Source organism: Magnolia sinica, chromosome 7 (assembly GCF_029962835.1).
Source record: "Magnolia sinica isolate HGM2019 chromosome 7, MsV1, whole genome shotgun sequence".
Classification (NCBI taxonomy): Eukaryota; Viridiplantae; Streptophyta; class Magnoliopsida; order Magnoliales; family Magnoliaceae; genus Magnolia; species Magnolia sinica.
Window position 1 is genome coordinate 6,543,010 of NC_080579.1, and position 72,089 is coordinate 6,615,098.

Consider the following 72,089-nt stretch of genomic DNA (forward strand, 5'->3'; position numbering starts at 1 on the left):
AATAATATTAATAAAATCACTGAAACAAACAAAATGGGGGAAAGGATCTTCACCGTAGGTGGCCACGTGGAGGCTATCACGGATCGCTTGAGCTGAAACAGGGGTTTGGGATGATGAAGATGAAGGTGTGACGATTGGTTGATGATAGGCATCGATGGAAGAATCAGAAGGGTCTAGACCCATAAGTCTGGAAGCCCAAGAGAAGATCCATATGAAAAGAGCGATTAGGAGGGAGAACTTGTAGAAGAGATGGCGACAACTACATTGGCAGGGGCCCCACCAGGAGCTTTGATGAATCCCAACGACTCCGCTAGAAAAGCCCAGCAACATCCGGAACGAAATCTATTAGCATTTCACCGAAAGATACAACCAATGGGTTTTTCATCTCACGTGCATTGCTTCCATCCAAATTCTTCAATCGTCATCCCTTTTACAAACAGAGATAGAGATAACAGAGAGAAGAGAGGAAGGAGAGATTAAATAGGAAGAGGAATGCAGGTGATCATGTACCAGATTCAACAATTTGATCATTAAGACATTCCATTTCCCCATTGGCCCAATTGATCAAATATCTGATGGACCTTCTAATGAGAAAAACAATGGCCGAGATGGCCGGAATTCTTTGAAGTATGGGAAGGCAAGCCATCTGATGGAAATGGCCAAGACGATGGAGAGAAGTTCCATAATTATCAATATACATACATTTCATGTAAGGAGAATGGGCTTCGAATTATGTATGAGGAAGAAGAATCTAAAGAAGAAGCAGCTACAAGAGCAAAAATGGAGATGAGAGAGAGAGAGAGAGAGAGAGAGAGGCGGCTCGAGCAGGTTAGGGGAATTAGGGTAAAAAAAATGTATTTATACTACCCGCTCCGGGTCGGGTCGGGTCTGGTTGGTTCGGGTCATTTCGATCTGGATCTTCGGGTCGGATCAGTCCGGATACACCACTATCCGGACCTGACCCAAAAAACAATCGGATCTGTCCATCCAGACTCAATCAGGCCCGATCTAGGCCGTCGGTTCTGTTTGGATCGGTACTGAGGCGGGTCTGGTCGGATCGGATCCACCGGATCAGGTCTAATATGCCCACCTCTACACCCGCCTCATACGAGCCACCCACTTCACATGGGCCGCCCACCCCGAGTGTGTCCCTGCATCTCACAGGCCACCCCACTCAAGCCTGGTGTGAAAATGCCCCTGCATTAACTTCTCCACTAGTTGGATCTTACCTCGGTCTATCTAGTTATGTGCTAGGTGACATATTTTATCCACTGAGAATCGGTGGAAATAAAAAGTTCCCCCCTTGAGGTCTAATTTGTTTTTGTTGCTTTGTTTTCTATACTGTTTTGGTTAATTAATGACATTGTGGTTCCAACATTTGCAAGAATCAATGATATATTATCTATTAATGTTTTGTTTTTCCTTTTGCTTCAAGAAAAATTGTTTACCCCTCACAAAAAATAAAAAAAGAAAAAGAAGAAAAAGAAGAAAAGGAATTAATTCATAATTATTTTTTGGGTTTTCAATTTTTTTTTCCTTTTTTTAATTCAAGCAGGACGTTTATCTGATTCTTGAATATTTGGATTTTATTTTACTGGATTTCAGATTTCTTGTCTAAGTCACACGAGAAATATGGATCGATTGTTCGGCTATGGTTAGGTCCAACTCAGCTTTTGGTTTCAGTAAAGGATCCAACGCGGATTAAGGATATGCTTATAAAGGCTGAGGATAAACTTCCATTGACGGGGAAGGCATTTCGTCTGGCTTTCGGCCGATCCAGTCTCTTTGATCCATCCTTCGAGAAGGTACTTTTCATTATATTTTTCACCCTGTTTTAATGATTGTTGGAATGTGTGAGCTTGCTACATTTTTTTTTTTCCGTAGTTCATATTTTGTTTCTTCGTATGTACAACATGTGTAAGCTCCTGGTGTTGCCTGCTTTTAAAATCATGCTGCCACTTTGTATTCTAGATCCCTCGAGGTATAAAATTCTTCCTGTTTCTTAGTATTCAAAGCTTCAATAGTATATTCAAGCCTAGAGATGTATGCCACATTGCATGACAAGTTTCGTGAACAACATCATGGGTGTCTGTTTTAGTTTCATGATTCTTGCGACGGAGATGTATGCATTATGTAATCGGATGCTTTACATAAAAAGCACATATTCATGATTGTGATCATTGGCATACATGTATTGTCTTGAGAACCTTGCTGATACATCATGTACATCTCTTTTTTTATATATATATTTACCATCTGCAGGTGCAAAAGAGAAGAGACTCCTTGGCAATAGAATTGAATGGGAAATTGCTCGAGAGAGCAAATGAAATTTCCTTGAAGGTAGTAGACTGCGTCATGGAAAGGATCAATTCTATAATGGCGAAGGGAATTCTTGATTGCAGATCTGTTTCCCAGCATATGGCCTTTTCTGTTCTTGGAGCTACACTCTTTGGAGATGCATTTTTGGCTTGGCCTAATGCAATTGACTATGAAGAACTACTTGTAAAGATTGCTAAGGATGCTTGCTTTTGGGCGTCATACAATGTTCCCCCTTTCTGGAAACAGGAGTTTTGGAAGTACCAAGGTTTGTGCACAAGGTTGAAAAGCTTAACACAAGATATTATTCAATTCTGCAGACAAAACTACAAGTTGTCAGGCCAAATTGACATCACCTCTCAGAATAAGACTGGAAGAATTGGAAGTGAAATTGAGGTGGACACGGTATTTCCTCGCAATGATACAATGGGAGACGGGTTATTCTCCGAAGAGTTAAAGGGCCATCTTGATCCTAGAGAAGAACCTTGTGCGAATATCATGGGTGTGATGTTTCATGGTTGCCTAACGACTGCTGGTTTGATTGGTAGCATCTTGACCAGGCTTGTGATGCATCCAGAAATACAGGAGAAGGTAATTTTCTTGTCTTTCCTTAGGATCTATTTGAGATCAAGGAAATGGAAATATGTATTTGGCCAATCCCTGAACTTGACAAATTCATGGTTTTGCCTTGAATTTGGATTGAGAAAATTTTGAATTTGTTGTTTGGTAACCAAGCTATAAATCCATGGATTTGACTTATCAAATCCATGTTTGTTGTTTGGCAGTATTTTTACCAGGGTGGTCCACCTGATGAACCTTCCATGTCTCACACATGCCACATTGTTACATATGGTAGTGAAGGGATGGTTAGAGAGGGGCCAAGTGTACAGATCCAACCTACACATGTGACTACTTAATGTATCTGAGGAGCTTGTTTCTTGGGCAATGACAGATTCACTGGTAGCAAATGGACAGTTAGAGAGGGGCCAAGATGTCCACATTCAAGCTACAAGAGTGACCATAATGTGACCAGATCAGGCTGTTTTGTGGTCACAGAAGATTCGTTGGGTGGCCCACCTGGTGAATGGTTCAGATCTATCACATGCCACATTGGCACGTGTGGTGATAGACACACCAGCACTTACAGTGGCATGTGAATCAGGATCATCCATCTAGCCATGGATGGCCCAATGATTCATAAACTGCATGGATCAAATGCCTCACTATCACTTTTCTGTGCTTCTGGTGAATGTTGGGTACTTTGGTGTTGGCTGCTGACTATGTTTGCTTTCTGCTGTTGGTTTGAAACTGATTGATTGGGTTAAAACTACCCAATTGGTTTTTGAATCACATCCCATACACATGGAAGAGGATATGTGAATCGGGATTGTCCATCTAGTGAGCCCTATAATAGATGGCCCGTGATTAAAAAGCTACACTGATCAGAAAACGTTGACTCTTTAACCATTTGGTTGCTTTTATACCAATGGTCTTAAGGCCACCTATCGGATGGTTAGAATTGTCCAGCTGGTGTGATTTTTGAATAGCGGGCCATTAATAGGATCCACCATGACCATATCATTTCCCAATCATCATTAGTATTGCTACTACTGAATCATGTACCTGACACGAGTAATGGCTGAGTCAACTTTGCTAGTTGTTTGATACTTGGTTAAGTTTCTAAATGGTTCGAGTTCGAAGTATGCAAATAGATAACATTGAAAGACGAGTCCACGTATTCGTGATGTATAAAAGAGATTGGCATGATGACTGAGATTATTCATGCTTGTCTGTTGAATTGATTTCCTTGATGCTGTTCATTCCTAGTTATGCATTTTTTAAAACTCTTTGGCATTTTTTTTTTTTTCAGATTTATTCGGAGATAATTATGGTGCGAAAATCATCTAAACCAGAGGCATATGATGTTCAAAAGATGCATTTTCTTCTGGCGACTATTTACGAATCAGCTCGGCTCTTGCCCGCAGGACCTTTGCTTCAGAGGTGTTCCTTAAAGCATGGTATGCACTAGTACATTCTATTATAGATGAACGTCTTGATTTGGGAACCTCAGCGAGGGTCATGTTGTCAAATTACTTCATATATCGCCATGGTTATTTGGTAGTGTGCATGTGGGGTTCCTCAAGTGTGTACTTGTCTTTCAATTGAGATTGCAAAACATATAATAGTATCTTAGGACTTTTGACTTGTGAATTGTATTTTCCCCTGATTTAATGCAATTGATCATATTCATTCAAGTGGTACCCAGTAATTGTTCTTATATAGTATATTAGAGCTCTAGGAGACAAACTCATTTCATACAGGACAATCGGGCACTTGTTAGGGAGTTTGTTAGGTTATTGTCATCAGAGTTGGCTTTTGAGTAAATTGACTATCCCCATTTCAGGGTGCCAACAATGTTTTCGTGTCATGGAAATGTTCTTATATTTTGACAGAATCTTCTATGTAGCTTCTGGGAAAATATTTTGGCCCCTTGTGTTGGTGGGGAAGATAAATAGATTGCTGATGCCTTAGCTTATATTTTGGCCACCTATATTTTGACAGGATATTCTGTACAGCTTCTAGGAAAATAATTATTATTATTTTTTTTCTAAACGTAATTTCTCATTTTTTTTAAAAAAAGAACTATCATCCATTAGAACGATTGCTTCCTCTGGGTTCATCTGCCATGTTGGCATAGGTATTTTGGTTTGAATCATGCAGCACCAATGTTGTTGGTATCACAAAATCAGTTAATCCTTTTGCTTTTAAAAAAAATGATTGATGATTTTCCATTAATTTGTCATTTAAAAAAAAAAAATATCGTAGACTCTCTTCACTGTTAAAATCAAAGCCAATGGAAGGTTCAAGCCTGTAGCTTAATGGTAGACTGGGTGTGTCCCAACATGGAGGTCTCGGGTTCGAGCCCAGCTTATCTGTTAAAAATAATGAATGAAAGCTGTTGCACTGGTTAATTAACAGTGAGTTCGACCTAGGGTTGGCAATGGGCCTGGCCTGGGCTAGTCAATATTTTGAATAGGCCAACTAGCATGGTGCACCTAATGGTATGGCGGCATCCATTGCTCGTTATGGGGTCGTAACCACCCTAACGACCGTTACGGAAAAATTGATCCATTATAGGAACGACACATTTTTTTTTTAAAAAAATGGAATACAGGTAGGGATCAACCCTAAGCCTGTCCATTGCCAGCCCTAATTAGATCCTGCATTGGATGCCAGTGGAGCATTTCCTATGTTTCTTCTAGGTGTTATGGTGAGATTCTTGAGAACTTTATTGCCTCTCTTCCCTGTTTCTCACTAGTCTGTCACATTAAGTTCTTTTAGTACCTTTAGAAGAAAAGTAGTTCTTATGGGTACATTAGGAAGTTCCTGCCAACCACTATTTGATGCTGTGTCAAAACACCACCTTACCTTTTTCTTTCTGTGGTAGCTGTGAATATACTTTTTGTTTGTGGATGCTGGACCGTATGATTTACACACCTCATGAATTTTCCTCCTTTTCACAATCACATTATTTATGTAATTTAACTATTTCCCTTTTGCTTCCAGACTTGAATCTTGAAACTGGTATAACAGTACCCGCTGGGGCAATTCTGGTTGTTCCCATTCAACTGGTGCAGATGGATTGTACTAGTTGGGGAAGTGATGCTAGCGAGTTCAATCCATATCGGTTCTTGTCAACAGCCACCCACCAAGGACATAAAGCTGCGGAGGAATCTAATTCAGTGCCCATAACATCACTAGCAGGTTTTAATTTTGCCTTTTATGGAGGAATCATATGGTCCTTGCCTGAAGGATATGTATGCATCCTTGGCTCCATAGTTTGTACAAGTGGGCCCATCATTCAACAATCCAGAGTGCTAATCTGATAGAGCATTGCTGTGTTTCTTTTCATAACCATCTATTTGCAGGCCGATAATTGAGGTAATAGGATTGTCCCATGAAGGAAGTTTGTGGGATGATTTACCCATTGTTGGCCCATCACAGCAACAGTCTACATAACTGAACCATAGCCCCCCTTGTTAGGGATGCCATACATTTCCTCAGGCAGAGTGCCATGTAACTCTTCAACTACTGTAAGCCTAATACTTTTTCCTGGTTCATGCAACCCAGATTCTGTGTCGCATTGCACCCATCATTCCTTTTTTAGTGAACTTCTTCTTTCCTTTCCCATTTTAAGATTCTTATATAATGATTTCTGTTATTCACTTTGTTTTCTTCATTTGATGACTTGCATTGGTTTGTGCCAAAGTGAAAACTCAAATTGTTACCTTTGTAACTTTACACGATTTGCCTTCCAGTCCCTGACATGGGACTACCCTTTTTTAATCTATTTTTTAGTTACCTGTATTCAGTGTTTCAAATATCGATACTATCGGCCGATATATCGGCCGATATTATTGGTATCGCACCACTGCGAGACGATATACTCCCGATAACCTCCGGAAGATACCAAAAAATCTCAAATCCAGATATCGGCCGATATTATCGTCGATATCGCACGATATATCGACAATATCGCCCCATTTCCTCTCCATTATTGTCGGACATCAACGCACGGACAGTCACAGGTGGATTGCAGGGGACTCACGGGTCCCATTGTAGCTAACCACCCACACACACCATAAAAATCGGATCCGAGCAATGGAGAATCAAAAAAAATAAATAAAAATTGAATTACAAAAAAAGAAAAAGAAAAAAGAAAATGGAGAGTACCTGGCTGTAGCAGTAATCGAAGGTGGGCCATTTGACAGGTAAGTGCGATTTTCTTCCCATTTTCTTCATCTTCCCTCTTTCTCGGAGATTCCGGCGAGGAATCAGGCCGGATCGACGATCAGTGGCTTCCAGAACGAGATTTGAGGGACGGATAGACTGCGTGGATGGCGCCATGGCAGTGAAAGTGAATAGGAAAGTGAAAAGAGGGGTGGACGGGGAAATCGGGTTGCGTACTGAGTTACTCAGTATGCTCCTATCGTACGGAGTAAACTCTGTAGGGCCCATTGTTGAGTATATAGTCCATCCACGCCGTCCATTCGTTTTTCCAGATCATTTAGGGGTTGAGCCCAAAAATAAAGTATATCAAAAACTCAAGTAGACCATACCAAAGGAAACAGTGTAAGTATTGATTTCCACCGTTGAAATATTTACAAGGCCCCAATGATGTTTATTTATCATCCAAACTGTTCATAATATCACAAAGACATGGATGAATGGAAAAAACAAATATCATCTTGATCCTAAACTTCTGTGGGCCCCCAAGAACTTTTCAACGGTAGACTTCAATTCAAACTGCTTCAGGTGGTGTGGTCCACTTGAGCTTAGATATATGATTAATTTTTCTTTCAAAAGACCTGAAATTATATGATAAAATGGATGGACGGATTTGATAAAATGCATGAATGACAATGGGCTCCACAGAGTTTGCTCAGTACACAGTGCGCCATCTGCTTCGGCGGATGGAAATGGGAATGCATACTAGTTACTCAGTACGCTTTTATCGTACTGAGTAAACTCAGTTGGGTCCACCTTGAATGTATGTGGTTTATCCAATTCGTCCATAAGTTTTTTCACATGATTTTATACGTTGAGCCTAAAATTGAAGCATATACAAAGCCCAAGTGAACCATACCACTGGAAATAGTGGGAATAGTGATTTCGACCGTTGAAATCTTTCTAGTGCCCAAAGTGATATTTATTTCTCATCCACCATGTTCATAAGATAAAAAAGACTTGGATGAAGTGAAATAAAAAATATCAGCTTGATCCAAAACTTCGGTGGCCCCTAGAAATTTTCAATGGTAGACACTCATTTCACACTATTTCCTATGGTGTGGTCTATTTGATCTTTGAATATAAATTCTTTTTTTCGGTATATGTAACTAAAATTAACTTTTGAAATGGATGGACGGTGTGGATCAAATATATAAATCACAATGGATCCCACAGAGTTTACTCAGTACGCTTGGCATATTGAGTTACTCAGTACGCAATCCGCTTCCCCGCCGATGGGGTAAATGTTTTCCACCGTTGAAACCTCTCTCCACTGATTTCTATTGTGGGTCCACTCGAGCTCTGGATCTGACCCATTTTTTGGCTCATGCTATAAAATGATCTCTTCAAATGTATGGACGGTGTAGATAGAAACAATACATCATGGTGGGACCCATGTAACTTGGTGACGTAGCATGCGAGCCTGTCACTGACGAGCGTTCGCGTACTCAGTACTCTCTTATCTTTCTGAGTAAACTCAGTTGGGCCCACCGTGATTACAGGTGATTTATCCACGCCGTCCATCATTTTTACTGATCATTTTAAGCGTTGAGCCCTAAATTGAACCATATCCACAACTCAAGTGGACCACATTAAAGGAAACAGTGTTGAATGAACGTTGACCATTAAAAACGTTGTGGGAGCCATAAAAGCTTTGGAACAACCTGATATTTGTTTTTTCACTTCATCTGGGTCTTTAGGACCCAATCAACAGATTGGATGTCAAATAAACAGTACAGTGGGCCTCAGGAGGATTTTAATGGTGGATATCCAATCATTATTGTTTTCCTTTGGTGTGATCTACGTTAGACTTACATCCCTATGATTTATTGTATCAGTCCCTAAAATGATCCGTAGAAATGGATGAACGGAATGGATGAAACAAATACATTATGGTGGGGCTCACAAAGCACTGACCACCAGCCATGAGGCCGGTGTCAGGGGGAGTAGCCAATCCGTCTCCCCGCGCACCAAGTTCTGACGAGGAGCGTAGCCAGACGGCTACTGAAGTGACGCCCCAAGTTCTGTGGGGCCACCATGATGTATGTGTTGTATCTAAACCATCCATATATTTGGGTGTATCATTTTAAGGCATGAGACAAAGAATGAGCCAGATCCATTGTTTTTTGGGCCTTAGAAAATTTTAATGGTGGGCGTCACTCTCTCTACTGTGTTCTATGGTGGGGTCCATTTGAGCCTTGGATTTGACTCATTCTACTGTGTTCTTTTGCTTTTCAATGAATTGGTTGTGTTTTCATACATGACTATGATATATTTATAAATATCATGCATTCAAGTTAAAAAATAGTTGCGTTAGTTCAGTTAAACATCGCATAACTTAGGACCCTATACAAAGGAAATTTTTTATGTGCATCTTTTTTTTTTGAGATATTATGATTTAAAAGTGTGTATTAAGGGCCTTTTCAACGATCCCCAAAGTTTCATTAAAAAATTCAACCATTTTTCCAATGTTTCCCCATGTTTCCCAAAAAGTGCGATAAACTATGCGATACAAACGATATATCCTGTGCGATAACCGATACGTATCTGTATACCAAGGGTGCGATACATTGTGCGATCCCGATATTTCGAACAATGCCTGTATTAGATTGCTGTTGCTTGCTGCTAGTGCAGTGACGCGCGTGCACGCATATGAACATTAGATCTGCATCTTATTTTTGCAAGGAATGACCCAGTTTCGGAGTCCTCAAATGGGATGGCTCCTTTGGATCCCATTCTGCTCACTCATGTCAATATGACAAGTGAGTCATATATTTCGGCTTCTTAATCTGATTGACCCCTCTGTGTACATTTGATGGGCTACATGTGCACACACACACACACACACAATGTCAAAATGTCAAAATTGATCTTGATGAGTGTACTCAATCAAGAATATCTCTTGAGCTTGAGCTCAAGCTCTCTCTCTAGCTCTTTTGATCACTATCTCTGTCAACATCAATATCAATGAGTGTACTCAGTCAAGACTGAGAAGGTTACCAGTGATTTTAGGTTGAGAAAGTTATCATTATTATTATTATTATTGGAAGGTTGTTAGAAAGAAGTCCCCTGACTGTCCCCTAAAGGTGACTTCTGATGTGTGTCGTGAGGGTAAACCAAACACAACCTGTTTCCATAAGCATTTTGGGGATTTATTGGTGATGGTTTCACTCTAATACCTAGCCATGTGCATTGATGATTCTGTGATTGCTGGATCAAAAGTGTCGTGACTGGAATTTAGTATGGTCGATACTGCTTCATTGGCCTGTCTGTTGTTGTAACTGGTTCTGGGTAGCTTCAATTTTGTCAAATGGCTGCAAAAAGTGGTGGTTATGTGGAGGCTCCTTAGCTAACAAGGAAATATTAATTTTCTTCTCTGTTTAGTTCCATGTGCACTTTTTCAGAAAATCATATATGTGAGTTTGGAATCTGGCTATGCCTGGACGAACATGTGAACTGCATTGCAATATTCAATTTATCAGAAATGGCAATTTGCGGTTTTGTAAGGCTCTTTCTATGTTGGCAACTTCTTAATCTAATATTTTTCTTTTTCAGGGGATGTAGAGGAACCTGCAGATTCTGGAAACAGCCCATTTGTTGTAGATGACCCAAATGAAAATGCTGCTTTCCTTCCTTTTGGTTCTGGTACACGGGCATGTGTTGGCCAGAAATTTGCAATTATTGGAATTACAACATTGTTTGCGTCATTGCTTCAACACTATGAGGTTCTGTTCTTTAAATGATTATTGCCTTTAGCATCAAATTGCATATTATTGGAGTAGCCTAGCGTGTCCACTCCTGCTTTCAAATTGCATATTATTTTTTCATAATATTGATATTCTGAAGCTCTATAATTGAATAAATGTGCTATGTAGAGTATGTGCTGAAGAGTTTATGTATAATGCCATAATCATCTGGTCGCAGTTGGTGGTGGGGATGCGTGGGGCCTGCCATGAAACCGAATTGTTAATTTGGTTGTCTCCAATACTAGACTCGGAGTTCTTTGTCTTAAGCATTGTATAATGCTCACAACATTCAAATACAAAGTAGAGAATTAGAGAAGCTGATCCAACAAAGCCAAGTCATTCAAATACAAAGTGATCAGACTGGTCTTAGCAGGAAATATTTTTTGGACATCTAGTTTGTCTTTATGAATTAGAGCTGGGGTGGATGAATTGGAGACGTGCTCCTGGAGTTTTATGTGATCACCGCATAAACCAAAGGGAAAATTTTACAGGATAGCTATAAGACCAGCCATGCTTTATGGGACAGAAAGTTGAGTAGTCAAGGAACAACACGTTCATAGGATGAGCATAGCTGAAATGAGGATTTTGAGATGGATGAGTGGCAAGAGAATGATAGCGACTCAGGAATGAATGTGCTTTGAGGGAACCTAGAAGTAGCACCAACAATTAATAAGATGAGGGAAAATAGGCTTAAGATAGTTAGGCCATTTCTGCAATGGAGACCAAGAATTGCGTCGGTTAGGAGTGAGTCGGTACAAGTTGAAGGCTCTAAAAGAGCAAGGGGAAGGCTCAAAAGGACGTGGGTGGAGGTAGTAAGAAAAGACTTGAGGACCTATGGTTTAACTGAGGATATGGTCCATGATAGTGTAGCGACATTACAGCCTTACAGGATTCGTGTAGCTGACCCCAAATAGTTGGTGGAGTGGCTTAGATAATAACGATGATGATCTAGTATAACTTTATACTGTACTGTAAGTTTCTGATACCTTCTAATGTCATAGAGCTTGGCATGATATTACATTCCAGAAAAATTATTTGGGGAGGAATGTATCAATATACATGTCAATGACCTTTTTTGTGTTGGAATACATCAACAATACAAAACAATGCAAACAGTACTTCTTGATACACATCTTTATCGCAATACCAATAATTTTCTTGTAATGCCCGATAAGTTTATCGAGATATTCCAATATTTTGGACATTGCTACAAACCTAGCATACCAAGAAACCTAGTTCTTATTATGATTCTACATGCAAAAAGAATGATGTGATGCAGGCTAGTGATTCAAATATCAGTATGGATGCACATATCACACCCTTGGGATACCGAAACATAATGGTATAGGGTGGGAAATATTGCATGTATTGGGGAATGTATTTCTGTTTGAGGGAAACGTTGGGAAATGATGGAATTTTTGGTAGAACTTTAGGATATGTTGAAAGAGGTGTGATTAGACACTTGGAACTAAAAAAACACAAAAAAACAACTATGCATAACAAGTTTCCTTTGTATACAGTCCTAAACTATGCTTTGTTTGGCAAAAGTGATGCAATCATATCCAAAATGAATTCATGTAATTCATAAATCATACAAGTATAAAACATATCCCCAATATTTTGTGCAATAAAAGGGAATTAAATAAATCCTCTTGTATATTGTATCGGCCACATGCGGTATCGATAGTATTGGCTGCTATTATCGATATTTAAACCATTGGATGCAGGAAATGTAACTACAATGAAGAAACACAGGTTTATATGCATGAAACACTAGATCAATTGTGAGAATAACATGCTTATGCATTTGTAGTATACATTGACTAGAACGCACACTCGAGGCCTTATAACAGATATTATACAGTGCTGTAAGGAATTATTGGGTCTGATGCGTCACAATGTGTATGGTGTTCTTACTCCCAGCCTAAAATAGTGGGGCCCATGATTCAGCAATCCAGACCTTGGTTCAAAATATCGGCTGTTGTGCCGTGTATTGGTCGTCCTCATAAGGCATGGGTGGATACCAATTCATCATTTTGATGAGAATGGGTCATCCTTAAATTCATCTTGTTTTTGGCCTTTTCTCTTAGAGAGGGACATTATTATTATTATTTTGCCTTTTAGTGTTGTAAATTTGTAATATGTATGTCACATGCGGCTTACTTTTACTCACAAATACACAGATTTTTCCCATTGATTGATTTACAAATTACTAAAAACCTTAAGAACTCTAAAACTGAAGAAAAGTGAAAGCTCTGGACTCAACATTGGAGAGAGAGACAATGGCAGCCCTAAAAGAAAGTGGACCAACACATGCATAAAAGTATAGTCAATATATGAAGCAAAGATCAAAATAGGCATTTTCCATTTTTTTTTTCCTTCTAATTTATCTGACACTGATGTTGCTAGTGCCTATTCATTTTGGAGTGATCAATATTTATAGCCTTCATCTTGATCCATGCTGTTGATGTAATGGGCCTCATGCAGATGCAATATGCCCCATAAGTCTCCCAGATTAGATCCTAGCCTCCCAGTCTTTGGCTTCTCTGATTTTATGGGTACTGTAACCATTTTTATGTGCCACTAAATGAAAGGTTATGATCTTCCAATCTAGTAGATTTTTGGGGCATCATCCATATACATTCGGATCCACCATATCAACGACTTGGACCACCAAACCAATGGGCCCCACCTTTATGTACTGGGTATATCGTGATCTGATAAGGCAATAATCTCTCTTCTGCTCTTTTACCTAAGTTGACTGAAAGGTCATCTTATGATTCTGTTTGGGAAGGTTTGAACTTTGACCTTTCCATATATGCTCAAGACAGATTATTGCAAGCTAATGGCTACACACATGCATCATAGGTAGTCTATTACTGTTTTCACTGCTCAATGCTCATCTGTTGATAGAAATCTCCTCTCTCCTCTTCATCCTGTCTTTATCTATTTGAATCCTCTTTTGCAGGTAAGACTTCAGCCGGGTTCTGAGAACAATCCAAAGCCGATGATGAACGACTGTGTTTTTCAGCTTCTGCCAAGCCCAAAGATCGTTTTTGTGAAAAGAAACCGTTGAAATAAGATAAGAAAAAAGAAAAGTAAAAAAGGGAAGTGATGATTTGGATGAATAAATTGGGTAGTTTTACTATTCTTTTTACTGGGTTTAATCGCCAGGGTATGGACAGAGAAACATCTCTCAATTTCACCTGCTTTTATCGGCGAAAGAGAGATTTTTCGCCTGTGTTGTGGCTTGTACTCATGTTTTTCCTCCCTGTTTTTAATGGCCCAAAGTGCTGCCGAGCTTTGTCGGCATGGACAATTTTCAGGGCTTTTTGAAGCACTTTTGAGCTGTTATTTCGGTGGAGCTGCCTGTATTTTCTTTTCATTGTCCTTTTCTTTTTTCCTCCTGAATGGAGTTCAGATGTAAGTCTTCTATATGCGTAACAATGACAGACATGTTGTGTATATGTGGAAAACATATATAAATGGTTGTGGATTAGCTTTGTTCTGTGAAATGTACCATGTGTTCTGTTCAATGTCTTGGTTCCGGTTTGGCCTTTTTTTAAAAAAAGGCCTGAAGCAGCAAGCAGCAAGGGTCTGCTACATGACCATCATCTAAGCCTTATTCCAAATAATTGGGGTCCGCTGCATGAATCCTGTTCCACCATTTCACTCTTTCAAGGGCTGTTACTTCATCTAGACAATTAATTGGGGTCAGCAACAAGAATCCAATTCCATCATTCCACTCTAGCAAGGGTCCTAATTACAGTTTGACTCTATAGGTCATTGAATCTTTTATTGCTACCTCCAATGTTCTTTTGGGCCTTTTTATTTACTGAAAACAGATGAATTATGCTGATTTTACTGCAAATATGGGATGTTGAATGTGCTGCTGAAAAAGGACTTCTCTTGCTGTTGGGTGTTTTTCTTTTTTTTTCAAAAAAAAACATGCTGTTAACAATTCCTAAATAAACCCAGACCCTTTCCGCCACCAGTGAAAGAACTGTAACGTGGGGTCTATGCATTTTCAGAATTCTGAAAATGGTCCAAATCCCTTTTCGTAACCATAACCTAACCTTATAATATGTTTACCATTCATCACAGATGTAGAGTTGTTCACTTACTGACATGCATCTGAATATGAGTTGCTTGTGTGAGATTTGAACTGTTCATGATATTGGAAATAATGTGCACATTTATCTACCTAAAAACCGAGACAGTTTCTCTCTTATTGTGGGCCAGAACATGCAAAGTAAATTGGTAGTTGAAAACTTCATTTGTAGACATTCATCTTTTGTTGATTTGATTTGTTCAGATGTCTGTTTGTTAAGATCTCTACTGATTCATAATCTCTATGGATTTCTGACAGATCTCTCTTTTTTTTCTTTTTTCTTTTTCTATATATCCTTGTTATTCTCAATAAAATAATTAGTTACAATTTTCACTATATTGTCTCTTGTTACTTAACATGGTATTAAAGTTACGACCCCATCCAATCCCATCTCCCCTTTTCAGTTTGCAATTGGACCATCTTCCACAACCCCGAGTCGGTCTGACCATATAATGAAGTGAAAAAACCATCTAAAAGCATGGTAGTAAATCAGAATAATGTAATCCGGCTATCCTGTGTCAAAAGCCAACTGAATCATAGTACTTGCTTAGATTACGTGCGTGCAGAATTTAGTACCGTAGGTTAAGCAGGCCAAACATGGATTTCTGATAGCTTGTCATAAGCCATTTCAGTACAGGTCTAACACTTCCAGAAACCAAATGAGGCATACTAAAATCCACCACAACACAACCGAAATCCAGACTGACACAGAGTCCACTACAACAGAATTAGCTCACATGACAACAAAACCCACAACCAGAGACCCCAACTCACTTTGTTTTTTCAAGGTCCTTAGGTTGGGTTCATGTTGGAAAATCCCAACTCGATTTGAATTCCGGTTAGGCTCAGGTTAAGCAAATTCAGACCGCGATAGATTGTGCTGGGAATAACCACATGTATTTGGGTTGGGTCCAAGTTGAGGTCAGGTCAAGTGTAGAGGACTTGAAGTTGGGTTCAGGGTGCTGATTGGATCTCTTTGAGGTCAGGTTCGGCATGGGTTGACCCTCAACCTAGCCCAACCTGCCCGAGTGGCACCCCTAGTTACTACACTGCCTTCAAACCAGTCTTTATAGACCGGCTTTAGCCACTCAATACCCCTAACCAGTCTATTTCACCCTTGCTAAACTACACCAATCCGCACCACACACCTCACATCAACCAATATCCAGCTCTTTGTTTCATTCTACAGTCCACACCATATACCCTTAACCTTTACATAGCAGAATAAAGAAAACCCATCTCTTCTTTTACCTTTATTATATCCAGCCCTTCTCTTTCTTGATCCATTTCCTTTCCAGCTCTACAAAACAGGAAAAAGAAAACCCATGTCCCCAAATTCCAAAAATCCTCCATTCTCTCCACACCAACCTCAGCCCATCTCTCCAAACACCTTAAGATCCTGCCTTCTTTACAAAAGCAACGCAACCCATCTCCCCAGACACTCCAAAAAGCTTCCAATCATGCCCTTAAACTTGTTTTTGCATAACTACAAAATAGTCCACACCATTGTAAATACAGATTCAAGCAAGAAAATTCCAACAAAAAACAACAATGAAAATCACTAATATTAACATTCTTTTATTCAAACTCTCCAGAAAATGAATTCGGATGCCTCTTAGTAGAGTAAAATCAGGTAGATTAAATGGTTTGTTTTGATGCTTGTAAAATTATTTATAGATAAAAACATTACAAGGGTTGTTTATATTCTTAAAGTTGTATGTAAATATTTTACAGCTACAGGAGTTTTTAGAATCTTAACATTTTGTTGTGTTTCATATTATAACACTCCGATTAAAGGCCCAACAACAAACAAGCTAAAAACTCTCTTATTTTATTTCATAGGCTCTTTTTAAGATATGAGCCCACTTACATGGAAGATCCAAAACTCAAGTGGTCCACATCACTTGAAATAGTGGGGATTGAACAACCACAGTTGAAATATTCTTGAAGCTACAAAAGTTTTGAATGGGCTGAGGATCATCTTATGAACCTATTAGGTGGGCTTTAGAAAAGTTTCGACAGTAGTCGTTTCCATCCCCACTGTACATGGTCCGCATGAGTTTTGGATGCACTTTGATGTCTGGGATTATGTCCTAAAGAGATCTTATGGAACGAATGGAGGGAGTAGATATGATATGAACATCAAGGTGGGGATCACAAAGCTTGGGGTTACAGGCTTGTGAAGTCTGGATTTCCATAACTGCAGGTTAAAGGCAATATGTGTCCAAGAGAAATGGGAGCTGATTAGGTATCTCCAAGTAATACCGAACTTGGTGAGGCTATGAGGTGGCGCTATTTTATTGGTCCGTAAAGGGTTGTTAAAGAATGGTCAAGTATGTACTCAACCTCACAATCTTTTAAAAGTTGGTGGGTCCATCTCTGATAAGCATCTGCGGGCCAATGAAATGATGACACGACAGGGCTCACTGGGTTCAGTGTTACCCAAAAAACACATAATCCACTCCCAAGAGAAATCTGAGCCACACATAGGCACCACTTTCTTGTCACTACCGCCTACGTATAGGCCCTGTGGGGGAAGATCTATGGGCCCACCACCACTGTCTATCAGCTCTTAGATCATGTTAGTGCAATAACCCAAAAATAAGAAAGATCCAAAACTCAAGTAGGCCACACCATATAAAACAGTAGAGAGGGAAACACCCACATTGAAACCTTCTTGAGCCTGCTTTCAGGTTTATATGCCATCCAAACCGTTCGTAAGTTTATTCGTGCCGGTATGACTCGGTAGCAAAATTATTGACTCGATAGAAAACTTCTATGGCCCCACAAACGGTTCAATTGCAGCAGTTCAATCACATGACCTTCATACAATCAAAGGTTGAAAATATCAATAGGAGAGGATTTTGGGGCATCCTCCCTATGGAAACCCTATCATATAAAGAGTTTGGATCATTGAAAAGAACCCCATTCCAATAGCTAAAGTCCCTCCATTTCATATTGCAATACTTCTTCTAGCAAACCTCATCAAAATAATCCATTTCAAGGAAAATCTACTTGATTTGCATGAAAAAACAATTTTGGGTCTTTAACCAAATTACCCCTTTGTAATATGGCTCATTCCTACAAAGCTTTGCAATGGACCCAATCCCAACCTCTAGACCCTAACCCAACACAAATTGGGTTGACTTATTGGGCGTTGTAGTTCGAAATTGGATGCATGGAACGGGTCCATGTCCAAAACTTAGAAATAATTACTAAACGGTCCGGTATGTTCCTCCGAAAATGGTCTAACTTAAACTCGGTTTTTAAATGGGTCCAATTGTCATACTGAAAATAAACCCAACCTCTTTTTTTTTTGTTTTTTGTTTTTTTTTTTTTAAATTTTATTTTACACGCGCGTGCGCACGCGCACACCCACACACACTCACGCCATGGTGGGATTTCACCACTTATGGATACTCGAACTCTTGACTGGGTGTTGAAACTCCTGAGAGTCTACCACCGGAGAAAGAGCCTAGATCAATATAGCATGAGCTTGGCTAAACCACAAACTAGTTAATGACTAGAAGTCTAAAAGTAAAAGTGAAAATTACTAAACTATCTATAAATAGATATGCTCACACACAATTAGTTTTATGTTCAATTAGTGGAAGTGGATTAGGTGCAGCCCCTGGCCTCACACAAGATGGTGCAGCTCTTACTGTGGGGCCCACCTTGATGTATGCATTATGTATCCACTCTGTTCATTTGTTTTTTCAAATGATTATAGGGCATGACCCCAAAAAAATGAAGCAAATCCAATTCTCAAGTGAACCATACCATCGGAAAAAATGGTGATTGACTATTAATGGGCCACATAAGTCTTCATTCAGGTTTATATGAACTTATCAACGTGTTCAATGTCAAATAAATATTATGAAAACATTATGGTGGGCCCTATGGATTTTTTAATGGTAGAGCGCTCAATTACTACTGTTCCCTATAGTATAGTTGGTGAAATATTTAGATTTATTTACTTTTGAACTCATGCCCTTAAATAATTTGGAAAAACTATGGTGTACATATAAGATACATACGTTAAGGTGAGATCCAAGGTAAGGGCAAACTAGGGCACACTTAATCAGCTTCTTCAATTAATTGGCATGTGAGGCACATGGTGTTTGTATGGCATTTAGTTGTAATTCCTAGGTTGTCCCACTATGGTGTTTGTATGATATTTTGCCCGTCTAACAAAGTTATTCCAATGGTCTAAAAAAATTAAGTTGAACCGACTATCAAGTGGACCATGAAAATATAAACCATGATCAACCACCCAAAAAACTCCACGTTCAAGTGGCCATCCCATTTTCACAGTGGAATAGAACTCGTTTTTGCGGCTTCTCATTTTGATGGACCGGTGAGATGTCACATAAACACTATTCTGGGCCCACCCACTAAGTAGTTGTGCGTTAGCATTTTTAAATTAAAATTCATTTCTTACACATTGGTGGAAAGAAATGGATGGATGTGATCATTTCTCATCCATCGGGCATCAAGATAAAGGAAGAAAAAAAAAATGGACAAAAGGGACATGGATTGGGTACTACTGGGGATCTTAGGAGCCACTGTAATGCATGGATTTTATCCACACCTTCCATTCATTTTTCCATATCATTTTAGGTCATTATCCCAAAATTGAGGCAGATCTAAGGATCAAGTGGACCACACAGTGGGGATTAAATTCCTACCATTGAAAATTTCTTGGGGGCCCATAAGTTTTGGATCAAGCTGATGTTTGTGTTTTCCCTTCATCCAGGTCTATATGACCTTATGAACAGATTGGATGGCATATAAACATCATCGTAAGCCCCAAGAAGGTTTCAAGGTGGCCATCATTAACATTGTTGCTTCCTTTAGTGTGGTCCACCTGAACCTTCTACCTCATTTTTGGGCTTCTAATCTAAAATGATATGGCAAAATGAATGGACGGTATGGATAAAATTCATAGATCATGGTGGCCCCACATAGCTCCAACCTGTCTCCAGACCACGTCGGTCAGTTTGGTAGGGTGGGTGGATCCCTAACTGTGGGGCCCACTGTGATGTATGTGCTTTAAATCCACGTCATCCATCCATTTTGACAGCTTATTTTAGAGCGTCATCTAAAAAATGAACCAGATCCAAATCTTAGGTAGACCCTACTACAAAAACAATCATGATTGAATCCCCACTATTAAAAACTTCATGAGGGCCACCGGAATGTCTATTTACCATCTAGCCTGTTAATAAGGTCACAAAGACCTAGATGAAAAGACCACACAAATATCAGCTAGATCCAAAACTTTTGTGGCCCAGGAGAAGTTTACAATGGCCCACTATCTCTATTTTCTATATTATGGTCCACTTGAGATTTGAATCTGCTTCATTTTTTTAATCATACACTAAAATGAGTTTTCAAAACAGAAGTTTATAATGGCCCACTACCACTATTTTCTATATTATGGTCTACCTGAGATTTGGATCTGCTTCATTTTTTGAATCATGCCCTAAAATGAGTTTTCAAAACAGATGGACAGCCTGAGCATAAAGAATACACATCCCACTGGTCCCTACGGTCAAGGATCCCACCCACTTTGGTGGGTTTGGGGATCCACCGCACCAGATGCGGATTAGCTACTGACAGGTTGAGTAGCAATACTTGATATTGAAGTTACATCACCGCCCCACCATAATGTATGTTTTGTATCCACACTATCCATCCATCTGGTGAGATCAATTTAAGACTTGAGCCAAATAATAAGTCAGATCCAATGCTTGAGTGGACCCCACCACAGAAAACAGTGGGAAGAGTGACACCCACCAATTAAAAACTTCTAACCACCACAAAATTTTTCGATCTGGTTTTCCCTTCTTTCATGTCTGTGTTAACTTATTAATAGGTTAGTTCTCAAATAAACATTATGGTAGACCTTAAAGAAGGTTTCAACAGTAGGCATTACTCTTCCCACTGTTTTCCATGGAGTCTATTCTAGCTTCGGATCTGCCTCTTTATTGAGCTTATGCTTTAAAATGATCTCTCCAAATAGATATAGATAGACAGTGTGAATACAATACATGCATCATTGTGGTGCTCCCAAAACTTGGTAACATCACTTCAGCAGGAGTCACCTTACTCAACCTGTCATTAGCTAATCCGCGTCCCGCCCAATCTGGGTCAAAAGAAGGTGAGATTTGACTAGCTCAGCCCCCTCTAATGCGGGTCGACTACGTAATGGATGCATTTTAACATGGATAACGTCATAAAATAAGCTGAAAAAGCATATTATATTAGCAGTATGGATGTAATGGATATACATCCATGGTGGCCCCACGGTCAAGGATCCCACCCACCATGGTAGATTTGAAGATCCACCCCTGGTCTAAAGAGGAAGTGCCGTGAGACACTGATGCGGTGAGATTTGATTGGTTCAGACCTAGTAATTAATGCAGTTGGAGTACGTAATTGACATTTTCTAACATGAATAACGTCCAATAATGAGCTGAAAAAAAGGATGGCGGCGTAGATATACATTACATTCATCAAGGTGGGCCACCCACGGTAAGGGTGACACGTAGTCCGGTCCCTTGACCGAACAACTTTGAATTAATAAAGGAGTACTGCGGGTTATTGGAAGAGCCCCATGGGCTCCCACCATGATTTATGTGTTTTTATCATCGTTTATTTTTCCCTCTCATCATAGAGTTGATCTAAAAAAATGAGGTAGATCCAACAACGGTGATTGAAGGCCTACCGTTAAAAACTTCATGCAGCATGCAGTAATGTTTATTTGCCATCCTACCTATTGATTAAATCATATAAACCATGATGTAGAGCATGTCGTGAATAATTTCATGGCCAAGATTAACCCAAAAAGGCCCAATCACAAGCGGAAGTGATCCTGACCATTAAGACCTTAAATTGAAGGTATTTCGCAATTCAAAATGAGATATTCTAAGTACCATATATGATTTTGGTGTAGGATGAGCTACTTTAGCCACCTAACCTGGCTTGCACACCCGGAATTGCAAAGTACAGTCAGAGCGACTTCCCATTTTATTTTCATTTTTACTATTTATAGTAAGTTTTACTTTGGGTATAACTCTTCATCGTTGGCATTTAGGAGTTGCGCCCAACATGAAAAGTGTTTAGAATAGCATGGTTGAGCCAAATGGGACACTTACTATTTTTGGCCGAAAACCATAAGGTCTAGCGGAAATCACAACCATCTATAAATACTTAAACAGTATGTTTACTATTTATAGTAAGTTGCGATTTTTAATTAGGAGTTTTAGTTGTAGTATGTTTACTATTTATAGTAAGTCGCAATTTTTAGGAGTTTTAGTTGTAATTTGATTCCGAAACTTCTTCCTAGGGTTCGTAGCATCATTTAAAAAGTTGTAATCTCATTTTATATCATTAATAAAATTATTTGAAATTTCTTAGAACTATTTCTATTTTCTTTTTTTCGTGGATTTGGGGTTTCTCAGTAAGGAATCTAGAGAAGTTCCGTGGATTCGGAACAACTATCCCCCGAAGAAGATGGTGCTCGACCTCAAGTCCTTTCTTGCGTCAAACCTAGATGAAGATAAAAAAACATATCATCTTGATACAAAACTTTTGTAACCCAAAGAAGCTTTTAATGGTGGGCATTCAAGCACCTCTTTTTCCCGTGGTGTGGTCAACATGAGATTTGAATCTCCCTCATTTTTGGGCTCCTGCATTCCTTAAAATGAGCTTGAAAAGTTGGATGGATAGCATGAATAAAACACATACATCATGATAGAGCCCACATCTTTGTGCTGCATAGTAGAAGATTAGGTGTTACCAAGTAATACCTTAGTGGCTGATATCCTTACCATGTGGGGGCCTTGATGAATGTATTGTATATCTATACTAGTTATCCTCTTTTTTCTTTTTTTTTCCAGATCAATTTAAGACATGTGGCCAAAATCCTCTATTCTCTCCACACCAACCTCAGCCCATCTCTCCAAACACCTTAAGATCTTGTATTCTTTATTGGGATAAACGATGGAATCACATAGAGATGAATCTAAGATAGCAATCTAAAAGCATTAAGCAAACACAAAGGAGAACACATCGATTAAATGTGGAAAACCCTTCCAGGAAAAAACCACGGCACAAAGCGACAGAAATTCACTATGAAAGTAGAAATTACAAAGAGAGAAGGCTTACCCGATTCGAACAACCTCGAATCTCACCCTTGCTACACCCCTTTGAAACCCTAGAACTATTTAGAAACCCTTGGAATTTTCCTTAGAATGCATCACAATCCTGTTTACACCCGTATTTATAGCTATAGAAAGAATCGTAAATGAAATTGGAAACAAATTCCGTAAATCCGTAGTTTTGCATAAAACTACGTAGAATCCTGTCGATGTCATTGAAGTTCGAACTAATCTTGTCGATGCCATCGAAGGCCTGTCGATGCCATCGAACTAATGCTCAGTTAGTCTAACAACCAACTGAAGAAAATCCAAAAAATATCGATGGGATCGAGAACCGTTCGATGCCATCGAAGGTGACATCGAACAGACTATCGATGACATCAACAGACCCTATATCTGACTTGATTTAAGACATTAAATACAACAATCTGCACCATGTCTTCAATTATCAAACGTGTAGCTTCTTGTTCTCTTCTCTTATCTCTGCCTTGCATCATAAATCCATCAATGCTTCTCGCGCGCACTCCATCTTCCTTTTATGTCATCACCAAGCCCAGACAAGTTGCACAGAACTTGAACTTTTCCATAGAAACAGCCATGGTGAGCATGTCTACCGGATTTACGATGGTGTGAATCTTCTCCAGAGTTACGCCTCCTTCTTCAAGCACCTGTAGAATAAAGTGGTAACGAACATCAATTAATGTGTTTAGTACGTGAGTGATAAACAAAATTTTAAGCCAAATTGATAGCGCTCTTGCTGTCACAGTTAACTGTCATGGCCTCCTACTGAAGCCCCAACCGATTTATCATGTCTCTCAATCAAACACCTTCCTTAAACGCTTTCGTCACTGCCATATACTCTGCTTTTATTGTGGAAAGAGCCACTATAGACTGAAGCTTTGACATCCAACTGATTGCTCCACTCGCTAGTACAAATAAGTAACCTGAAATCGACTTTTTGGAATCCACACTGCTTACGTAGTCTGAATCCACATACCTTACCAACTTTTTTCCTGTCTTTTCAAAAGTTAAGATGTAGTCTTTTCTACCTCGAATGTATCAAAGTAGCCATTTCACTGTTTTCCAATATTGCTTGCCGAGGTTTGACATGTATCTACTCACAACACCAACTGCCTGTGAAGTATCCGGTCTCGTATAGACCATGACATACATTAAATTGCCAACTGCATTCGAATAGGGCACATGAAATATAACCTGTTTTTCCTCATTTGATTTAGGACATTGTTCAGAGGAAAGGTTGAAGCGAGCCGCATGGGGAACGCTCACCGGCTTTGCTTATTCCATCCCATACTAGATCAGCACCTTTTCAAGGTATTCTGCCTGTGTTAACCAAAACCTGCTCCTCTTTTTATCTCTATGAATATTTATGCAGAGAACCCTCTTTGCAGCCCCTACATCTTTCATATCGAATGTTCCTGATAACTGAGTCTTCAGTACGTTGATTTCATACATATCATGACTGGCAATCAATATATCATCAACATACAATACTAGAATGATGAATTTTTTATCACTCGGTGTCTTGTAATAGACACAGTGATCGTATTCACTCCAAGTAAATTTCGGACTCAATATGAAAGAATCAAATTTTTTATACTACTGCTTAGGCGATTGTTTTAGGCCATACAATGACCTTATTAACCTACAAACATTTTTCTCTGCTTTGCTCCTTTAACTTCGTAGCTCTCTGATTGCTTCATGAATATCTGTACTTCCAACTCCCTGTGCAAGAATATAGTCTGGACATCCATCTGTTCCAACTTGATATCGTATTGGGCAACCAGTGCCAACACGAATCTGATCGACACTTGCTTAACTACCGGCATGAATATCTCTGTGAAGTCGATTCCTTCTCTCTAAGCATACCCATTTGCTACCAGCATCGTTTTGTATTTATTCTGTTTCTTTTTGAATAACCACTTGCATCTGATTGCTTGTCGCCCCATTGGAAGCTCCATGAGGGAGTTTCCACGTGTGGTTTTTCTGCAACGAGTCCATCTCATCGTCCATAGTCACCTTACACTTTTCTGTATCAAGCTCATCAAAAGCCTCCTGAATAATAGATGGATCCTCCTCATCCGTAATGAGGGCATATGCAATATTAGAGTCGTCCTTATATCTTGCCGGTAACCTGCGATCGTGCAGTGAGTTTCTTCTCATAGGTGACTGCTCCACCTGATCTTGTACCTGTCTGCACATTTGTCTCTACTTGAGTATCATATGTGTCAATATAGATGTCCACAATCAACCTTTTTAGTCCTCTTGCTCCTCTTGATTATTCTTGTGGAATAAGGAACTTTCATCGAATCTGACGTCACGGCTAGTGATGACCTTGCGTGTGACCTTGTCGAATAACCTATAACCTTTCACACCAATACCATAGCCAACAAAGATATACTTTTTGACTTTATGGTTTAACTTATCTCTCTCAACTGACCGTACATGAGAGTAAGCCTCACAACCAAATATGCGCAAATTTGAGTAATCCATCTTATGACCACCTCATACTTCCTCTGGAATTTTACATTTGATTTCCTTAGAAGGATATCGGTTCACCGAATAGCAAGCCGTGTTAACGGCTTCTGTCCACAGGTCATTGCCCAACGCAGCATTACTTAACATGCATTTGGCCCTCTCCAAGACAGTTTGATTTATCTGCTCAGCCACACTGTTTTGTTCGGGTGTGTGGCGTACTGTGTTGTGCCTAATGATCCCTTCATCCTTACAATATTCATTAAACTCAGTGAAAGTAAATTCTCCACCATTGTCAATCTTTAAAACTTTTATTTTTCACCTTAGCTGTTTTTTCATCATTGCCTTCCATTGTTTACATATGGTGAAGACTTCGGATTTATGTTTCATAAAGTAAACCAAAACTTTTGGAGAACATTCATCAATTAATGAAAAAAACCATGACGACTCCCAATGGAAACTTTTAACGATAGGCCCCATACGTTAGATTGCACATAATCAAGCATACATACATGTTTTTTAGATTTAAAAGATAGTTTAGATTGTTTACCATATATAAAATGTTCGCATATATCTAAATCAGAATTCTTAAAAGTTAAAATCAAACAACGATCAGATAGTACCTTCATACCTCGCTCGCTCATGTGGCTTAGATGGACATGCCACATACGTGCAGATGTGGAATCTGTAACAGCTGCTACCACTCCACCTGCTGAAGTGCTTCCGATCAACCTGTAAAGGTTTTCGTGCATTTGCTCTTTCATAACCATGAGTGCCCCTTTTGAAACTTTAAGGACACCATTAAGATCAGTGAACCTACACCCTATAGCCTTGAGTGCACCGAGAGAAATCAGACTTTTTTTCATATCAGGAACGTGTCTGATATCATTCAAGATACACTTCATCCCATCAAATATATTGATGCTCACTATACTAATAGCCACAATATTATAGGCATTGTCATTGCCCATAAAAACCTTTCCACCATCGCATTCTTTGTAACTAGCAAATCAACTTTGATGAGGAGTCATGTGATATGACGCTCTTGTGTCAAGGATCTACTTGTCTCTATGATTGTCGTGCAAGTGTCCAATCATGTTAATAGACAGAACATCACCTCCACTTGTCTCTTCATCAGATGTGACAAAATGGGCTCCTTGGAAGAAGCCTCTGAGTTTTCTTTCTTCATTTTAAGATTTGTACAATCCTGTCTCTCGTATACAATGCAACAGAAGATGTCCCTACGCCATTGTTTATATTTCCATGGCCTTGCCTTGAAGAGCTGAGATGACGGTGTCTACGCTCAAGGTTTTATTTGCAGTGAACAATGAGCCTCTGAATGACTCATACGATGCCGAAAGAGAATTCAACAACATACATGCCTGATCTTCGTCTTTAACTACTTCCTCCATATCCAACAACTTGCAAATCAATTTATTAAAGTAACTGATGTAGGCCTCCACATTTCCACCTTCTGTCATCTTGAAGGTGTACAACTGTAGCTGCAGGTGTAAGCAGTTTTCTGTGGATTTTTTCGTATAAATATCCTCTAACTTTGTCCATAAATCAACCGTAGTTTTCTCCCTCAACACATTATAGAGAACCTCATCTATGAGACACAAACGGATTGACAGTAAGACCTTCTTATAAAGAGTATTTCAATCTTCATCACTCATAGTCGGCTTTCGCTCTCAAGAACATCATCTTTACATTGCTTAGTTAAGGAATTGAGTACTTCTCAATGTTATACCTAATGTTTCCTATTAACGATTGCTCTAATACCACTTGTTGGGATAAATGGCGAAATCACATAGAGATGAATTTAGGATAGCTATCCAAAAGCACAAAATAAACACAAAGGAGAATGCAACAATTTAACGTGGAAAACCCTTCTGGGAAAAAACCACGGCACAAAGTGACAAAAATTCACTATGAAAGCAAAAATTACAAAGAGAGAAGGCTTATCCGATTCGAACAACCTCAAATATCACCCTTGCTATACCCCTTTGAAACCCTAGAACTATTTACAAACTCTTGAATTTTCCTTAGAATGCATCACAATCTCGTTTACACCCATATTTATAAATTTGGAAAGAATCCTAAACAAAATCGAAAATAAATTCTAAAAATCAGTAGTTTTGCGTAAAAACTGCACAAAATCCTGTTGATGCTACTGAAACTAATGCCCAATTAGTCCAGCAACCAAATGAAGAAAATACAAAAAATATCAATGGGATCGAGAACTGTTCGATGCCATCGAAGGTGACATCGAACATATCGTTGATGGCATCAACAGACCCTGTATCTGACTTGATTTAAGACATCAAATACAATATTCTTCACCAAAGCAACTACAACCCATCTCCCTAGACACCTCAAAAAGCTTCCAATCATGCCCTTAAACTTGTGTTTATATAACTACAAAATAGTCCACACCATTGTAAATACAGATTCAAACAAGAAAATTCTAACAAAAACCACCCATTAAAATCACTAATCCTAGCTTTCTTTTCTCGCATCTCTCCAAAAAAATGAATTTGGATGCATCTTCTACTTCTTCCTTCTTTTTTTTTTTTTTTTAGGGGGGAGGGGGGTTAGCATATTAGTACAAACCCCAAAGTTAATGCACACCCTGTTGTGTTTTTATAATAAAATAAATAAATTTTTAAAATAAAAATTTATTTTTATTAAGTAAATAAATATATTGATTATTAAAACTTTTCATAAAAAATGTATATAACTAGTTGGTTAGAGAATGAGTTTTTACCTTGATCCAAAACTTCGGTATACCATGGAGATATGAAACAGTTTTTAGCCTTAATTTGCCTCTCTTTTGAGACCTTAGAGTCATGTAATGGGATATGAGTTCTAAAAAAGTTCTCATGAATTCTCGTGAGAATGGGCAGGTGAGGGTCCCTCTTATTGGCCTATGAGGAGTCAAATGAAACTGTCCATCCATTTTCGATATCATTTTAGGTTATATGTGGATTACACATGGGGGATTAAATGATTATGGCTGAAATTTTTTAGAAGCCACCAAAAGTTTTAGATCAAGCAGGTATTTGTGTCTTCCATTTATCTCTATTTATATGACTTTAGGAAAGGTTTAGATGACAAATAAGCATTACCTGAGCGACATAGAAGGTTTCAATGGTAGGTGTTATTGGCATTGCTGTTTCATCTGGTGTGATCCACTTAGGCCCTGAATCTGTCTCATTTTTAAGCTTCAAATATAAAATGAGATGTCAAAAATAAATGGACCCCTGCGGATAAAACCCATAGATTACAGTTGTCCCAAGTAGGACGAGGATTGGATACTACCAGGTTGAGTAGGGAGTGGGCTAATGAAGTGTAATCACCGAGTTCTGTGAGCCCCACTATGATGTATGTGTTGTATCTGCACCATCCATCCATTTTGAGATATCATTTTGGGGCATGAGCAGACATATAAAAATCTGTAGTGGATCCCACCACAGAAAATGGTGGGGAGAGTGATTTCCACCGTTGAAACTATCCTAAGGCCCACTATATTGTTTATTTGAAATCCAACCTATTCAAAAGTTTTTTAAAAAAAACATGAAACAAGGGAAAACACAAATATCAGCTTGATCTAAAACTTTTGTGGCCTTTAGAAATTTTTAACGGTGGGCATCACTGTCCCCACAGTTTTCTGTGCTGGGGTCGAATGGCGCTTTGGATTTAACTCATTCTTTGGATATTGTCCTAAAATGATCTCTCCAAATGGATGAAAGGAGTGGATACAAAACATCCATCATGGTGGGGCCCACGGAACTTACTGACGTCACTTCAGTACGCAGTCTCGCTACTGAACCAGTCAGTAGCTACTCCGCGGGAAACGGATTGGCTACTCCCCCTGACACCAGCCAATGGCTGGTGGTCGGTACTCTGTGGGCCCCACCATGATTTATGTGTTTCATCCATGCTGTCCATCTATTTTTAGATATCATTTTACAATATAAGACCAAAAATGAGTTATATCCCAATCTCATTTGGACTACATTAAAGGAAACAATGTTCAATGAGCGTTGACCATTAAAAACATTTTGGGGGCATAAAATCTTTGGATCAAGCTGAATTTTGTTTTTTCCCTTCATATGGGTCTGTGTGACCTAATCAACGGATTGGATATCAAATAAAAAGTACAGTGGGCCTTAGGAGGATTTTAATGGTGGATATCCAATCTCTATTGTTTTAATGTGGTGTGGACCACTTGAGATTTATATACATTTTTTGGATAAAGCCTAAAATGATCTTAAAAAATGGATGAACGGAATGGATGAAACATATACAACAATATAGGGCCCACAGAACACCGACACCACCCACGGGGCTGGTGGTAGGGGGAGTAGCCAATCCGTTTCCTAATCCTCGTCCCCCCCCCCCCCCCCAAAATATCCCTTGCCTGTCCGGAGCCTGAGCTAGGGACACGTGGTAGTCGTCCAACCGCCTCCGGTCAAAAGAGGTAGCGGATTCCGTGACGCTGACGCGGTGAGGTTTGATTGGCTCAGCTCCTGCGATGCCAGTCGAGTACGCCATTGAAGTAGATTCTGTGATGCCGTACTTAAAAAACGGATGGTGGCGTGGATATACAATACATTCATTTAAGGTAGGCCGCACATGGTAAGATAACACCTAATCCGCACCCTTCACCGAACCTCTTTGAACCAATCAAAGGGAGTGGGATTGGTGTATCAGACAGCACCCCATCAGTGCCGCGTGTTGCTGGAAGAGGTCCGTAGGCCCCATTATAATGTATGTGTTTTATCCAGACCGTCCATTTATATTTTTTCAGCTTATTTTAAGGCATGATCCAAAAAATGAAGTAGATCCAAATATCAAGTGGACCACACGACACAAAACAGTGGTGGTTGAACACCAACCATTAAAAACTTTCTAAGCCCACTGTAATGTTTATTAAAAATATATCATCTTGATTCAATACTTTTGTAGCCTGAAGAAGGTTTTAATGGTGGTCGTTCAATCACAGCTCTTTCCTGACGCGTGGTCAGATTCGAATCTGCCTCATATTTGAGCTCGTACCATAAAATGAGCCGAAAAAAATGAACGGACGGCATGGATAAAACACATAACAGTAGCACTCGGTGATGTGTGCTGCACAAGAGTAGATTAGGTGTTAGTTACCTGTAATCCTTACCGTGTGGGGACCTTGATAAATGTACTGTATATCCACACCGTTCATCCGATTTTTCAGATCAATTTAGGACATGATACCAAAACATAAATAGATTCAAATCTCAAGTGAACTACACCAATGGAAACAGTGGTGAATGGCCAGAATAAGAACTTTTTTAGGAATACGAAAGTTTTGGATCAATCCGATATTTATATTTTCCATCCATACGGGTCTGGTTGACCTTATCAACGATTTGGATGGAAAAGAAACCTCAGGGTGGGCCTAGGAGTATTTTAATGGTGGGCATTCAATCACCACAGTTTTCAATGGTTGTGGTTCATCTGAGATTCTTATCTACTTAATTTTTTCAACTATTCCATGAAATATTCTGTAAAAACAGATGGAAGGTGTGGATATAAGAAAAATAATCAAGGTGGGGCCCACGGTAAGGTAACACCCACTATGGTGTTTCCCGGGAACACCTTATCCGCTCCCGTGATGCACAACGCAATACGAACCCGTGTGCTGACAACAGGAATTCGTATTCAAATAGAAAATCGTGGAAAATGAAATCTATCTTCCTCTCTCTCTCCTTCTCCTCTCGTCTTCTCCGTTCGGGTTTTGCAGCAAAAAAGGAAAAGAGATTTCAATGGCAACTCTTGGAGGAATCAAAGAGTCTTCGAATCAAAACAGCACAGAGATTAGCGAACTCGCTCAATTCGCTGTCCAAGAACACAACAAAAAAAATGTATGTTTTCTTCAATTTCTTTTTAATACTCGTTCTTTCTTTTTAAAGAAAAATAGAAGAAATTATCTATTTTTTTTTCCTTTGCTTCATAGCGTAGTTTTCACAAACACCTGGATGGACGATCGTACACGTGGCCACGTGGCACGTATGTGTCACATCGGATCCGTTCAAAAGGTGGGCCACACATGGCACGAGAACTATGCCGATCCGATCATCAGGAGGGGCTTTCTGTTTTTTTTGGTCTGATCTTTTATCCCGATGATCTTCGGGGTCGTTTGGATGCCTGTAAATGGGGCAAGTTGTCGAAATCGTTTACACTCTGCATTTGGATGACCTTTTTTGCAGCATTTACCCCATCTCATTTGCAGGCAAAAGGTGGGATTTCATTTACAGGCTCTCCATTTGCAGCCTAACGGCTATATTTTCGAAGATTGGCTCTCCATTTACCGGACTTAAACAATTTACAGGCTATCCAAACACAAACAATGTTTTACCTGTAAAATGGTTTACACCTTACAGGCATCCAAACAACCCCTTCGTGATAGGGTCCAATGTGATGTAGAGCGGGTCGTAGACACTTTCATGGCAAAGATGGAGCAGAGGAGGCCCGATCAGAGGCAGAAATGATCTAGACCGTTAGATCCTTAGAACAGTTGTATCTCGCAAATCGGGATGAGTTTTTCAACATATTATATGTGATTTTGGGGTAGGAGAAGCTACTTAAGCCAACCAATCCCGCTACACCGGGTTGCCCATGCCAGATTTGCGGGATTCATCAGATCGACGGTCAAAAGGCCGGTTTAAAACTTCGAGTATAACTTTTGATACTTAGTTGTAGAAGTCGTGCCCAACATGAAAAGGGCTTAGAAAAGTTAGGAGAATAATGTGGTTGGGTTAAATTGGACACTTTTTATTTTTGGCTGTAAACTATGAAGTCCAGTAGGAATAGAGGTCATCTATAAATAGTAAGTTTATTATTTATATTAAGTCACATTAGGGTGTTTTAGTCTAAAATTCCATCCTAGATTTGAGTTCCTTATTTAAAGAGTTGTAATTTCATTTTTTAAATCATTAATCAAGTTATTTTGAATTTATTAGAAATTATTTCTATTTTATACCTCGTGGATTTGAGGATGCTCTCTGAGGAGTCCAAAGAGCTCCATGGATTCAGAGTAGATATCCACTGAGGAAGACGGTGATCGACCTCATCATGTCCCTCCCTACGTCACAATGGCTTGGATACTATGGGCGGACTGAAGTCAAATTGGGCGGATGGCACAATGATCCATGGTGGGTCCACGGTGGGTGGATGATTGGTGGATCTCTTTGCCAAAATATTCCCTTTTTTTATCATCCTTTTGTGGGTTAACAAACAGATGGTTAGGAATTGTCTGATCTGTGGCATTTTGGTATATGGCTGATCCATGGTGTGACCCACCTGATCAATGGTTCAGATCATGGTCTGTTGATCCAAGTGTCCAATTTTCAGTGAGAGGAGCTCTATGATCTGGGCAGATAATCTCTTAAAGAAAGGAAGGAAAAAGAATTGTCTTGGGTTTGTTGTTGGTTTTTATCCTTTTTTTTTTGGTTCCTGTATTTTGTGATTTTAATTTTTGTTTCCGTCCTTTTTATGGTTCATTTTGTACCCAAGTTTCATTAATTGTGATCTGAACCGTTCAAATAGTTGGGCCCCACTGATTGGGTAATCATACATGATAATCTGACCAATCAGATTATCCTAGTCATCAGACGGGTAAGATTGCTTGATCAGTGCAAATTTTGTTCCCGTTTAAGGTGGATCTAACAACAAGAATGATTCTGGGCACTGGTTAGGATCGCCCAATTCATAGAGTTTGCTCTGTAGCCAATGTACAGTAGATCCCATAGGATGAATGGCTCTGATCGCCACACGCATGATCCACGTATTTCAGAAATTAGGACTGGGATGCTAATTCAGGTTATTGTGCAGCCTACACTCCTCACCCCCTTTTGCTGATTTTTTTTTTTTTTCCTTGTTGGCAGAATGCTGTCCTTGAGTTTGTGAGAGTGGTGAATGCAAAAGAGCAAGTAGTAGCTGGAACCATGTACTATCTTACCGTGGAGGCAACTGACGGTGGTAAGAAGAAGCTCTATGAAGCAAAGGTCTGGGTCAAGCCATGGGAGAATTTCAAGGAGCTGCAGCAGTTTAAGTATAAGAGTGATTGTTAGTCGGCCCATTTGGAAGTGGTGCCAAGCTAGGTAAATGATCTTAAGCCCTCAATATCTTTGCATTTCCATTGAATTTCGGGACAAATTCCAATTCAGCAGGTGTAAAAAGAAATAAAGAAAAAAAAAAGAGAAAAAGAAGAAGATTATCCATCTAGCGTCGCCTACCATGTACAGTCCAAAAATACAATCAGATGATACTAAATTCCTGACCAAGTTAAATGGGCTTTCCCTCGTCAACCACCTTGGTATTGTCTGGTTGGCGGACTTTTGGCTGTGACCATCCACTTGGGTGGCACTGCTAAGATGGTCCATATCATCATAATTGGTGCACTTCAATACCTGTAAATTCCTTAAGTCTCTATCTTATTAGTATTGTATACTGGACCATGTGGGTACATCAAAATAGTCAATGAGCTTCCATCTAAAGTAAGAATGTTATCGAGCATATATACCAAGTAAAATTGTTAGCCTCTCTCTAATTTTGCCAACATTTCGATACGTGTAACATAGTCTTAATTATGAGGTGATGTTGATGGATTATGGGGTCAATTCACAGTTGGGCTTGGAACAAATCATTATATTATTTGTTCTGATTTTGAGATGACTTGTTTTCTTATTTTCAAAATTGCTTTTGATGTTATCTATCAACATGGGTTTATCATGCAATCCACCAAAATTACGTGCATGGTTCCTTCTAAAGTTCCTGGTGGAGTAACTTGTGTTATTTTTGTTGTGTATATGAGTAGAACTAGGCTTTTGAAAGTACTCAACATAGGAAGTGGATGGCTGCTACTAGTATGGGGGATTACAGAAATGTTTATGTCCTCTGTATTAAACATTGATGGGGAACTTATGATATATGCTGGTTTTTTTAATATTTGTCACCTTTTTTGCGATTTCTTATCAAGAGGTTGTGTGGTACCTTTACACAGTGCATTTACAAACCTGACAAATGTTTGGGACAACTGAGTGGTGAATAATGTGGGCCCCACCATAAAGATGACCATAGGAAAAAGTCAGGATAGGAAAGAGTTAGGCTCCTTCACTCAACCATGTACCCCCCATATGACAGGATAAACAGTCCAAAAAGAATCTTGTTGACGGTTCACATTCAATGTATGTGTCAGTCTCCTGACAAATATACCAGCCTGATATTTGAGTGTGATCATCTGGATGGGTACAAACAACATTTTGCACTACTCAGAGATCCCAACATGCTATGCTGCTTGTGGGGCTAGCCAACATATATTTTTTACCCCGCTTTTTGTTTTTTATTTAATTTGTCCTTCTCTCTCATCTCTCTTTTCCACCTTCAAAAGGAATTATGGAGTATGTGTTATCTATCATTGTAGAATTTTGTAACTTCCATATTCGTCCACAAAAAGGAAAAGAAAAGATTTTGAGGAAGAAAGAACGCCAACAAAAATAGTTAAGGTTTTTGGCATTTTGTTTGGGAATGGGGCTGATGTATTTGTGGGTAGCATTTTACAATTGTTGGTAGGTTTATGGCTTTTTAAAAAAAAATAAAAAAATAAAAAAATAAAAAAAATAAAAAATAAGAAAATAAATAAAATAAATAAATAATCCTTGTGGGGTTGCTGCTTGTGTAGGCTTGTTGTATTTGTGGGTAGGTTTTGGGCTTTTTGTTCTTGTATTATTTGTCGCCTATTGGTGCCCTTTTAATAATATTTTTGTCAACACATAAAAAAGAAGAAGTTAAGGTTGTGTCTCCGGCTTCTGTTTTGGGGTCTGGGTTGGATTGTCCTGATGAATTATTAATGCTGTTCTTGGAAACGGATGGGAGGGGAATCATTTGCTTGGTATCCCTCGCTCAAGAAGATGGTAGGTTGGAATTATTCTGTTAATTCATCATAGATTCTGGTTCCAATCTGAGGTGCAAGATGCCAGTGATGCTGGTTCTGGCTTGCATTGGACTGGGACACAGTGTCTACCTAGTATCCAGTCTTGAACCTTTTTCCAAACCATTAGCGTCCACCTATTTGAACACCAGTAATTGAATGTAGGATCTCCAATATAGGAATTTTTTTGGGTATGGTCCATCACGGAAGAGCCCACGCAGTCAATACTCGAGATCAGCGTTCGAAATATCGGAATCGCGTTATGTATCACACTCTTGGGATATGGATACATATTGGTAATCGCATGGGATATATTGGTTGTATTGCGTAATGTATCGCTGTTATTGGAAACATCAGGAAATTGGTCGAATTTTTCAATGGAACTTCAATGATTCTTAAAAAAGATATCAATACACACTTATAAATCAAAACATTACAAAAAACAAGTGCACATAATAGGTTTTTTTTGTATGGGGTCCTAATCTTTGTGTTGTCTAACCGAATTGATGCAAATATATTCAAAGTTTATTCATATAATTTATAAATATAAGAAGACATGTAGAAACACAAGCAATATATTTAAAAGCAAAAGAAGAATTACTAAATTAGGTTACATACATGTTTGATTTTATGTTTAGACACAAATATTGTAACCGATTCGCGAGAAATTGAAAATTTATTATTATTATTTTTTAAAAAAAATTTCGCAACTTGGTCCATGTCCTCCAAATCTCGAAATCGAAGCTTCCAATCCAAAACATGAAAATCATGGATTTGTAACAATTTGACACTGATTTAACATTATTTACAGGAAAAAAAAAAAGGATCGAAAATCCAAAATGCTCACCGGATCTAACATGTGGGATATATCCCACTACTTGTGTGTTTCGTATCCTACAAGTGGGATGCAAGATATATCATGGGATATATTAGCCGATATTGTCAATATTGTCGATACTTAAAACACTGCTCGAGATCAACCAAGGAGTGGAGGCGTGGGATCTCCAATATGGAGCTATGCCTATTCCCCATAACTCATAAAACTGAGAAGCCATGCCAATTTCATATTTGGAGCAATTACAAGGGCCCCTGCCTTTCAACGTTGCCTCATACTTGTAAAGCAGGTTCTCTTCTCACACACGCATATAAACAATGCATGCATCCAATGTGTTCAGTTTGCAAGTTCATGAATAAATAATGAGATGCAAATCTGTAGCCAGAGACTTCTCGTCCGAGGCTCAGAAGGTTCTTGTTTCTTGGCTATTTCTTTACTTTTTGTTTCTTTTTGTTTCTGTTTTTCTTTTGTTCGTGGCTTCTGCCTAATAAAATTTGGTTCATCTTTCAAAAAAAAAATAAAAAAAAAAATAAATAAATAAAAATCATGCTATTACAATGACCATGGCCCAGTCATCCAAATGTCCCACTGCATGATCGTGTTCTCCCAGATGCAGTAAATCGTGCTGTAAATACCATCCAAATAGAGACCTAACTCAGGAGTCCCTTCTGAACTCCTTGAGAAGGGGCTGCGGTTGGCATTGATGTAAATCAGAACAAATCCCAAGATATCCAATCAGACCCTTGTAAAAAAAAAAAGTGGCCAAAGTTTATCTTTGCAATCACCACACTGACTGCATGTTACTTGCTGGTGAAGATCCGCCTATTTCTCTCCAACCATAGTGACCACAGTGTGGCATCTACCACCATTTTCCAGAGATGCAGCCAATGGGAGTATGGGACCCTAACCTCTCACCAACCAGGGATCAATAGTAAGTTTTGAAACGATTAGGGTGCATTTGGACACACTGCCAATACGATAGTTCTTGGGAACGACGGTTCCTACAAAGTCAATTCTCCCAAAACCTATTGAAGTGGTTATTTGCGAGTGGGCATTTTAGTGACTATCTTGATGAGTGGGGATCAAACCGACATATGTGGAAAGGTTTCCAAATGGTGCAAAACTGTGGTCTTGATCAGAAACGGGGTTTTCATCTATGTGTTGACAGTCCCTCCAAACGGGCGCTTAGTCCATATTGAATTTTGAATTTTGAGAAGACTTCCATCTATACATTTCTAGCATATGGGTAATGCAGCAGAAGGTGATTGACTGACTCTTCATTAGTGCATAACAAAAATAACATCTGTTGGACATAGCAATTCCCTAACTTTTTAGGTGACCTATGGTCAGAATTTTTGTTAATGCAGGTGATCCAAACTTTCAAAAACTCCCTAAATCTGTTGGCATTCATGCTTTTCTTGTCACTCTTCACTTTGAAAAGAAGCCTTTGGTGTGTGTTTTGTTTGTTTCACTTGGATTTCAGGTGATTGAAGATTCCCCATTTGCTCTCGCATTGTGGGATTGATTTTGATATGGATTATTTTTGTTTGTCTTGGATTTCAGGTAATTGAAGATTCTGCCATGTCTGTGTTTGCTTGTTGAACTATATGGATGTTGAAGGTTAGTATCGTTTGAATCGTATGTAACAAGAGCACTTATAAGACTCTAGCAATAAGTCTCAACAACGATCATCAGTTTGTCACTGATCAATAATATCACATGGTATAAGACAACTTATGTTCTATTATTTTCTTCCTGTGAATGAGATGCGTGTGCTATGATACTAATAGTTGAACATTTGTGTAGAAATTGTAAAAAAATAAATGAAAATATGTGGGCTTTAAGGAGCGAATTTGTTAGTCGATCACTTTTTTTTTCTTTTTTTCTTTTTGAATGGTAAGATGATTTATTGGGAAAGAGATCAAATGAAAGTTAGCAAACTGTTTGTGTGTCTCGGCCAATTGCTAATCTGTCTTCTAACTTCTATTTTTTCTTTCCTTGTTCTACAACCTGGAGTGGAGTTTCTTGTGTCATTAAAGGTTCTAGTGTCTCTCTCTTTTCAAACTCCGACCAAAAGAGTGGCTCTGAAATACAGCTCCCATAGCACTGCTCCCCTTTTAACTCACCCGCCTATGCCTCTGAAACTGCATCTATATATGTGGGAATTGACAAAGCAGTTCCATGGCAGAACAGAGCTCAAGTTTTGTTGCCATAGCATTACTCAAGAATGTTGGTTTTACCAAAAAATGCCTGAACTAATTGAAACATCAAAACAGTTCTTTTTGTGAAATGACTGGAATGTCTTCGCATCTTCTTCTTTTTTCCTTAAAAGTGTTGAAGTATAGCATCTTGGGGCCCACGTGCTGTGTGTATAACACCCAACTCATTTAACAACTGCACCCCACCACAACTATCGGAGGAATGAAAAATCTGGCTTATCCGATCATCAGGTGGGCCACAAGAAAATTGGAAGGTTTTGGTTGATGTGGAGTTGCATTGCCCACTTCATGATTGAATTGACCTAGTTTTTGGTTCGCCTGATCATCATGGTGGGGATGCAAGTCCTAGACAGGTTGGGTGTCATCCACTTACACCATGTTTGCCTGATGATGCTTGACTTTGCCACTTAGAAAGAATAAAGATGGTATTTTTAGTCATTTTAACTTCCAAAAAAAACAGGCATTTTTTTTTTTGGGGGATATTTCAATTAGATGGGGCTTGTTTGGTGAAATCAGAATTCAGGAGTGATTTTGTGGTAAAAGCCCCCATAAGGCTAAATCCTTGCACCTGATGTTGTGCAACAAAGCAATGGCATGTGCATACACTAAGTTTCTGTGTATACGACCCTGGATATATGCTTTCTTTCCTTTTGGCCGTGTTTGGGATTAGGGAAATGGGGTTTATGCGTTTGATAAATCTATGAACTTATTAAATTTGTATGTTTGCATTGAATTTGGAATTGGGAAATCCTCATTTCATTGTTTGGGGATCAAGCTACAAATTCTTGAATTTGGGAGCATTTATTAAAAAGGCTTTTATTGCTTTTAAGTATGTGGTTTGGTGAAATTGGATTTGGGAAATCCATGAATTTTGTTTAAAAATATATAGATTTTACAAGTACCTACCCAAACAGCCCCTTGTAATCTTGTTGAGGGGGGCTGTATATGCGCCGTGCATGGGTACGTGGTACTTACAGACGTTGAAAAATGAGTTGGGCCTGTTTGGGAGCGTGGATTTGGAGCCCCCTGGATTCATTCCGAACCCCCCAGGATTAGAAACCCCCCAGATTTGCAATCCTCCCAGTGTGTTTGGCACCTGGAAGCCGAATCAACTTTAATCCAAAAGTACCTATCCATGATATATTTACAGGGGTTTGAATTTAATTACTAAATCAACTTTAATATCTCTAATTAGTGAGATATATAATTTTTGACACAATGGTTGTGATAAGCTTGCTGAAATATATGCTTTGCCCAAAAATGATGAAATTCCAAGTCTTGGATGGGCCACAAGCACAAGATCATGTCTGAGTGACTAACCAATGATTTTTAATCATTGATTTACATGGGCAATGTTTGGACGGTGCTGATCATCATTAGTGGGCCATGTGCCCAATAGAATGATAGCGTACAGTGACACACTTGTTACGCTTGCAACTATTGAAATGATTCCGGGTGTAATCCAAGCTCTCAATCTCCTCCAATCCCCTTCAGTGCCAAACGAACCTTGGCTTCTTCTTCTTCTTCTTCTTCTTTTTTCAATAGTAACTAATCCATGATGGCCCTAACAAATATATGGACCAGATTGTTGATTGGACCTATTTTCTGTGTCATAGGTCTTGACCTTTCATATTAAATACCATTGATCAAATGGTTTATCTTATCAAATCTGTGTGAGATTTGGATCTTCCTTATTTTTGCCCTCATGCCCTAAAATGATCTGTAAAAACGGATGGACGGTGTGGATATAGAACACATACATCAAGTTGGGCCCCACAGTCACGAATCTACCGAATCCGCGTCCAGACGCCGCTTACTCGGGCACTCAAGCGCGTAGCATGCGGATGAAACCGAAACGGATGGGAGATGAAACGGTAGAGGCGGACGAACCGGAATATAGCAGAACCATCACTCTAACCTACACCTGGCAGGGTTATCCGTCAATCTGAACCGTCCAATTAGCGGGTCTCACTATGGATGGACCATGGTTAGAAAACCATACTACAAAAGGATACCTCTATCAATCATCTTTGCTTTTCAGCACTTAATGTTGACCATTAGCTGTTTCTCTCACACTGTATATTTGGAGGCCGCTGTTTAGATGGCTAGGATCATCCACTCCATGCGTATCTTGAATCAATTTCCATTAATTGTGGGCCCCGCTAGATGGACAGCCCAGATTGAAAGATCATCTCACCACGTGTAATGTACCGAAATGGGCCATGGCTCTATCTTATTCCGGGGAAGAGATTTACTACAATACGATATATGTATCGTCCCACGATACGCAGCTACTACAAACATTCGACTGTGGGTCATGTTTCAACGATCCAAGCCGTTCATACGGTAGGCCTCACTGTCGATGAGATACCCAAATTATCATACCGGAATATTTCAACCATCTGATTAATTAACTCTTTTCCATCGTCCTTAACCGTTATTTTGTGTTCCATGTATCATATCTCTAATGTCGAGGCTATTATTAACGGTTTGGATCACCGAACATGACCCCGGATCCAACGCCTGTAGCTCTGCGCGTGTATCCTATAACAATACGTTGGAATGTGGCGCAGCAAACCTCACGGTGAAAACGGGAACGGATTGGCTACTCCCCCTGCCACCAGCCCCGTGGCTGATGGTCGGTGCTCTGTGGGCCCCACCATGATGTATGTGCTTTCTCCATTCCGTTCATCCATTTTTAAAGATCATTTTAGGGCTTGATCACAAAAATGAGAGGAATATAAATCTCAGGTGGACCACACCACAGGAAGACAATATCGATTGGATATCCACCATCAAAATCTTCCTAAGGCCCACTGTACTGTTTATTTGACATCCAATCTGTTGATTAGGTCATACAGACCCAGATGAAGGGTACAAATAAATATCAGCTTGATCCAAAACTTTTATGGCCCCCAAAAAAATTTTAATGGTCGAAATTCATTCAACACTGTTTCCTGTAATGTGGTCTACTTGAGATTGGGATATAACTCATTTTTTATCTAATACCATAAAATGATCTATAAAACTAGATGGACAGCATGGATGAAACAAAAACATCATGGTGGGGCCCAAGGAGCACCGAACACCAGCCATTGGCTGGTGGCAGGGGGAGTAGCCAATCCGTTTCCAGTGAAAACTGAAAACCGGGACCCATCTGCCCATGCAAGGACTGGTTGGATGATCGGAAGCGTCCATTTAGTGGCCAAGTACTGAAAGGTTAGGATCCCCGTGCGTACAAAAAAAAAAAAAAGGCATTATTAGGTGGGCCCCATCGTGGCTCCAAAACAACACCGCTCCGGTCATCAAGTGGGCCAACTGAAAATGGTAGGACCCACAGCGTGAATGATCTAAATCACACCAACGGTCATGATTCCTCCACGCAATATTTTCAGTTAGAAAAAACCACAATCGGAAGGCTGTCAACGGGCCAGGCCTGGGTTGGACTCAGCCCAGATTTTGAATTCAAGGCCCAAGCCCGGCCCATTGACAGCCCCTTAGAGATCTGCCATGAAGAACCAGTGAATGAAGGACACTTCCCTAGACGGTGGAACTTCCCATCTCAATTGTTCCCTGTGGTGGGGCCCACCTGACTTCTGAATCAGCCTGATTTTTGGGTCCCAGTACAAACACGTGGTGGTGCACCTGATGAACGAGGTAGATCTCATCCACGCCCCCCCACATGACTAGATTTGATAGAAAGGTGCCACCAATCTTCAAACTTCTCCCAGTCGAATATGCATAGTTGCAATCTCTTTTTTATTATTTTTTTATTTTTTATTTTTAAACATGGGCACTCGATCCCCAGTCTCAGTGTTGGAACAGAGTCCATCTACCACTGAGCCATGGAGCCGGTTCCAAAGTTAACTGTCTCTTCTTGACAATGGGCCACAAAATGGATAGGTCGTGATTTGTTGTTGGGCTATGGTCTATCATAGTCATGGATACTATAATTCCTACCATTTCCACTAACAATTCAATTCACCTACCCATCCAAACGCAGCCAACAACCCAAGACTTCACAAGATTTTTGGACCTTCAGATTGCATTCATATTTTTGGTAGTAGATGATTAAAAAAGAAGCCCCTCAACAGACCTAGTGTTTGAAGTAACAATGCTGACTGATAACCAAAAATGCAGAGAAACACAGGAAAATTGGTGGAACTGAAATACTTAAATAAACATTTAGGAATAAAAATTTACAAAAAGAATATGGACATAATAAATTTCCATTTAACGGGGACCTAAAAGCATGTGCCGTTATAAGAAATGGGATAACCGTCCCATCCAACCATCCATCGATATTGCATAATATTGACAACTCACAATATTTTGCCAAGAAATCATCAACAACTAGAAAAGAAACAGAAGATTTTAATCCCCATATCACACATGTTGCAATAACAATGAAATCAAGATAATATCAATATTATCAATAACAAATTGAACACTGCATGCAACCATGAGCTTATATAAATTAAAAAAAAAAAAATTATGAATATTTATTTAACAAACAATTTTTTTGAAATATCGCCAATACACTTGTGATACAAGTGTCACCTACAATATCACCTAGAATTTACTCCGTCGTAAATATTGGCGATATCAATACATTGGCAATATAAGTGACACATGTAATATACATAGTTAAAAATATTAGCGATATCAATATGTTAGCGATACATTGCTGATACCTGAAATTTCTGATACTACAAGTGTTATCGGTATCACCAAGCTGGAGATAGGATGATTCAAACAATGAACATAACCCACTGCAAAATCAAGCTCCGCAGGGTCAGGTGGCCCTCGACATGAAAATGGCAGAGAGGCAGCCACCTTGGCACTCAATGCTGCAACAGCATGTACGGTTGGGAAGCCCTACACGTGGATCTCAATCCATCTGCATCCAGCCATGTGAGATCTAAGCCATCCATGATATGGCCCCCAACAATATAAGCCTGGGTAGAGAAAATAAAGATGGCACAATCATTAGATTGGCCGGGCGTGTCCATACAATGTGGACAGGATGCCAAAAACGGTTTTAGTAATTTCTTCTTTTTTTCAACCTGATCATTAGTCTGACATCAATTTCGGCATGGGACCCACCTGATGGATGCTTGCACAGGTGCCACATCTGTTTAGGCAAATAAAAAGAGTTTTTGACATAAACCAACCTCCCTTTCTGCTATACGACAAATGACTCCCTTTTTAGTATTGTCAAAAAATCCCTCCCCTTTACCCATCACAGTCACAAAACACCCTAGGGTTAACTTCCAATCATTAAAGAGACACTTTTGTCCTGATTTTGTAGGAGGAAATTTTCATTTTGCCCATCCAAACACACACACACACACAAAAAGGTCTTGGGCAAGATTATAATGTGGGCCCCACCACAGGCAAATGATTTAAAGACTGTCCAATGGCGGGTCATCATCCATGCATTTGATCTGAACCTCTCAAAACACGTAACCTTTTTTCTGTGTTCGTGTAGGGGCAAAATAGGAATTTCCAGTTTACAAAATCAGGAGCAAAAGTGCTATTTCATATAATCAACAGTGAAATTTAACTGTCAACGGTTTCTTTAACGGTCAAATCCAACCTAAATTAACCTTACGGTGTTTTATGAATGTATATGGAAAAGGACGGATATTTTTTAACGTCACAAAAAGGGAGGGGTATATGTCAAAAAACTCATAAATTTAAAATAAAATAAAATAAATAAAAGAAAGAAAGAAAGAAAGAAAAGGAAATCAATAAGCATGTGAGATTCTTCGAGCAGCAACTATCTATTCTACATATCCATGAATCTTTATACCGCTCAAATTGAGGGTCGTTCAAAAACAAGAATAAGAAGTACTCTTGTTAGTGAGTATAGCAACAATATTATACAACTTCTAAAGAAGCTGAAGTCTCCATTCAGCCCTCTAGAATTTCATCATCCCCAAAACGGGTGTTTGTGTGTGGGTGTTTCCTAAATTTCTTCCTAGTAATTCTCTCAAGAAGAGTGAGAAACCATCCATACCGAGATGGAGTTGCCAACATCTGCACGGGCCCCCCATGAGTGCCCTGCAGTCCCATTTTCACCCTTCTTCGTCATAGTCCTCATCTTCATCTATCCGTACATTGAGTTGTGCAAGCTGCATTGGGTCAATCGCCATTTTGTCCATGTCAGTGAGTGACCAACCTGGATACTCCTCGTGCTTGATCTCTGGCCCTGGAACAGAGGCAGCAGCTGCAGCCGAGGTGTCCTCATTCTCATTCAATTCTATGTTCAAATCGAAGTTCCGCACAATACCGTTCGTACTGGCAGCGACTATGTTTTCCTTCGAATCTTTAGCCTCTATGCCGTCATCTAGCCTCTCAAGATGTGAGTTTGGTTTTTCATTGTGATGGGGAGAAATGTCTGGATCATCCTCGCATTTATCATATTGGGCATTGTCTCTTTCAATTGGCGGCCGACCTCGCCCACGGCCTCTTCCTCGGCCCCTCCGCCCTCTGCCACTGCTGCTGTGGCCTGCTTCGTGCTGCAATGAAGTTAATGATGACACAAGGAAGAGAGATTGCTTCAATCATCCAAACAATTATCAAAATCAATGCTGAATCTTGGAAAAGAAAATAAGAATATTGTTATTATTATTATCATTATCCCGTTCTCAAGTTTTTTTTTTTTTTTTTTTTAAATACGATTATGCTAGAACTGTCAGAGTTTACTATTATACTTATGAAATGAACCTGACTCTGGAAATATGTCTACTAAATACACTAGTCAGGAAGCAACAGATGGGCAATTCATCTGGTGAATTAGATGGACGAAAGCAATTGGTTCAGAAAAATTTTCCAACGGTCTACATCCAACATGCACACGTGGCCTCTGTGATGAGATTTTGGGCCAGGGTCAACAATACAGTGGGGCCAACCTGATGCACGAGTCGGATGCCTCACACATGCCAGGCTGGCACATTTGGCCACATCGTAGTGATATGCAGAAAGATGAGGATGACACAGAAGAAAAATAGCAACCTCAATGCGTGTAGAAGCATTATCATGTGTGTGACAGAAATTATCAAAAAAGAAAATCTACTTAGGGTTAAGTGTCTGACAGAAATTATCAAAGAAGATTATTCATTTTCGACTAATTGGAAGCTTTTCATTTTCTAACTTGAATTTGAATTGCATAGCTTGTGATGACAAAAAGCAAAGGAAAATAACCATTCCTAAAAGCCCCTTGAATTGCTTTCATTTCTATTTTAGAAATCTCACAATATTTTAGCCATTTTATGAAAAATAACAAATAGAGATGTTTTCGTCACAAAAATAATGGAATGAACATTGTTATACTCAAATTTATTGAAAGGAGCACTTACGATTCTGCTCCTCTTGGACTCCTCATCGCTGTCATTGTCTTCATCACCAACAGCTTTCCTAAAGGGAGACAAAAACAATACCAATTAGCTGTAATATCACCAATAACTAATTACATGTGATTGTAACAAACACAAGATCATAGTCCAATATTTTGCCTTCCCAACCTTCTCCTGGTGACAGATCTATCCTCACCAGCAGCATCAGAGCCACCCAAGTCTGGAACTTTGCTCACAATTTCCCTTAGGAAATCAAATACATTAAATCGTTGCACGCACTGCTTCCTGAAATTTCAACAGACGACAATATTATCCAAAAGTATACATAATAAGTGCAAAGCTTGCTATGCAAATTTAAGTCCAACACACAATAGCATTGTTGCAAATAAAGAGTTCAGCCATCATGAACAGCACTCAAAATGCCCTTAACAGATAAGCATAACCACAACTAAGTACTGCTTTCTGCCATCCACATCTGTCTTTTAAAGCATGAGGTTTTCTAATCCCAAAGGCATGTATATAATTTGCCAAGTTTTCGAAGTTGTCCATTTGCTTCTAACATTGTGGCCCACCTGATTAGTTGACCAACCTGATTTTTGGGCAAGGGTAGCTGCACGTTTTGAACCCCAATCAGATGGACACAGCTTGGATCTCTCAACCAATGTGACCTAAATCACCAACGCCCTACATTTTCCATTCTGAACCACGATTCAAATTATGGGTCATTTGCAATCCGGATCATTATTTTTAGTGACACGAAATTATGGTTTTATACTCTTCCTGTTGATTTAGTTCAGTACACCAAGGGTTCCAAAGATTGGATATGCCTACGCTTCTAGATGCAGAAGGTTCTTGAGACATCCCACATCCAACATGAGGCCCTTCCAAAGATTGGATATGCCTAGGCTTCTAGATGCAGAAGATTCTTGAGACATCCGACATCCAACATGAGGCCCATCTGGTCAACAGTCTGGATTACCAAACCATAGGCCCCTTCCATACTAAATGGGTGCATCAGGCAACCATTCAGATCTTGATCATGGCTCATAGACTCATCACTTGGATGCAACTCAATGGGCTGTTGACTTTGGATAGGAGTCAGGGGAGACAACACGCATAGTCATGCTACCTTTTCCATAATTTCTTAAAAAGAAAAGCAAATGTGACTTTTATATTCTTACGAACTGCAACGGGTAGGCATGGAATTTCTCTCATTTTGAAACTTTTTAAGTTTTGTAATGATTCATCCATACTTCATTACGAAATACAATAGTCAAAGATGCACAACATAAGTTTACTAATCAAGTCATGATGCAATGCACTGAACTACATGTTCAAGAAACCTGCAGCAGATTTAAACTTCAACCATCAACCACCAAACCCAAGAAACCCGAGAAAACAAGAAAATAAGAGGAGAAGTTTTGAGCTCTCTATGAACCAGGCTGTTTATGACTGTGTAATTTTTGTATGCTTGGTTTTTGCTTGGATGTTTTGAGTGGTAAATTTTCTTTCCTTAAAAAGATCATCTCGCTTGTGCAGAAAAAAAAACCAACAACAACAACAAGAAAAGAAACAAAGAAAGAAACCTTTAATGATCCGATAGAGGACCAATTTTGTCTAATGGCCTGTTTGGGAGCTCGCAAAATAAAAGGAGAGAGTGTGTGACATAAAGTGACTTTCTTTCAAAGTTGTTTTCTAAGAAAGCATTTGGAGGGAAAAAAAAAAAAAAATAGGGGTGGGGGGTGTTTGCACTCGTATAATTTTTTTAAGACTACTTCTATGAAAAATCATTCTTTGAAAGAAAAACACTCCCAATCAGTGTTTTAAATATCGACGATATCGATATATCCCACGATATTTCTTGTATCCCACCTGTGCAATACCAAACACGCAAGTAGTGGGATATATCCCACATGTTCAATCCGGTGGGCATTTTTATTTTCGATCCTTTTTTTCTATAAATCATGTTAAATCAATGTCAAATTGTTACAAATCCCTGTTTTTTTATGTTTTGCATGAAAAATCATGGATTGGGAGCTTCGATTTTGAGATTTGGAGGAGAAGGACCAAGTTCAGAAAATTGGAAAAAAATAAAAATTTCTCAATTTCTGGCAAATCGGTTGCAATTTATATCCGAACATAAAATCAAACATGTATGTAACCTAATTTAGTGATTCTTCTTTTGCTTTTAAATGCATTGCTTGTTTTTCCACACGTCTTCTTACATTTATAAATTATATGAATAAACTTTGAATATGCTTGCATCAATTCAGTTAGACAACACATAGATTAGAACCATATACAAAAAAACATATTATGTGCACTTGTTTTTTGTAATGTTTTGATTTATAAGTGTGTATTGATGTCTTTTTTAACAATAGCTGAAATTTTATTAAAAAATTCAACCAATTTCCAATGTTTCCCCCATGTTTCCAACAACAACAATACATTATGCGATACAACCGATATATCCCATGCAATAACCGATACACATCCGTATCCCGAGGGTGTGATACGTAACACGATACCGATATTTCGAACACTGCTCCCAATCAAGGAAAAATGCCATTTTCTTGGAAAATATTTTCCACCCTAATACTCTTCACAAACAGACCCTTATGAGAGATTTGATATAAAACTTTCAAACTACTTGCATTTCTACAGTCTGCCACCAGAAAGAAATTATACATCAAACAAAGTGCTCACTTACAAATGTAAAGAGCTCATTGTCTTTGCTCCTCTTTGGAGAGTGATGTCATATGTCCGATCGCAGAGATCTTGCAGAAACAATTCCAATGCCTTAGCTGCAACAATAGAATCAAGTGAGTCAAAATATTGTATTGCTACCAATTAGACAATACAAGAACCCAAATACTAGTGGGAGTTAACTCCTATGATAATACATCAAAAAAAGAAAAATAAAATAAAAAATGAATGAATGAATGAAAGAATAAAGAACTAAATGGTAAAAGAAAATTCTCATTGCCAAGACAACTAAGCATATGGTCACTTACATACTAAAAGAGGCACCGCCATTGCAATCTTCCCAACATCATCATCTGCTTGCATAATCTTTTTAATCCGAGACTGCCAAAATGGATGTCCTAAATGTTAAAATATCCAATGGCTATTGCATGAATGCATAAATAGTAAATAGCAAGGAACACATATAGTTTAACAGATACATATTTCACAATTTTTTATGCCAGAAAATATTAATGGCCAAAGATGAGTAGTACATCATAGAGAGGGTCCATCAAAAACATTGATTGGAGCAACTTTAGTATAGAACAAAACCACTCTGACCTCCCTTGCATCCTATTATATCTGTCTCGGAAAATAACTAGAAATCAGTTGTGTCAATAATATGGATTCACAATTTGGGGAAATTTTGGAACAACTCTAGAAAAATAGTGGGAAAAATCTAACAATAAAACAAATAGAAAGATGAAAAAATAAGGATCATATAATATTAGTCATCTTCCCTCTTCTTCTTCTTCTTCTTCTTTTTGAAAAAAATCATCTTTCCTCTCCTTCCTCACTTTAGGAAAATTTAAAACCTAGTCATCTTCCTCCATCCCTCTCTCCTTATCTTGTCTCCATGGTCAAGCGCGATCAAGCATTATTGTTACTGACTTACTGTGTAAGTTATTAGAGTAGGCTTTGGACTCATATTTTGGGTATTATTGTTACTGACTTACTATGTAAGTTATTAGAGTGGGCTTTGGCCTCATATTTTGGGTTATTGCGAACCATATTAGGTGATTTTGAATAGCAATAGGGTTACTTTAGGTAAGGGATATGAATTATACATGACTCATACATACGATGTTTTAAATATTGATGATATCGGCCAATATATCCCAAGATATATCTTGCATACCACCTATGCGATACAAACGCACAGGTAGTGCCGATATATCCCATATGTTCAATCCAGTGAGCATTTTAAATTTTTGATGCCTTTTTTTTTTTTTTTTTGAAATTATGTTAAATCAGTGTCAAATGGTTACAAATCCATTGATTCTTCAAGTTTTGCATGAAAAATCTGGAGTTGGAACTTTGATTTTGATATCCATTGGTTCTTCCTCTTTTTTCTTTTTTTTTTTCTTGAAATTTTCCTTCAACTAATTGTCAATTGAGACTAATTTCAAAGTATTTAGGAGTATTCGATGAAAGGATCATCACATACAATCTAATTTCGAAATTTGAATGTAGGTGGTCCGATTTGCAGAAAATTCATTATTTCCTCAATTTCTCCCAAATCGCCTACAATGTTGCACTTCAAACATGAAATCAAGCATGTATGAGGGTTGATTTATAAATTTGTGAAGTCCTTGTCAATTTTTGAAAAATAAAAATCATTAAAAAAATTATTAATTTTTTTTTTTTCAAAATTTCCCTTCAACCATCTGTCAACCGAGACTAATTTCGAAGTATTTAGGAGTGTTTGATGAAATAATCATGACATACACTACAAACGTTTAAACGTTATGCATTCAATTTGAATATAGTTGCATTAGTTCAATCAGACAACGCATAGCTTACGACTTTATACAAAGGAAACCTATTATGTACACTTCTTTTTTGAGATATTATGATTTAAAAGTGTGTATTAAGGTATTTTTTTAACAATTCTTGAAGTTTCATTGAAAAATTCAACCATTTTCCCAATATCTCCACATTTCCCAAAAAGTGTGATAAATTCCAAGTATTAGCAATGTATCGCTAAGTAACACCAACGTATCAATTTCACTAATGTAATCGCCAATATTTTCAACTATGCGAATTCTAAATGGCGCTTGTATTGCCAATGCATCAATATCACTAATGTATCGTCAATATTTTCGACTATGTAAATTCTAGGTAATGCTTGTATCATAAGTGTATCAATGATAGTCCAATAATATCGCCAATGTATTGATAGCATCAAAATTTTGTTTATTTGGAAAATTTTTATTTCAATTTTTTTCATGGGCACATGGCTGTAATGTTCAATTTGTCATTGATAATATCTCGATATTATCGATATCGCAACATGCGAAATATTGAGACCGCAATCTTTCATTTCCTTTCCAATTGTTGATGATTTCTAAATACGCAAGTATGTACATTTTAACATCTCCTAAAGTTTCGCTGAAAATTCCACCGTTTTTCCCATGTTTCCCCACATTTCCAGTTATCAGTGATATTATCAACAACATCGATATTATTTTTGTATCCCTCGCCAATGAAAATTGTAGTAATACTGATACTTTGAAAACTGCCTAGGACAACGAAAAACCCTTACAGACACCTTCATGAGCCTAGGCGTGGGTTTTTTTTCTTTTTGGATGATGATAGGGTGTCCCCACCTCTTTAAGGGGAGACTATTCCCTGCGGATGCAGACAATCACCTGCCAACCATGTGAATCAGGTAATCCACGAAGAGGGGCTATGTGTCTGCTTTCAATTTATTGTCCCTCATAATATGGATGAATGCTATAGGTCTGCTTCTACGTGACTCTCTAATTTCCTCCATCCAATCTGCTAATCTCCACAAGCAGACCTCAATGGTCCCAACCAATCTAACCACATTCCTCAAGTCATTTTCAACCACAGTCGACCCAGTGTGCAGATGACTCGACTCCTTCAACCATGTCCAAAGAGCTCAAATCTCCAACTTATTGAAGTATTGGACCTACACTCACCAATCAGACCAGAAAAGATCCTAATAACAAAAAACTTCGTCATTTTGAGGACAAAAATTAAAAAGACAATGTGCTCTGCTACCATGGCACTAGGCCCCTTCTGTCCCCAAGGAAATTTTCTCAGGGATTAACATCCACATGAAGTCTTAAGGCACATACTCGATTCAAGAAGACATTAGAAGGTCACACCATCATGTCATGAGCACACTAAAACTACTAGAACAGAATAATTTAACAAAAGACAGTGTGCAACATTTACTTTCTAACCATATAAAAATAGCCAAATCAAGAGCCTTAATCTAATAAACTATATAAAAATTCCATCATTCGGTCAAGTCATTCTACTTGTTTCCTCATACCACATAAAAGAGCCCAGAAATTGATTTATCATGTCTATTCAAGAAAATGTCCTGGTAGGCATATTATAATGACAATGGCTCTGAAGCACTGTGTTATGTAATGCTTGCAAAACTAAAACAAGAGGCAGCAATTACTAGGTCTGCCGCACCTACCACCACCAGGTTGGAGTTCCCAAGTGCATAAGATACCAAGTGGATGGTTAAAATAATAGCTTAGTTATGGTAGTCAAGAGAATATGGACTGTTCAAATCATCAGACCATCTCAGCATGTGGGCATGTGGGTCCCATCAGGTGGAGATACATGCTGGATCCTGAGTCACAACAGAGACGAAACAAATTCCTGTCATATAATAGAAGGCCTTTATCGGACATTGAAATTTCAATGTCATAATAGATTATTTAACTGGTTTTTCTCCTCTTCCTTTTCATAACCTTTAAACAAAAATCATTAGATAAAGGCCTTTTCCATTCCAATTTATAAAATAAACAAAAAGGCATCCAATAGGAGTTCAAACCGAACACACCCGAATCCATCCAAAACTCAATATAAACTTCTAACAAGAAAATCAAAAATCTACAAACTGCAATACCCAAAATCAAGAAAACAGAACCCAAACAGTTAACTACTCAATAAAACAATCAACACCTTTTATCATATCCAAAACCCTAATCCCGTCCATTCCAAAAAAAAAAAAAAACAATCCAAACACCCAAACCAAACTAAAACCCACATCACAAACCACCAAAAGTAACAAAACCCCCTCCAAAAAACACACCAAAATTACCAAAATACCCTCAAACCCATCCCCAGCCAAAAAAGGGAGGGAAACCAAAATAATCACATCAAACAACTGCACTTCAATCAGTCAATCAAATCAAATCAAATCAAAACGAGAGAAAAAGTATAAAAAGAGAGAGAGGAGAGAAGAACGTACGGCCGGAAAACGGGTATCTAGCTTCTTCCTCATGGCGTCAGATTCCACCCATCAAAGCCTCAGAAAACGATCCGAAAACCAATCTAATCCCTTTTTCTATATCAGATGAGAAAACCCAATTCGTATCGAGAGAGTATTCCAACTACAAATCTCAAAAAAAAAAAAAAATCAAAATCAAAATCAAAATCAAAAGAAGTCTCTGTTTTCTCGAGGTTTGCTTGGCTGAGGCTTTCAAAACGCAAAAATTCGCGTCTCTGTCGAAAGAGCCGTTCTTTGTGCTTTTCTCATATTAGAATACTAATTCCAAACGCCCCTCTCTTCAAGCGCCATAAACAAACGCACTCGCACTTGTCGATGTAGCACGTGCTCTTTGTATCCAGAAGTTTCATAAGTCAGTTCCTCCAATCCGTGCATGATTACTCATCTGATTGACACATTCACCTTGAGTTGTCTTATGATGTTTCTAACCATCCATTTCTTCTCAAATCTCTGTCCGAGTGGATGGATCATAAGAATTTTTAGGATGACAAATATTCACCGTGAAAGTCACGTTATGAACGGTCCGGATCTCCATAAAAAATTCAATTATCGAATTTATTTGCGTTTGTATAAGGCGCTTGAAGTTGGAGATGAAGTGCCTGTCCCTCATCTTCGCCCGTACTTTTTGTTGGGCCCTCGAATTTAGCGGAGATTTTCATTCCTTGCGGTTTTAACTGGGGGAGGTTTATTTTCTTCTACACGCAGTACGCACGTGCCATATTGCCACGTGTATGATATCTGATAATTGATTAGGTGGGATGCGTCTTGGTGATGATGAGATTTGTAAAAATATGGATCGGTCCGCTCACACCTACCGAATGTGAGGAACAAATGGACGGTTTAGAACAACTCTCTAACGGTCCATATTAAATATGTACGTGCCAGCTTCCAGGAAATTAGTAAAGATGTATTTTGTATAATATTACCTTTTTGGATTGCGAACCACCTTATGAACGGTTCAGATCTTCTAAAAACACGTCATTTTTGCATGTATTCCGCGTGTAAGTGTGCCTGTGGGGTACTCGAAAGGGTGCGTGTTGGAATCGCAAGCCTTTTAAGTAGGGGAGGGAGATTCGGTTATCTTGTTATTGGACTGAGCTTTTGAGTCGTTGACAGAGATTGGACGGTTAGGATTGTCCAATCAGGGGAGTTGGAATGTAATACACTACGTCAGGGCCCATTATTTTTAACGGTTCGTGGACGCTGAAGGTAGGCCGCCCTGTGTGGTGATTGGTGCGGGATGATTTAGTGGGCCATCGAATGTATGGGTATACTACGCATATTCAGTGTATCCGTGACCATCGGGTCACAGCAATGTATTTGTTTTATATCCACACCGTCCATCCGTTTTGCCATTTCATTTTAGGGCATAATCCAAAAAATGAAGCAGATCCAAATTTCAGGTGGACCACACCACAGGAAACAATATTGATTGAATGCCTACCATTAAAAACTCCTTCGGGGATACGAAAGTTTTGCATGTTTTTCCTTCATCAGGTCTGTTGGACCTTATCAGTAGGTTGGATGGAAAATAAAAATTACAGTGGGCCCTAAGAAGTATTTTATGGTGGGCGTTCAATTATCATGTGATGTGGTCCATGTGGGATTTGAATCTGCTTTATTTTTTGCCCTAATACCCTAAAATGGGGTGCAAAAACGGATGAAGGGCGTGGATGTAAAACATATTCATCAAGGTTGGGCCCCACAGTCACGGATCCACCAAGGTGGGTGGTCCCACGGATGCACCCAACCTGAGACCACAGCCAATGAGGGTGTCAATGGGCCGGGCTCGGGCCTATCTTAAAATTTAAACTTGACCCGGCCCGATGGACCGGCCCAAAACAGTTCAAAATCCGGGCCGAGAACTACCCGGCCTGTTGACAGCCCTAATAGCTAAAGCGGGTATCCCCGGTGATCAGACTCTGTGGGGTCCACCATGATTTATGTGCTTTATCCACGCTGTCCATCTATTTTGCCAGTTCATTTTAGGGCATGATGCGAAATTATAAAGCATATCCAAATCTTCGATGGATCACACCACATAACACAGTGGGGACTAAATCTCTACCGTTGAAAGGTCCTTAGGAGCTACAGAAGTTTTGGATCAATCTGATATTTGTTTTTTCACTTCATCCAGGTCTGTGTGGCTTTAACAACAGGTTGGATGGAAAATAAACATCACAGTAGACCCTAGGAAGGTTTCAACGGTGGACCTAATTATCCCCACTGTTTCTTGCGGTGCACTCCTTGAGCTTTGAATATGCACTAATTTTAGGTTCATGGCCTAAAATGATCTGGAAATATTGATGGACGGCATGGATGAAATACAAGCATCACGGTGGGCCCCACAGAGCACGGTCAGCAGGGAAATTGGTGGTGTTGGGTCACAACCCAATCCGCTTCGGTAGATAGGTGTGGAGATGGGCCATATTTGAGTGGGCCACTACAAGGCCCAGGCCTGAGCCCGGTATGGATCTAGAACATCAAGACCAAGGCTCACCAAGAAAGGTTTTTGATTGGGCCCAAGCCAACCGAACATTGATCAAATCCCTATTTATCACAGTAAATCTTCTTAATCCACCCTATTATTAGGGCCCCACTGTCATGTAAAGTACACATCCAATCCGTCCATCATGTGTGTCCACTTATTTTGTCCGTGGATATGAGAAATAAGCCTGATGGAAGTCTCAGGTTAGCCACACCGTGTAAAAGCGTGCCCACAGACTCACGTGGGGCGGAGTGGACCACCGGAATTTTAGATTGGCCTGAATTTTTGTGGTGTCCATTCATCCTGGTGGTGTGCGCCTTCATTGAATGATTTGGATGGCTTATAATAAAAACATCATGGAACGTTTTAATGGTGGACGTCCCATCCCAACTATTCCATGTGGTGTGGCCCATCCAAGATTTAGACTGTACTGATTTTGGGAACCCACTAACAAAATAAGTCAGTTCACATAATGAACGGATGGGATATGGGATGGGACTGTTTACCACCGAAAACTTCCATGATGAAAGGAGTGGATGTCATACGCACATTATAGTGGGCCCCACAGAGCTTCCTGTTACATGGGGCTTGCGTCCATCCAATTACTCTTGTTTTACTTAATTTTGAGTGGTGGACAACCAAAAGTTAAACTGGTTGACGACCATCAACAAATGGCCCACCAAATAATCCATACATAAGCGTGTGGAGAAGGGTGCACTTTCATTGGACTACAAATGTGGGGTGGATAAACATAGGAGGAGCCCACCATGGATTCCCCAAAGATCCATTCATCGGATGATCATAGTCGTACTAATAGGGGCCTGGAAAATGGACCGTAAGACCTTATCTGTGAGTAAGTGTAATTATGCAATCAGTGTGGATCTTAGATACATGGTCATCGCTGATCATCAGTGGCCCACGCCTTATATACATGTAGGATATAATACCTGAATAAGTTAAAGTAATGTAGAACAGGTTGCGGACTCATTCATGACTAAGATGGACCGAAGAAAAGAAGTCAAGAAGAATCAAACACACCCAACATACTTTGAATGTATGTTGGATCGTTTGAATCGACACAACGAAATTCTTCTAGAAATTTCGAATTGCTTGTTGACTGATTTCTATCAGTTTAGACATGTTGAAATATTGTTACAGATTGATTGCTGGCTAATTTCTGCCAGTTTAGATAGGTCAACATATCTTATCAACAAGTCAAAATCCAGTTCGACATGCTGACAGATTAGGTGGATAGGTGGAAAATCACAGATTTTTTGTTCAAGTCTCTGGACATTTTTTGGCTATTTTGATGCAGAAAATTACGTGATTTTTTAAATCTGTTTTCTAATTTGATTAGAACTCTTTGGTTATGTTTTTAAAATTTATTTAGAATTATTTAAAGGTGTTAAACTTGTTTTTATGATGAGCTGTTTATTTTTAAAAAATAAAAATAAAAATTCTATTTATTCCCTCGGATTCAAGATTTTCTCATGTAGATTCAAGGAATTTATGGAAAACGAGGTCCACTTTGTCTTGCACAGTTCTTGGAGTAATATTGAAACCCAGGACTAGGCCTACCCATATGACATCAACATGATCCTAATCGTTCATTCATGGCCCACCTTGGATATCCCATACCCTTTAAATTCAACTCATGGAAAATCATATTAACCATTCAATTGGAGAAGTTGAATGTGGGAAAGCTTTTTCTTCTTACGGACTGTTTGGAGACAATGACGATGGGCTTTTGCCCATGCCAAGGGCCCTTGTGATTAACGGTCTAGATCATGTTGAGGTGATAAAATGCATATCTGCCTCTTACAACTGTTTCGTAACAGTCAAGTTCGTTGGGTAAGTGGGCTTAATTAGTTGGATTGAGCTTGGGCTTATGTTTCAAGCTAATCTACAATGATGGAAATGGTACTATGAGATCGACTTCATGGTAACTTCCCATGAGGTCCAGCGGTGTGGGCCCCACCATGATCTGTGTCAGACATCAACACCGTGTATTTGATGAGTCCACTTTAGATTATGTGATACCTAAAAATCAGCCATATACGGAACTCAGGTGAGCCATACAATCTAAAACCATGTGAAGACATGCCTAAATCATATAAAAACACTTGGTGGGGCCCATATGAGTTTTGGATGCGGCTGAAACTTAGCCTGACCCCTCATCCTAGTGAGACACAAACAATGGATGGGCTGGATTTGTAAAACACATCTTGGTGGGCCCAGTAAATGATCATGAAGGTTTTAATGGGTGGGTAACCCCTTTCAACTGTTGTATGTGGAGTGGTTCACCTAAGTCATGGATTGACCTGATTTATAAGCTCGTGGACCAAACATAAAATGGTGCATTTAACTAATGGGGTAGATGTTCATCACACATCACAGTGCAGCCTACACAACTCGACCTCATTGGAAGTTCCAATGAGGTTGACCTCATAGTACCATTTCCTTACACATATGTATAGGGCTGTCAACTGGTGGGCTTGGGCTGGGCTTCAACATAGATTTTGAACTATTCGAGATGGGCATACGTACAATTTTGATTTTGCTTGGCCCAAGCCCAGCCCATTGACAATGCTACATTGCTTCTTTCTCAAGCTAGCAAAGTCCTAAGCTAACTCTTAGGGCGTGTTTGGTTTTCCAATTTCTTATGTAATGCAAGGTAAATGAACTATCATTATCATTACAAGGTGCTTGTTTAAATAAGAATTACGGCTTGTAAATTGAGAGTAAAATTAACCTGTAAAGAAAATTGTAATCATTACCATTTTACAATATAAAACTACCATTTTTACCATAATAATATCAAGGTAAAACAATGGTATCAAATTCATCATCACAATCAGATATATATGATGTCACTACACAATTATAGGAATAAGTAATCATTACTCATTTCCAGCTACTTACCGTTGTAATTGGAATATCAAACACAAGTACTCTGAAACTTGGCTATAACTTTCTCAAAGGGCTTGAAATTTTATGATCTTGGACTTGTTAGAAAGCTAACTTAATAGGCAATCAAGAGATACCAATTCCACCTTATTTTGACACATTTGATACTTGAAAAATGGATTGCAAGATAACCGACAAAAATATAAATTGAGACTTTATCTAAATATCTAAAACTAAGAGAGTGCCCACAAAGAGACTGTTGAGTTGGGAATCACTGAACTAGAGGATTCTTTGTGTGGGACTCATGATGGTGGCCCACACTTCAGACAATCACAATCACGGTCCTCCATGGTAAAAGATAATGATACATCCATGACATACTAAAAATTTGGGCCTCTGAACGCCATGATCACGGGCTACTCGACAATCAACAGTGGAAAACAATCTAACCTGATTCAAGCTCATCACATTCAACCCAGATAAGCTGGCCCATCTGGTTAGATGAAGGTCCAGGTCTGATCTTATCATGTTGTGCAAAAATGATCGATTGGGTCCAGCCGTCGGGCTCTTAGGCAAACCCAAAGAAGATGGAGTTTCTGGGCCAGCACGATGAGTTATACAACTCATATTGCCTATGCAAGTGGTTGGATCATCACACCCCATGCCAAAATTGCACGTATGTGAGATTCATCCCATCCATTTGGTAGGGCCCACTGTGAGAATGGTTGAGACAAAAGATTGGACAAGGTTCATTAATCAGATATTTCACATTCTAACGTCACATTCCTGGATCTTGCATACATTGCCCATCTTATGCTAGTGCAAGAACATGCTGTTAAAACCAAGGTATTCCAAAATGGTAACGGTGGCCGTAACGGCCACCACCGTTACTGTTATGATACAGGCCATAACAGCTATTACGGCCCTTTTTTCATTTACTAAAAAAAAAAAAAAACTTTTATAGAACCGTTACGGTATGTTGTAGGGCCGTTATGGCCTGTTTTTCCTGTAACGGCTGTTTTGACCCCACAACACGTAACGGTTATGACCGTTACCATTATGTAACGGCCATTATGTAACCGATTTTGAATACCTTGGTTGAAACCATTACTCCTTTCATTTTTTAAAGGTTGTGTTTTACACTTAAATATTATCGTTTGTAATAATTCAGTTTAAGAACATGTATCGCTTTCACCTTAGAATAGTGTTCATATACACCTTAATAGGCAACTACTATCCACCTTGCACAGCCAATGGGCCACAGATAGATAACATCAGAGCTGTCCAACAACAGGACCCAAATGGCAATTTGGAGCCAATGTTCTCAGTATGACTGCCAAGGAAGAAAAGCAAAATTATGTTTTAACCACTTCTATTGGACTGATAATTGACATTTGATTCAATCGTGACATTTGATTCAATCGTATGTCCAAATGCACTGTAATTAGTCAATACAAAATACGTTTGCCAAACCAAAGTTGCGGGTTTTTCTCTTTTCATGACATTACAAACATTTGCATGGATTTTGGTTCAAATGCAAGCAGAAAGTTGGAAAAAACAAATGCACGCGGCAAAGGTGCAGATTTATGAAAGAATGTATTGAATTGCTTCATTGGACCATCATATAACTGGTAATTAGTTTGGAAGATCTACAAAATCCGTAGGCCTTGAGTTGTACAAGTGGGGCTGATGTTTGGGGTCCTAACCGCTGATCAGATTGACTGCAGTGTATGAACCATGCATCAAAATCCACCTAAAAACAGTCGAATCCTATTATTTCCATCCTGTGGCCTGAGAATGGCCTTATGGTTCAGAAAACATACAGCGAGGTCGGCTGGAGAAGGCCGAAGATTGGGCTAACTAACCATCACAGCAACAGTCCATCTATGGCAGGGCCCATCAGGGTAGTGGTCTGGATCACCAACCCATGGGCCCCACTTGTACAGCCCAAGGTCATATCTTCAGGCCAAGAATCATATAATTCATCCAAGAAAAGTCATTGAAATGGATCTCTCTGTCTAGGAAAACACTTGATGATTGAAAGGTCATACCTTGCTTCTAGATCTCCAACTGGCTCATCCTTGAAATCATGGCGCCGAAGAGCTTCGATTGATTTTTATCGTACTCCTTTTGCTTATCTCTTAACTTCTTATACTCAAGCTTTGCATCTCTGTTTGTTCAAAATATTATGGAAATTTCATTTAGTTTCAACTGAACAAAAAATAATATGGGATTTGTCAATGGACAAATGCAATGGCTGCGATTGACTGACCCCAAATAGCTGGGTTAGGGCTATGATGATGATGATAAAATGCTAAAGCTATGTGCAATAGTAGGATGTAATCTTACTTACACACATGCCAATGTGGCATGTATGTGTGAGATCCAAGCCACTACTCATGTGGGCAACACCACAAAGTGCTGTGTTCTGAAAGACAGGTCAGTAATCACTCATCAGGTGCGCCAGACAAGTACAAAAGAATGGACTATGGAGCCCACCTGATGACTATCCTTATCTTGCCCTCAAGTGAACACACAGGGAGAGTTGGATTTGAAAAACCTCTCATGCAATAGGCAATAGCATTTAGCAGCTCTCTTTTTCTCACTAAGCAATAAAGATTTTAGCATTATCAGCACAAAACACAAACCTGTTATATGGATCAATTGATAGTATTTTCTTAATATCAACCTCAGCCTTTTCTAAATCAGACATTTCCATGTATGACTGAGATCTTCTGTACAAGGCCTTTACATTATACGGATCAAGATCTAAAACCTGCCAAGAAACATTGATTGATTGAATTAGAGGCTTGATAAGCTCCATTGCACCTCTACATAAGGCCAAACATGCCAATCTGGCAAATCTGAAGGACATCAATCTGTGTAGGTTGGCCTGGCCCAAAATTCAGACCAGGTGAGCCTCACATTCACGTTGAACACAAGACTCATTGACGATTATAACGTCCACTGTATCTGTACATGTTGCCCCACCTGAATTTTGGGTAAGTTCATCAAAAAATCAGGTCCCAGCTGAAGCCTTTCTCGCACTAGTTCCAGGTTAGTATCAGTGTTCGAAATATGGGTATCACGTTACGTATCACACCCTTGGGATACAGATACGTATCGGTTATCGCATGGAATATATCGGTTGTATCGCGTAATGTATCATTGTTGTTGGAAACATTGGAAATTGGTCTAATTTTTCAATGAAATTTTAGTGATTGTTAAAAAAGACATCAATACACACTTACAAATCAAAACATTACAAAAAAACAAGTGCACATAATAGGCTTTTGTATGGGGTCCTACTCTATGTGTTGTCTAACTGAATTGATGCAAGTATATTCAAAGTTTATTCATATAATTTATAAATGTAAGAAGACGTGTAGAAACACAAGCAATACATTCAAAAGGAAAAGAAGAATCACTAGATCAGGTTACAGACATGTTTGATTTTACGTTTGGACACAACTATTGCAATTGATTTGGGGAAATTGAATTTTTTTATTTTTTATTTCAATTTTCCGCAACTCAGTCTTCCTCCAAATCTCAAAATCGAAGATCTCAATCCATGATTTTTTCATGCAAAACATGAAAAATCATGGATTTGTAACAATTTGACACTAATTTAACATAATTTACAAAAAAAGGGATCGATAATAAATTATACTCACTGGATCGAACATATGTGATATATCCCACTATTTCTGTGTTTCGTATTGCACAGGTGGGATGCAAGATATATTGTGGGATATATTGATCGATATCGTTGATATTTAAAACACTTGTTAGTATTACCGAAGCTCCATAAATAACTAACTATAGTTTTTTGTTTTTTCGACAAAAAAAATTACACCACAGAAGGAACAACAGAACCAAGGGCAAAAACAAACCTTTGTGCACAATCTTGAAGCTTCAGAGTACTCCCCAAGTTTAAGTTTGCAGGCTGCATTATTCAAATTGCAAGATATTTTCAAACCAGTTGCTTGAATCTTTTCCTCGTCGGTGAATGAATGGTCGTACTCGACGTATTTAGCAGCCTGCATGTATAGTCACTGGATTTTCAGTCCACGAAATCCAAAAGACTTTGCTATATAAGGCTGTGTTTGGGTGCACAATAAAGTGGCTTTGCAATAATTAATCAGGATTTTTACTGCAGAATTCCTTGGGAGTTCTGATTCTACCAAAATGTCCTCGAATGTTTTGTGATTAGTGGATCGTGCTTTTTAGGGGATGAAATGACTGAATCACTGTCGTCTACTTTTTTTTCCCTTTCTAAAATCTGCTAGAATAGGTCATTGTGCGCCCATGTGGTTTGTGTATGACATCCAACCAGTTCAACAGGTACACCAGATCATGATGGTCAGACGAACTAAAATTCATGCGGATCCAACATCAGGTAGGCCACAGGTGAATTTAGAGATTTTTGGGTGGTGTAATTCTTTTATGGCAGTGGCCCACCAATGATTGGATCACCCTGATTTTTTGTTGATATGACCATTATGTGGGGTACACCTGTTGGAATGGTTGGTCATACACACAATACCCCCGTAATCCTCGACTCAGCCACTCTTTAGAAGAAAAAGCAGATGAGGACATTCTGGCTATTTCAGCCTCCAGAAAGCACATTCTCGTACTTTCCTTTCAAAACGTCGAGGAAGCTTTTGGTAAAACTACAATTCCTGAGGAATTCCACAGTAAAAGTCCTTACTAAAATTTGACAGAGAGAAAATGAGAAAATTGTAAATATTTTTGTATTCATACTGCGGAAGTAGCCTTAAATTGCACTTATTCTTTTCGGTGCAACTTGAAAGTAGAACAATTCCAATTGGTACCCCACTCCTTCAACAAGAATGCCAAGGAAGGGAAGTTCAATTTGGTTGTTTACGTTTTATTGGACTGATTATTGCAATTCAATTCGATAGTGCATCCAAACACAGGTTAAACAACTAGACAGCATTTGTCTCTTTCAAATCTTTGACCAATCAAAGCTCATATATATATATATATATATATATATATATATAATATACAACTTTCCTTCTCATATTTCTTGGAGGCGCGCCAAAATTTCCCAGCCTTAAAGAACTTATTTCCATCATCTTTCTTTCTTTGGCAAGCTTCAATTTTCTCCACAGTATCCATTTTCCAAAACTCTTTATCCTAAACATGCAGAAATATCTGTTAGACTATTCGATACGTATATACAGTTGTACATACTATTAGATAGTTATATGGGTGGATTTGGGGCTGTCAACGGGCCGGGCCTGGGGTTGGTCTTGGCCCGGATTTTGAACTGTTTCAGGCTGGCCCTATTCAAAATTTTGATTTTGCAGGTCCGAGCCCGGCCCATTGACACCCCTAGGTGGATTCAAATATATCTTTTAAGATCTCCTACAATTCTCTACAGATCTCCCATCCTTTCTATATAATTCAGTCATTCTCAATTAAATAAACACATTACAATTTCTCCAGTCTCTGGTGCATAACTATATCCAAACATGAGAGAAGAAAAGTCGGACGCAACTGAAGTGGACTGAAGGGTTTTCTTCTTGGCTCATGTGTGTGAGATCTGGGCCATTCCAAGTGGGGCCAATCATGAATATGCCTCATCACAAAAGAAAAAAAAAGAGTGCCTGTTCCATTTATCAGGTGGGCCCCACATGTATGAGAAAAATGGAAGGATGGAAAATAGATCAATAGACGTATTCAATGTGGAGAGAATAAAACCTTTGCAAAGCTGAGTAGCTCCACTTCATAAAGAAGTGTCGCGTTTGGAGGAACCATGGCCAAGTCTCTGTGGCATTCTACATTGCCAAAACCATAATCAGAGCTAATTCTCACAAGTGCTATTTCGCCTTTCCTCATGGTCATGATTGCCCTGTCTAAACCTTCAAAAACTTGTTCTGTGACAGAACATGAGAAATAAATTTCAAAGAAGTGTTTTAAGAATAGTAGAAATTGAAAACAACAAAATAACCCACTGAAATGTGGGAAAAGTTTATAAAGTTCTGTATAAAACTGAGAGTTTCTCACTGCCTAAATCATACATCTATGGGCTAGACTACTGTGCATGTATGCTACAAGTCATTGAACTGTGGCAGGTCATTCATGGTACATGTGGCATAAATGCAGGTAATTTTGGGTCAGAAAGATTGTGAGCCCCATTGTTGATGGAGCATAGACCAAACTTCATACTGATTGGATGGTCCAATCAGCAGCCATCAATGGAAGGTTAAGAAAAACATGGTCAGTGGTGAAAATTCAACGGATGAAATTAAGTGGTTAAGATCATCCGATTGGTGGCCCACTACCATGAGAATTCCCATTACAAATATTGATTATTGCCAAACCTCGCCTTGTAAAATGACCCCAAGCAACTCACACAAGACTATGATGATGGTAGTGGAAAATGCGAATGGAAACTACAATAACTAGGTGTGCGCGTACCTTCAAAACACATAAACTCAAGAGGCTCTTCATCGGTTCCCTTCCTCTCAAAAACTGTTGCATCTTCAAGTTTGCCAGTGTATTTCACTGAGAAGAAGAAAGACGGTCCAATGCTTGAGCATTTTTTTAGAAGAACATCACGAGAGAAGATTCATAAAAAGTAATAATCTCGTGCTACTTCAGGAGAAATGTTGAAGACAATTAAAACAAATGCAGTTCCATCTGGTCGTAAAGTCTGCATTTTGATGCACGAGCAAGTGACGTGTGACTGCTCAGACCAATCAAATGGAAATGAAAAAAAAAAAAAGTAATGACTTTTATGAGAATTCAGAATTCAGAAGTAAAAAATTGCAGTTACTTTGGATTGAAATCCAATCTGAAAGCAATGTAATTGCAATTTGGAGTCTAGACCCTCAATATGAATGCTAAGGAAGAATATAAGAATTTCTTTATTTTTCCACTTCATCAGACTAGAAATTCCAAATTTTAAGGGGAGAAGATTCCACTAATAATATACAAATCGAAAGAGATGGAAGTCATACCCTTCACTTTGGATCCTTCACCAGGACGGTCATAACCTTCGCCTTCTCTTATAATCTTTTTAACTACCTTTTCATCACCAGCAACATCAATGACACTCTTCCATGAAAGTAGCTCAATATCTACAGTTAAATTCGAATTGGGTGGAACCTGTAATCCACTTCTAATGGTTTTGTTTCCATTTTTCACAACATCTGCACAATTTATAGTATATCACATTGAGCATGAAAACTTGGTAAAAATGATCTACCATTTGAAATTTCCTAAAATGGTAGATTTGCCAGTAAATGTATAGAAAGGAATCAGGCCACAGTAAAAACAAAGTTAAGCGATTCTAGGCATAAACGGATTGTCGGTATAGATATGGAGGTCAAGCTAATCCCACTTGGGTATATACACATCCACCAACTGATACACATGGAGATCATCCAGTCCATGCAACAGCTGGGCCTAACCACATAGATGATGTGACCCAAAATTCAGTCCAGTCAACTCATCAGGTGGTCCAAATGGGAAAAATGATGGAAGGCTAAAAAGAAGTCACACCAATTAATGGTCTACATTCGACGTACCTAATGAGTGGACCATCCTGATTTTCAGGTCAGCTTATATATAGGAAAGTCTTAATACCACAAACACAAGGGATTGATGACTATATCATCATCACAAAGTTAAGCTTAATCCCAACTACTTGGGTTTGGCTGGATTGATGACTAGTTACAGTATAATTTTTAACAGTCAAGATTTATTATTATTATTTTTCTGTAAAACAGATATTGTCTCAACTTACATGAGAATTTCACTGATAACTCAGCTTTCTCACCCTTCCTCATTGTTTTTACACCATGGCTGATAGCAGGACATAAAAGACCTGCTCGATTAAAAAGAATTCAATGACAAAAAAATCATGTGAAGTTAGTAAACATTGACAAAAGATAATGTAAATGAAGTAAACATTTCTGATTTTAGAAGTCAGTTATAACAGTCAACTAAAAAAAGAAAAAGAAAGAGAGAGTACAAACTGATTTACCGCTATAAAGAAGATTTCAGAAAGGTTAACTTACCATCTCTGATATGAAATTCCACACCCTTATCTGACTTTGAAACAATCGTTCCATCATCCAGCCTTGCTTCATATTTAACTGAACAGTAACAGAGCATTAGCATTGATATCCTTGAAGATTCAAGGGGGCATGGTAAGGGGGGTGCAGATGGAAAAAGAATTACCTAGAACTTCATCAGCTTCTTTTGGAGTGGCCCACCCCTCACCCTCTTTTATTATCTTCTTCAAGATCCCTCCATCCCCGGACAGATCCCTTACAGTGTTCCAAGACAATAACTCCACATCAAAAACAAGCATTGAATTAGGAGGGATAAGTGGAGGAGCACCCACCTCCCCATAAGCCAAATTCGGAGGAATGGTGAAGATCGCTCTCTCGCCCTTTCTCATGGTGGCAATCCCATCATCCCATCCTTTGATCACTTCACCTGAAATCCAACAATTCAAGAAACATAAGCAAAAAAATCGCGTGTAATAGTACGTTCTTCATCAAATAGAATAAACTTTTAGGCCTTGTTCGGAACATTTGGAAAAATATACTTTAATAGAAAGACATCCTCTGACCTGTTCTGTCACTAACAAGGACGATGACACAACAGAGCCCTGATGCAGGACAATTAACCACTTGCTCTAAAGCCTCCCGCTCTGATACCACTTTGATGGAGGACAATTAACCACTTGCTCTAAAAGCTCGAACTGATAGAGCATGGCGAATTAATCCCTTTATCTCATAGCCCAGGCCCCACATCCTATGGGCTAGGACCTCAGCCGAACTCCCCTTGTGGGCCCCACTTCACATGGGTTCCACTTCACACAAGCCACCCGCTTCACATGGGTGGGGCCCGCCTCACATGAGCCACCCACCTCACACGGGCCGCCCACCCCAAGTGTGCCCCTGCATCCCAGAGGCAACCCCACTCAAGCCTGGTGTGAAAATGCCCCTGCATTAAGCCCTCTCTTCAAAGAACACACGGCAGATTAATGTATCAATCAAGATTGTCTATCTAGTGGTCCCTACGGCAAATCGCAAATCGTTTAAGATACACAAATTGAATGATTCTAAACATCTAAGTAATGGCACTAAAATCAGTGGTGGTAGATAAAAATGGTTAATGTTCAAAATTAAGTACCTGAAAGTGAAGAAATGGGGTGGCTAGTGATGTCCAATTGGTGTGATTTTTTGAAACATAGACCATCCATGGTGGGGCCCACTAGGACTGTGTGAGCAAGAGCCAATGCAAATGGTTACTTACACTCAGTGTGCACTGTGTGCATTGAACTAGGACCAAAATTCATAGGGCCTGTTTGGGTGCCTAAGAGAATGAATTCAAACACATTCTTCTCCAGATAGGAAGCATACCAATGGATGGATATGAGCTTAAGATTGTGGCCCACTTGGGTGTCCAGTAGGTCTGAAATTTAGCCTAAATGGGTTTTTCATCATGCCAGATTTGATGAACGGTTTGGATTTCAAACACATGGCACATATAAACACGTGTATGAGAAACAGTCAATCTACAGCAGCTTTCCTAACAAATTCCAGTCTCCTGCAGATTTAATGAGAAAGGAAAAATGGGTGGGTACCCAAACGAAACATTCATTGTAAAAAGCAGGAATTTTTCTTCTTCCCCCTCCCCCCTTTTGAAGAGAGTTCGAAAATTTGAATTGGGAGTAACGAATGCACAAATGCAGGGATTAAATTGAAAATAAAATTAGAACAAAATAAAATTCAAATGTAACGACTCTCACCACTTCCTAATTTGAATGTGAAAGGGATTCCTCCATCACGACTCGAATCAAGAGCTTCCCCACCATCAACGCGGCCACTGTAGTGAACTGAAAAGGAGATTTTTGGGAAAAAAGTGAGAGAGAGAGAGGGAGGGAGAGAGAGAGAGAGAGAGAGAGAGAGAGAGAGAGAGAGAGAGAGAGAGAGAGAGAGAGAGGAGAAGAAGAAGAAGAAGAAGGAGGAGGAGGAAGGAAGGAAGGAAATTACATGCCTTGAACATGGTCTCCAGGAAATGGGGTCTGCCAAGAATCACCTTGTTGGAGGATGCGTTTTTTGAGGCCTTGCTTACCGATTTCCATCTCTTCTTTGGTTTTTGATGGGAATTTGAAGGAAGAAAAGGCCATTGCAGAAGTAGAGATTTCCACAGCAGAAGAAGATAACTAGTTTTAGAATTTCAGTTGAAGATAAGCCGTTGCATTTCCCACGCCTTTTTCTTTACCGTTGGTAGAGAGACGGAGAATTTTTTACACTTGGGTACCTCTACGTACCAAGCGGGTTTAATTTCTAACTTACATGAAATCCTCACCGTCCATCGTGTGGACAACTCCTTTTTTAGTCTTGATCCCAAATTTCAGACTGATTGAATAATCAGCTAGGCCACCCAAAAGATTTTTTTTTTTTAATACCAAAAACCTCTAAATTCATGTGCTATGGCCCACCTGAGTTTTAGAATATTTTGCTTTTTGAGTAATTCTTTTATCCTGTTGAGGGACATCAGGTGAATGGATTGGATGGAAGATAAACACAATGGTGGGTCCTAGACAAAACTAACGATGGACATTCCATCATAACTGTTTCACGCCACGTGGAATACCTGATTTTTTTTATAATTATAATTTTTGGGTTCAATGGTTAAAATGATTACCGTAACTGATGGACAGTGTAGCTCTAATGAAAGTTACCCACGTGAGTCTCTCAGGTTTACAAAAATAACCATAGAGATTTTATCCGTTGAGGTGTATTTTATGACACGATACCCATTTTTAGACTAATTAGAAAGAACCCCTTTAAAATTTGTTTTAATATTCTCACCCACATTTTGATATTCAAGAAACAACCGTTGGCCTATCTTTAAAAATGACAAAAACACCCTTAAGAAGTGGTGAGTTAGATAGCTATCTGAGCCATTCAAAAGCATATGAACAGAATTCTGGATCGTTCTGATGGATAAATATCTAAATCATCCAACATTAAGTTGTTGGTGATTTAAACCATTCAAAAGTACGTGGACAATACATATACCCTTGAATCTGGAATGTGTATGATCTTACTTTTGGATACAAGTGGGTTCTTTTCAAATTGGGAATGAATGCATTTCTTATGCCGCATATATCTGTGTTAGCTTTACTCGTATATTTCTTTTCTGTTTTTTGCTTGCTTGGAGTTGAGTGGAGTGTGCCAATGCACTGATTAAGCCAATGAATTCTATTTGATTAATGATCCATATCAGATGGCTCTCATACCATGTTGTTTTAAAGAATCTTAGGATGATTTTCTTCTCTCTAATTTTATTAATTTATAGAAAAGAGAAATATACAAAAATGGCATTTCACCTATTTTGCATAATACCAGACATTCACGGCAGGTTCTTTGGAAGGGTTCCTTTGGTGCTGCTCTGTATTATTGGCAACCAAGAAAGTCTACATGGACCTTCTGTGACCATAAAGAAGTGAGCTGATTTTTATTGCATCTGGCATATAGACATTTGATATGCAGAACTTTGTAATTTTGAATCTGCTCAGTATATAGAAGCTTAAAGTAAGAGAATGCAGCAAATTAGCAATGGTCTATATTTAATGGGACCAAGGTGGAATATTCAACGACCATGACCTTCCCATCTCAAAGCTTTTTTAGCAGGTTTGGATCACTGAACCATGGGCCATGCTGGTACAAGACTAAAACTCAAACCTTGGACATTCTCATTTCTCATTTTAAGCATTGTATTATACATACTTCTTCTCAAGTTCATCTGATATTAATGGTTAATTTCTCCATTGATCAGATGGTTAGATTGTCTAACTGTTCCAATTACAGTCATTTTGATGCTTGCTTGAAAATGTGCAGAATTGCACTTAAGAGTTCTGCTTGTCATTACAGTTAAAACTGTGCCACCTTCCTCTTCATCATTTCTAATAAATTGTAATTCAGTTCAATTAAGCATCCAAACAGGTTCTATTGGGACCACAGATCTTTCCCTTGGACACTGGGTTTTGTCTTTTTAAAAAAAAAAAAAAAAAATGGGTTGAACATTACCCTGGGTTGCTTGGTCTTGAATAGCAACAAATGAATCAATGCTAATGTAGGGCATACATCCATGCTGAATGCATCTCTCCTAAATAGAAATGAATGAAACAAGGTTAATTTAGGGCATACATTCATGCTGAATGCATTTCTGTGTTTCCACAAAATATGGTGAAGCGTAACAGCTCCTTGTATTGGGAGTAAATGTACCTTAAAACAAGCACCTAGGGAGATTACAGAAAGCAATAAAAAATAAAAAGGCAACCGTGGATTGCCAAAATTCAGATAGAAGAGAAGCAGCAAGGAACATCTTTCAATGTGTTCACCATATTGTCAAGGCTATGGCCGCTGAATTGCAGTTAATTAAATAGAAGAAGATGAAGAAGAAGCAAAAAGAAGAAGAAAAAAATGAAGCAGTTGAGAAATGCCAGGCCTCTAGTGCATGATACACAACATTTGGTAATGCCCGTAGCCTGGGGCTCATCAACAACATAACCCAAATATCACACTGGCCTAACAATCATAACCATCCAATCGGTGTAGAAAAAGAATCAATCAGTAATCCAAACCCATTTGTTCTGGCATCCAATTCAACCCATATTTACAATTCAATTACACATTCAACCCACATCTAATTCACATAAACAAAATCCACATTACCCCCATAGCTTGTGTTCATACATTGATATATACCCATTCAAATCAAAAGAAGAGTAATTTAATCTTCTCATACACTTCTCAAGATCATCCCATAATAAAGCAAATTTGAAGTCATAATACAAAAAGACCTCAATTAAAAGTAGGAGATCTAGTTTGTATCAGCAGTCAATTAACAATCTGATTTGCATAATCTGGTCTTCCAACACCAGCGGAAGCATATCAACATCTCCGCCAACGAATATGATCTCTGACTCATTGTTTGGCAACCTGTGGTGGAGATAAACATATGCGTTAATCAAAATCCGAAACCACATCCACACTCATCAGGAATGCAACAGCAATTCAAGTGCTACTTCATGACTGTAAATACTATGAACCATGATTGCAATTTTTCCATTGCAAACTGAAATTTCTCAATTCAATTCAGTTCAGTTTCACATCCAGTATAGATAAGCCCAGATTAATATTATTCCAATGCATACCATAATTTCTGACTTCAGTAGAATTTGCCAGCACTGTTATCAACAAGAAAATTTCATTAGGTAGAAAACATTCTATGCAGATTTGAGCACAAGAACATTTGGAATTGAGAACCCTTCTGCTGCTTGCAGGCTCCAAGCAGCAGGTATTTGCAAAAACAAAACAAGCCAATTGGCTGGTTCCAAATGCAAGCTCCAAAGTAATAGGTATTTGCATTGTGGAATCGCAAATCCCAAGAGGCTTCTGGATGTTCTTAAAACTCCAAACTTAAAAGAGTTGGAAAATAATTATTTAAAGGCTGAAACTCTTTCAGCTAGTGATTTGCAGACCAGTTGAATCTCAAATCTCATAGGATTTCTGGGCTTCCTTAAAATTCCAAACATGCAAAGGGAAGTAGCTTAAAAAACAAATCCATATCAACTTAACAGAGACGTGGACCAAAAGGGCAG

General features: G+C 38.9%; 4 protein-coding genes and 1 long non-coding RNA gene across 6 annotated transcripts in view; 2 read left to right on the plus strand and 3 right to left on the minus strand.

The window, feature by feature from the left end:
* The window catches only part of LOC131250953 (uncharacterized), a 19,143-nt gene extending 4,778 nt beyond the window's left edge, over positions 1 to 14,365 (plus strand). Inside the window, exons 2-7 of the mRNA XM_058251384.1 lie at positions 1,606 to 1,805; positions 2,263 to 2,907; positions 4,187 to 4,334; positions 5,884 to 6,081; positions 10,660 to 10,829; positions 13,819 to 14,365. Of these exons, the coding sequence (XP_058107367.1) occupies positions 1,606 to 1,805; positions 2,263 to 2,907; positions 4,187 to 4,334; positions 5,884 to 6,081; positions 10,660 to 10,829; positions 13,819 to 13,926 (1,469 nt within the window). The 3' untranslated portion in view covers positions 13,927 to 14,365. The remainder of the gene's footprint in view (positions 1 to 1,605; positions 1,806 to 2,262; positions 2,908 to 4,186; positions 4,335 to 5,883; positions 6,082 to 10,659; positions 10,830 to 13,818) is intronic.
* Positions 14,366 to 31,338: 16,973 nt separating this feature from the next.
* LOC131250954 (cysteine proteinase inhibitor A-like) lies at positions 31,339 to 38,171 on the plus strand. 2 transcript variants are annotated; one of them, XR_009173515.1, is made up of 3 exons: positions 31,339 to 31,522; positions 33,545 to 33,829; positions 33,861 to 34,109. XR_009173515.1 is itself a non-coding variant. In XM_058251385.1 (3 exons), the coding sequence occupies exons 1-2, from the start codon at positions 31,424 to 31,426 to the stop codon at positions 33,728 to 33,730; spliced, it is 285 nt and encodes a 94-aa protein (XP_058107368.1). In that variant the 5' UTR covers positions 31,340 to 31,423; the 3' UTR covers positions 33,731 to 33,760; positions 37,988 to 38,171. The 2 variants fall into 2 exon arrangements, 1 of the variants encoding a protein (XP_058107368.1); XM_058251385.1 differs by lacking the exon at positions 33,861 to 34,109 and adding an exon at positions 37,988 to 38,171 and having other exon boundaries at positions 31,340 to 31,522; positions 33,545 to 33,760.
* Positions 38,172 to 44,379: 6,208 nt separating this feature from the next.
* LOC131250955 (uncharacterized) lies at positions 44,380 to 53,183 on the minus strand. The gene is made up of 6 exons (XM_058251386.1): positions 52,990 to 53,183; positions 49,019 to 49,091; positions 48,715 to 48,808; positions 46,173 to 46,289; positions 46,008 to 46,065; positions 44,380 to 45,167 (listed from the first exon to the last, which is right to left on the minus strand). The coding sequence occupies exons 1-6, from the start codon at positions 53,020 to 53,022 to the stop codon at positions 44,724 to 44,726; spliced, it is 819 nt and encodes a 272-aa protein (XP_058107369.1). The 5' UTR covers positions 53,023 to 53,183; the 3' UTR covers positions 44,380 to 44,723.
* A 6,990-nt stretch (positions 53,184 to 60,173) lies between these two features.
* Positions 60,174 to 68,682, minus strand: LOC131250956 (70 kDa peptidyl-prolyl isomerase-like). The gene is made up of 12 exons (XM_058251387.1): positions 68,471 to 68,682; positions 68,223 to 68,309; positions 66,641 to 66,901; positions 66,478 to 66,555; positions 66,204 to 66,284; positions 65,416 to 65,607; positions 64,874 to 64,960; positions 64,154 to 64,329; positions 63,463 to 63,586; positions 62,317 to 62,462; positions 61,072 to 61,199; positions 60,174 to 60,593 (listed from the first exon to the last, which is right to left on the minus strand). Exons 1-12 carry the CDS (start codon positions 68,601 to 68,603, stop codon positions 60,482 to 60,484), a joined length of 1,605 nt encoding a protein of 534 aa, XP_058107370.1. The 5' UTR covers positions 68,604 to 68,682; the 3' UTR covers positions 60,174 to 60,481.
* A 2,377-nt stretch (positions 68,683 to 71,059) lies between these two features.
* The window catches only part of LOC131250957 (uncharacterized), a 2,281-nt gene continuing 1,251 nt past the window's right edge, over positions 71,060 to 72,089 (minus strand). Inside the window, exon 4 of the long non-coding RNA XR_009173516.1 lies at positions 71,060 to 71,427. This is a non-coding gene — a long non-coding RNA (uncharacterized LOC131250957). The remainder of the gene's footprint in view (positions 71,428 to 72,089) is intronic.

Bases quoted from the DNA above. Each gene is read 5' to 3' on its own strand.
- LOC131250954 (XM_058251385.1), top strand. From the start codon at position 31,424: ATGGCAACTCTTGGAGGAATCAAAGAGTCTTCGAATCAAAACAGCACA. The intron at 31,523-33,544 runs GTATGTTTTCTT...CCTTGTTGGCAG, and splicing joins AAGAACACAACAAAAAAAAT to AATGCTGTCCTTGAGTTTGT.
- LOC131250955 (XM_058251386.1), bottom strand. From the start codon at position 53,022: ATGAGGAAGAAGCTAGATACCCGTTTTCCGGCC. The intron at 48,809-49,018 runs GTAAGTGACCAT...CTATTGTTGCAG, and splicing joins GGCGGTGCCTCTTTTAGTAT to CTAAGGCATTGGAATTGTTT. The intron at 46,290-48,714 runs GTAAGTGAGCAC...TTGAAATTTCAG, and splicing joins ACAATGAGCTCTTTACATTT to GAAGCAGTGCGTGCAACGAT.
- LOC131250956 (XM_058251387.1), bottom strand. From the start codon at position 68,603: ATGGCCTTTTCTTCCTTCAAATTCCCATCAAAAACCAAAGAAGAGATG. The intron at 68,310-68,470 runs GCATGTAATTTC...TCTCCTTTTCAG, and splicing joins TCCTGGAGACCATGTTCAAG to TTCACTACAGTGGCCGCGTT. The intron at 64,961-65,415 runs GTATGACTTCCA...TCTTCTTCTCAG, and splicing joins TGAAGGATCCAAAGTGAAGG to TGAAATACACTGGCAAACTT.